Genomic DNA, 69,557 nt, shown 5'->3' with positions numbered 1-69,557 from the left:
CAGCCTTTTGCAACAGAATTTTTGCGTAGAAATTTACCTTTGATGTTACAAGATTCTATATAATAGAAAGGAAAAGAAAATAAGTTTACTTCTTGACAGCATAAGCATGAGTCGGGAGCTTGGCTATGCTGTGTCAGTTTAAATCATTCCTTCTTAGTAGGAATATTGCTTGAAATGTAAAACAGAATTTTTAAAAAATCAAATAGAATAATCTTCAGAAAAATTGACATATTCCGTAATTACTTAGGGGTCATATTGTTTTTTATTCTATTATCATTAAGGGGCAAACAGTTATTTGTACAGCATTCAAATTTAAGCATAGTATATAACCAAAACCACAACAGCAGTTCCTTTTCCCTGCTGCAAATTGCAACTTTTTCCAGTTGTTCCACTTCAAGTGCCCTTGCAGTACTTGAACATCCTGATTTCAGTATCAAAGCAGAAAAATACCTTCTTCTGAAGCAGAAAAAATCCCCTTGCACAGATAACGTTTCTTTAAAGCTGCCTGCCCTCCCGACATCAATGACATGCAGATGACATTTCTCTTCTGCAAAAGTGGCGTGACGCTAACACGTATCCTCTTCAGATCATCCTTCAATTCTACCTCCTCCTGCCTCCACCAGGTGCACTTAGGTGGTCAGACCAGTGCTACACTTAAGAATGTGAGCAGACCTGTAGTTTACTGTGCTAAATGATCTACTTACATCACAATAAATGGTTCAAGGCTCCAAATACACTCCAAGATGTGCGTTGTTCACAATTCTGATCATCACAGGCATCAAACCAGAATGTTTTACAGCTGTCAAACCTTCCACCCATTTAAAAATCGGACTGACTTGCACATATGGTGTTTTGATATTGGCCTTTGAGAGGGTACACAAATAGAAGCTCGAAGAAGTTAGGATTGTGGAACTATTCACCACTGAAAAGGTTAACCATGTGAGTTCTTGGTTAACACGGTCTTGACACAAAATGAAAAGCCTGATAATCTGTCTCTTAAACTACAAAATAAAGGTGTTTAACAGCAAGTAGATTTACAATAAGGAAAACCCAGAAGAAGAAGAAAATAATACAGAAGATTTAGAATTATGCATGTCTTAGTGGACATCATGCAGAAGTGGCATAAATCACAGCAAAAAAACCCCAGCATAATCCCAGTCCATGCAGTATTTAGGGAAATATAAACTATATCACAACTGACTCGATTTAAAAAAGTAATCTAAAGAAAAAGTAGATATAGCTTATTGCTAGAATACAGAAACAAAAGTAAAAGAATCCACCCGAGCAAATCATATAAGAAGAAATATATGTTTGCTATTCCTTTCTTCTTTACTGTGCCTCTCCCACTTCCCTATTTGACAGTTTTTTTGCAAAACTAGAAGTTAATAGGTAAAAAAGGAAATGACTGCACTTTGTGAAGTTTTTCCTTAATGAAATTTCCTTCCAAACCTTTGTAGATGATGTCTGCACTGAGTTCACCTGCAGTTCATGAAAGGGCATGCAGAAAATATGCAGTCAGCAGTTCATTGTCAATAATCCTCTCTAGCCTCTATTAACCCTTCCATTATTGCACTGAGTTTGAACTAGTCACATCCATTAGTCAGCCTTCCTCTTCATGCTGTCACCACACTCTCTTTAGAGAAGAAAGGACTTGGCTATGCTGTCAGAGCCCTTAAGGCATTAATAGGCTTTAATGACAGTTACCAGCCTCAGCTGGAACCATCCTCTCACATCCCTTGTCCAGAAGCTCTATTTAAGCTGAGCCTTGGGCCTTCAGGAGCCTGAGTCACTTTGCTGGAGGAGCAATGATTTCAGTTCAGTTCAGTTCAGTTCAGTTCAGTTCAGTTCAGTTCAGTTCAGTGCCAGTCCTGCCTATGCTTCGCTACTGAGCCTGTGATCAGACCTTGGCCTACAAACTGGCTTCCCCTTGGACTGTCATGCCGCTGTGGACCTGCTTGGCAAGCAGTGGAACTGATTTCTATGTGTGGATTGACTGTCTCCTGTGATCTCAGACCTATATCATCACACAGAAGTTGTCTTGTGATCTGGACTCTTGGTTGGATGTGGTAACCATCTCTGGACATGCCCTGCTTACCTTGCTCAGGTACTGTGAGGCTGGCTCTGTTAAGCTCAGCTTCTAGCTTGCTTTCCCTCAGGGAGGCACTGGACAGTGATAAATACTTTTTTTTCTGATGTTTTATCTGTTTCTTTCCTTAGGTTTTCTGCACTTTTTTCTCTTCAGGCATCCAATTGACTTTCACTCTCCCTTTTATACCCTTCTGAGGTTCACTAGGCCTCCTAACTGTGGATCTTACTCCTTTCTCTACTTTTCCTCTAGGAAATCCCTGACAGTTGTCTTCAGTAGGGCCATTCATGTCTACCCTGATTAAAGCATTTCTGTGCCTAAATCGAGAGAAGTTGCTTTCTCAGAAGATAAATTGGGATCCGTAAAGGAATAAGTGAGAAAGGAAGAGAAATGTTGGGCGTTACAAGGCAAGTAAGAACTTAGTATAAACTCTTAGTAACATCTAAGAGGTTATTCCACTTGATGGGATGGGGGACAGATGGACCAGGTTCTCTCTTACATGGAATCTTTGAGTCTAAAAACTCTGTTCTTTCTCTTAATTTTCATGTAAACTTTGTCTTATCAATTCTAATGCTGAATCATCAGGAAAGAAAATACTGGGTTGTTTGTTTTTTTCTGAGCCAAGATGCTGGAATGATTAATGAGCTAGAATAATATTCTGCATTAACACATTGACAGATGTGCTTCTTCCACGAACTTGATGCTTATGCAAAGAGTAAACAAGGACCTGTTGTTTTGCCCCTTCCTTCAGGGGCTACAAAACCAGAAACATTACTAATAGACATTAATGAAGCCTATGCAGGCCTTGCTTGCCAAATACTGGGGTTTACTCTCCACACTGATGAACTGGTTTACAAAAGGTTTATGTGTTTAAAAAAACTTGTGTAAAAAATCCAACACCACCGAACTACAGCCATAGAGGGACAGTGTAGGGCTTTTCCTCAGCATGGCTCTTGGAAGTAGTGGCTCTGAGTACCAAAAACCCTTTCTTCTATTACTCTAGTCACAGTTGAAGCTCTCACTTGAAGGCTGTATCTGCCTGCCCCCACCCCTCAGTGTTCCCTTTTGCATCTTTCTGCTTGAAGGGTTTTGTTGAATGTGAGATCATGTTTTCTTCCACTAGGCAAAGAGATTGAGTGCTGAGCATTACTTCAGTACGAGCTCTTTCTCTGAGACAGGAATCAAACCACAGCAGCCAATCTTTACAGTTCCAATCTTCTTCCACTACCGCTCTGAGGGCCAAAATAACTCTTTCCATGCCTTCCTGAGTGCCATGCTTCCAAGACTGTTCAACCATTCATTTCACTGCCTATAGCAGGCACAAAGGCTACTTTAATTTTTAAAAATGCAGTATATCCTTTCCTCCTCTAAGGTAAGGACCCAAGACTAGGAAATTCCAGTGGTTCCCTAGAGCAGGATATGCCATATACATATTCTCCTCAATTGTATAATAAACTTTAATTGCAGTTTCCCAGTGGGTTTCAAGTCTGAACTATATTGAGTACTTAGACCTCAATGCAGCTGGTAGGTGAGACTAACATGCCTACAGCTAGTACTTGAGGTGCTTTAGAGTGCTCAGCACCATGCATGTAGAGGCTCTTTGGTAAAGTAACACTTACTGCAACTACTAGGATTCAGTGAAACTCTATGGAATGCTCTTGGCCTAAGGTAGCCTGTTCTGAAAAGTACTAACTTTATTAAAAAAAAAAAATCCTAGTAGGATTATGATCTTTAACTTGAAGACCTCTGCCAGATCTTTCTGAAGGGACTGTGATGCTTTGCTGCATAGATTTTTGTTGAAGCTGCACTACAAAAATATTGTTCCAAGTGATAAAATGCTTGGGTAGCCCCACAGCTTCTTTTAGGTAGTGTGTGAAAAGAAAAAGAATGTTTGTCTCAAGGGGAGAATTAATACTTAAATATCATCATATAAATATATATTAAAAAATCATTTGCTTTATAAAATCCAGGAAAAAACCCACATGTGAGCTTGTCAGAGTGTGCACTTGAAAGCTTTCCAGAACAGTCATGCTCTTAGTCAGTAGAATCAGAATACTAACACACTAGATAAAAACTCTAATTAGGGTGCAACAAGGAGAAGAACCTAGGGGGAAAGGCAACCTTTAAGAGTTGTGTTTGAAATGAGGCAGAGCTGCAAAAGAACACTTATAGGCACTGCACTGGAAAGAATTTAACCACTAGTGAATATTTTGTTTTGCACAGTTTGGCTTAAGATCGTTTTCTTTCTTCTCTATTCCTCCATTTAAATGACTTGACTCCAATCTCAGGCTGACTTCAGTGCCAATACATAAAGTAGATGTACACATCTAATATTAATGACTGCTGGAGCTCTTCTATTTATCACTGACAGTGGATGAAACCCACTATAATCCCACATGAAATTTGTCATCCTCTTCTGTGACTTAGACAAAGACTTAGTGATAAGTAAGCTACTGTAATTCAAGTCAATAAATCTCCATATTACTTTTTAAAGTCATCACAGAAAATTCTTTGTGTAACAGGGAAGCTTCTTTGGACCAATGAAGTTCTGCCAGATTAGAACAAGTCTCTAAATAGAAACACAAAGAAAAAGGTGTTATTAAAAAGGTGGTTTTAAATTACTGTCTTAAAAGAGGAATCTGTTCCAAACCCTGAAGAGTCTTGGATTGTAAAACATGTAGCTTTATTGAAATGGAAATGCTGGTGATGGAGCCTCTTCTAATAGTTTTAATCCTTAGTTGTTGACCAATAGTTTTAAGACCAGATAAAGTCCAGGTAGAATGCTGATATCCTTACTACATGAAGTATTTATTCAGTATTTGTATCCAGGTATCAGTGGGACCTTCAGTAAAACAAGTCTAAATTGCCTGGTCATGCAGTAGAAAACCAGGTGGTTTTCAGTCTTTGCTCTATGTCTTAGAATCTATGACTGGCCTCTGGCTAAGCCTGAAGAAAGCCTTATGACTGTTGTGCTGTCTCATTAGGACATGTTACTGCGTGCACACTCTGACTGTGTAATCACACTTTGTAGGTCCCTGACACGGTCATTCTAGTGGCATGGAGTTTTCAACAAATTTTTACAGCAAGTATTTCACTTAAGGACTTAACTTCAAGTACTTGTTGGCTGGATACGTATGCAGTGACCTCTTTTGAGGCACCTTTGAAGGTGCCAGCAGTTTTTTATCTGGAAGTAAAATACGTAATATCCTATGTAGTTAGTGTAACAGCTGCAACTGGGTGCCCTCTTATAGAATGAGTAAAGGCATACCAAAACAAGAGGTAGCCTGCCTGTGTGACAGGAGCTTAGTTTCCGTTACAATTGTTAATGGGCTTGCAAAAAAGCAGCTCACTTAGGATGAATGTTGAATTATACCTCAAGTCAGAGCCTGCTGGGGATATAAAAATGTCCTGGTGAAGCTGGCACTGTAGTGCAATGTAGCTGCTCCCTGATTAGACCCTGGTGTGACTAGCAGATGCAATTTTGGGAAGGGCAAAATAGGTTTCAGGTACTACTTAACTCTCAAAAGAGCTGCTGCTAAGATGTGCTATCTGTATGGATTTGTATAAAATATAAGTAATCTATGTGCAGTTGCTTTTTGTTTTCACATGCATTACAGCTGTTAAATGCGATTTTTATATCTGAAAATACAGAGGTCTATGAAATGAAAGAGTAACAACGAAATATAGTATGCCATCGTTTGCAATTAAGAGTCACAGCATCACCTAGTGGTCAAATATAAAAAGCAGCGTTCTAAGTGAAGTGCCCATTCCTTTAACTTACTCAGGCAGAAAACTTAAACGCATAAAGACAATGGCTATTTACGCTTCAGGAAGTACTGCACGCAAAACCCAGGAAAGCAGTTACCTGAATTAAGGATTTTTTAAATGCCTACTTTCCTTTTCATATAAAGACATGTAATAAAGCATACTGATAGAGGAGACATCGTGTACTCTTTAACTGTATTCACATGTGCATTCTGTGGAGGGTTTTAATTCCTTTTGGAATACAAGCCAACTAAAATGACATTTAGCAATCTTTTTGCAGTGTCTCTGAAGTTATATGTGTGCTTACATAGTACCTAACAAAACACTGCTCTTGTCCATGCCTGATGCCTTTGTAATGTGTGTACAAGATGCTAGCAGTGACCAGTATCTTGTCAGCAGTATTCTGGTCCTTCTGTGACTTTATTTCTAAAGTTAATCTGTTACACTATACTCTTCATTAACATGAAGAAAGCTACAAAACTGCCACCATCATTTACCATTTCTGTCTCAAAGTTGTTCTTCTGGCTTTCTTTTTTGCCTCATTAATTAGAAGCCTCAGGAAAAAGTGTTTTAAAAGATTTAAGAAATGCCTTGTTAGCACTGTCTAGCTCACAAGCAACAAGGCATAAAAAATATTTTGGGGGGACTGAATTTAATAAGTAATCTTACCTACACCTATTATGTTTTTGATCTACAGAGTTGCTATTGCAATAATGATCTGGTAATAGAGGATGCTACCCCATAGGCCAATGGATGCAGGATTGTCATTACTAATAATGAGCCACAGGCTTTTATTGAGCTTGCAAAGCCTCAGGACTGAGGCACGGCACACTTGCTTTACTTGAATCCATCTAGATATCTCTGGGGCTTTGGCTTAACTTGTCTAGATGTAACATCAATTTTTCTTATCAGATGTCTGCTTACCTCTTTTTCTGAAGTAGGTTTGATACAAACTGTAGTAACAAGTAGTCACTTTGTACAGAATGAAATATTTATCACTCCAGTGCAGAAATACAGGCGTAGTGTGACAGCAGAGGCCTTGAAATCGATGAGGTGTATGGAGACGTCCTTATCAACCTCTCAATTTGTTTGTAGTTGTGTGCTGACATACAAGAGTGGTTATAGGAGCTTTGTAGAAACTGGAGGGCTACACAGGATTTGTAACCTTTATTTTGAATCTACCAAGGAAAAGTAAGCACAGACTTCACTCTCAACATCGCAGCCTGGACTGTTTGATTCCATAGTTCTGCAAGTCACTATTTGTACAGCTACAGATCCCTTGTCTCTTGTGTTGCTTGAGAGATAAGAGGGAACCTGTACTCTGCAGTGTCACTAATCTTTCACTGACACTTGTCCCAAGAGTAAGGCTGAGGAATCTAGTGTTGGATACAGTTTGATCCAGAGGCTCATGATGAAGGCACGTTTACTTTCCCATGGTGGACTTCATGCTCTCCTACAGCCCAGAGATAGTATCTACTCTCACCATGATCCACAAATGGGAAGTCCTGCTTTAAAGGATGCAGCTGTGGAAACAGAAAGGTCATCACTGATACCATCCTAAAGAACAGCTAACACTGAACAGATCAACACTTGTGATGTTTTGAGAACTCCCATATCAACATAAATTTCACTGCATTCCAATTGTATGTAGAGCTTTGAATGTCTTTGATTTCTTGTGCCAAACACTTTGTATATAAATACTAAAGTCACTGAAGACTTTTAACGCTGAAGTCAGAATAATGATGTCACCAAACCCTACATAATGAATTAACTCTGATTCACAGGTAATAAATGTCCTGTATTCAACAGTCTGATTGAACCAAGTGTCTTCTGAAATAAAGCAGAAAATAGATGAATTAAAATACAGGATGAAAGTCTAAGATAAAATACAGGATGAAAGTCTAAGAATTAAATTTACAAGTGCCAAATTTGTGACTCTGGAGAACTAGAATATTATTCCTGTGGATGTTTTGATTCTGAAAGCTGTTTGCTTATTACACACTCCTTTCTCTGAAGGAAATAAAAAAAAAGCCCCCTGCCCCAGCTACTACTTGTCACCTAAAATTATTTCTCACATAGCTATAGGTATCATTCCACAAGGCAGGAGGGACAGAAAGAGGGGAAAATGCAGATGGCAATTGTCAGATCTTGCAGTGTCAAACAGCTTGCTGAAAATAAAATGTCAATTACTTCTGGAACAGCAACGTGTAACTCAGTGTAAGGTGCTTCATTTCAGTGTAAGGCAATAGATCTGAAAACTTATAGCCCAGTGAATTTGGTGGTAAAAGACTTACACTTTAGCATTAGACATGTAATCTGAGAGCTGAGTTTGAAAACTGATGAAATGCAGTGTATGACTGTCCTTCTGCTCAACATACTGAAAGTATTTTTTTGATTGACACTTCATTACTAAAATATTGCACTTTTTATTATAAAGAGAAAGTGGTTTCTTCTAAGTGGTTTTATTATAAAGAGAAAATGGTTTCTTACTTCTATGCTGCAACACATACTTAAATGTGCAGATGCTGTTACAGTGGCTTTTATTCAAGCAAAGGCTTGGAGGAAATCAGCCAGTATACAAGTGCATAGGGAAAGAAAGGCAAAAGGTACCACTGTTAGAACAAACTGTGGATTTTGTTTAAAAAGGAAAGAAGTTATTAGAACTTGCCACTAAGGTTTCTCAGTGTGCAGGAAAAACCTCTTACCTGTTGCCACAGTCTGAATAAAGAACAAAATAGAGTGTATTAAAAGTCTTTCCTGTGTTTCATTAAAGGCAAAAAAAAAAGCCCCGAGAACCAATTTTATCTGGAGGGAAAAAAGTATTTTTTTTCTTCCTCTTAGTGATGAGATTTGTTTTCTTCAAAAAAGCCTTTTCTGACAGCCTCTCAAATGGTATTAAAAGTTCTTACTGTCCTTTCTGGGGGAAGGAACTTGAATAAGGTTATTTGGAGTTTCTGCTGTTGTAATCTAAAGGTTTTTTTTCTTGTGTCAGTAAAGGATGAATGCAAAACCAGACGAGTAAGTGAATTTAATTATACAGTCTTTCTGTAGTGCTAATTCTAATATGTAATTTCATTAATGAAAGAATGTGATCCCCATTATACAGTGCTATTTATTCTGTGAATTGTGCAACCACCTCTGGGGCTATTTAAAACTCTGCTTCTGCTGGAGAAATGCAGTAGTCATTTATTTTGAATGTGGGAATGAGAGGGAGAGAAAACAAAACCAAAATATTTTATTGGCTTTTTAATCTTAGAAAAAAAACACCTGATCGTTTTTGTTGCCTTGGTTTGTATGATGCTCTGTTAAACCTCTGTTCTAGAGATGTTCAGTTTCAGGGGCCTGTCCATCAGGGTGAAGTGACTTCAAAAGTGTTTTCTTTCCTTGAGGAAGATAGGGATAGGGGTCTGAACTCCCATGGCATATTAAGAGTTGTTTCCAGTGAAATTGTTCTTGTCAGTTTAGAGTTCAATGTCATTACAAAATACCTATTTTTCTCATCCTACACTGACCAGAAATGAGGACAGTTTCTTAGTTCTAAGGGAATGTACTAGAACAGTTTAGTACGTTCCAATTAGAGAAAGCTACAAGGGAAACAGGGAAGCTTGGTTTGCCTGCAAGTTTCACAGACCTGTTGCATAAAAAGTTATCCTGTGTCATTACCCAGGAGTGAAGAAGAAGTCAGGCCAATTTAAACAGGATGCAGCAGCACAGCCACCCCAGACTTGCTTTTTGCAGTTCTGATGCTCCTATCTACTACAGTTTCACGTTGACCAGCATACCCCAGAATGTCTTCTGGACTCTATACAAACCCCAGGCCACACACAGAACTTAACTAGGCTGGCTGTTGCTCCTTCTAAAGTTTTAACAGCCTCAGAAAAGAACAGTGCTGCTGGTATCATCAAGGGAGAAAGTGCAGTGCCGTATTTGCATACTGTGCCAATTCTTCCACCTGTTTCCAAGTTCATATAAATTTCCTAGTTTATACTAATGACAGCAACAAAAATACAGTAATGGATCCTGTAAGAAATTTCTGCTACATTTCTGATTTTCTCCTAGATCCCTTTTGAACATGCTGTGCTTTCCCAGTCCTTTTCCCCAACTCCTTCCCAAGCCCATCTGGATAAACTTGGACAGTCATCTGATCTACTCAGTGAGACCATTGTGACCACCCACAGTGACCAGATCTTTCCCCAAACTGCCAGTGCTTAGTCAGGAAATAAGTATGCCTCAAGACCCTTCAGGTATACTGCACATACAGGGCTAGGTCCATCATGATCCTTCAAGGAAAAAGTGCAGTCTTGATGGCTTCATGGACTTGAGAAGAGAAGACTAAGGGGGGACCTAATTAAAGTCTATAACTATCTTAAGCAGGGGATGCAGGGGGAATCAGCCAGCCCCTTTTCAGTGTTCTGTGGGGACAGGACAAGGGGCAATGGCCAAGTTGGAGCACAGGAAGTTCTGCACCAACATGTGGAAAAACTTTTTCACAGTGAGGGTGACAAAGTCCTGGGACAGGCTGCCCAGGGATGTGGTGGAGTCTCCTTCTCTGGAGATATCCGAGACCCGCCTGGACGTCTATCTGAGTGATATGTCCTAGGGAGCTGCTTTGGCAGGGGGGTTGGACCCGATGATCTCTCGAGGTCCCTTCCAACCCCTACAATTCTATGATTCTATGACTGAAGGCCGTATTTTGTTCTATCAAAAGATAATTTCCTATTCACCAGGTGCACTGTGTACCAGAAAACATCTTTTTTCTCTAAGGCTGGCTTCAGTGTATCCCAGACACCAGTCCCAGAGCTTGGGTCTTGCTCAGTGCTCTGGCAGGGCAGGTCCTTCCAGCTCTGCGCAGTGCCATCAGGCACTATTGCTCTGTCAGTCCCCGAGCAAGTAGCAAGTGATCTGCACAGGTGGTGTTTTTGCCAGCCAGCAACCAGATAAATAGATATTGTAATACCTGAGATTCTATCAGTCAGGTTTGGGGTTTTTTTTCCCCTTCTGAGGTCATGAATAAAACGTCAGAAGAAAAGGCTGCCTGTAGATGAATCTGGCTTCAGTAAGAACTGGCTAGTAACTGCCTCCATAGCTACAACTTGTGCTGCAGAACCGCCTGGTGCTTGTAATTACAGGCTGCAATTACAGCTCTGCTTCACCCATGCTACTTGCCTTTGCCAGATGCTTGACAGCTGCTACCCTGAAGCATCATAGTGATGTTTATGCCAGAAAAATCTTAATACCTTGGTGTTCGGGAGAAGTGGCAGGTGGAAAAGACAAGCCTCTTCAGCTAAAGGCCAATGAGAATGGTATTTTGAAAACAGTACTTCTTACAATTTGGTCTGAAGATAAGCTCTCAACTAAGGGAGGGGAGGAGGGCAAGGGGCACCTCTTTCTCTTTGGAGCGTTACTTCAGACTTCACTAAGGCAGATTTGGTACGATATCTGATGGAGACGTAGCCCTGGAAAGAAGGGCTCTCGGGCAGCCCACCGCAGCGCTTACGGCCATCGAGACCGAGGGGGCTGGGGGACAGACCCCGACGGCTGGCTCGCCAGCACACGGGCCAGAGCAGCGCAGGTCGCCACAGCAGCTTAGCCGCCCCTTTCCTCCCCCCAAAGCTACCAGGGGACCCTAGCACAACGCCAGAGCCCCCCCAAGCTTCCCTCCGAGCCTGCGCATGCCCAGTGCGCTTCCCGCGCTTCCCTCTGGCGACAAGCCAGCCTAGGTCTCGCGAGACTTGGGGCAGAAACTTCGCCTTCGCTCGCTCGCTTGCTTCCGGGTGCGCGCGGCCATGGCGGCGCCGGGCCTGGAGGAGACGCGGGTGGGCGGCATGGGCTTGGGCGCCGGCCCCCCTCACCCCGGCGTTCCGCCTCACCCCGGCGTGGCGCGGCGGCGGGGCCGGACGCTGCTGGTGCGGCACCTGCCCGCTGAGCTGACGGTGGACGAGAAGGAGGATCTGCTGAAGCACTTCGGGGCGGGGGCTGTACGCGTCCTGTCCGACCACGGGCGGCTGGTAAGGGCCTGGGGCGGGAGCGGGGGGGGAGACCTGCCGCCTCCCTGGGCCGCTTGCCCTGCGTCCGGGGCGCGGGGATGTGCGTGTTTGCCGGGTCAGAGCGGAGCCGGTTGCGGTGCGGGGGCCCTGCGCGCCAGGAGAGCTCCGCTGGGCCTAGGCGAGGCGGTCGAGAGAGCGTCCGCGGCGGGCCCGGGTTCCCCGCCGGCAGCGAGTCCGGGGCCCGCCCTTGGCTGCAGGTTTCGGCTTGTCAGGGGTAAGGCTGTGGGTAAGCTGTGTAGAAGGGTCTGCTGGTAGGTGTAGGAACGCAGTTTCAAAGGTATGTCTCTTGAAATAATGTGGGTTTTTTCCCTCCAAATTGCAAAGTATAAGAATTATTAGGTGACAAAGGCAGTTTGGAAAGAAAGAGCCTTGTATTCCTGCAGAACTGCTGATAAATGAGGTCTTCATCTCATGGCAGGGTCATGCTTCGTTTGGTAGGGTGTTAAAAATACTGACCTCATTACAACGGTTTTCCTGAATGTAATCACAGGGTGGCAAGATGAAGTAATAAAGTTTGTTAAAGCTTAAGATGAACTGTATATTCTGTGAGGAGTTGATCTAATTTGGAAGTCTTTCAAGTTTTTTAACTTTAAAAGTAAGTGAAGATGTTAGAAACCATCCAGACTTTCAAAGCACACCAATAATTAACAGTTTTTGCAGCAGGGAAAGTATTACTTTTAAGAGTTAACTGAAAATACTCTGCTGAGATGTGCTAAAGCCAATTTATGAGTATGTACTTGCTTGCAGTTTAAGATAGCTTTTGCTCATTAAGGAAAAAAAAAAGTACTGTTTTTTGGTTTTCCTCAAACTGCTGAAGCAGGAGGTGCTTGTCCTAAATTCCTAAGAAAAACATTATCTAATCCTACACCTTTGCCCTGCATAGGAGGTAGATGGCTACTATCTGGCAGCTTTCAAAAATGTAAACTTGAGCGTATGAATTACGTGTGGGTGTGTTTCATGTGCAGTTTCGTACCTTTTTGATTTGAATTCATTGCAACACGTTTTTGTTTGTTTTCTAGAAACATACTGCTTTTGCTACCTTTCCCAGTGAGAATGCAGCTGTGAAGGTGTGTACTGAGTTTGTTATTGAATGTTTTAGTCAAGTAACCTTCTGAATTGCCAGCTGTGCACTTAATCGTCTGGTTCTCAGTGTCAGGAAGAAATATTGCAGAACAAAGTAATGCAAGGTATGTGCCAGGAGGTGCTTAAAGGATTTGATAAAATGAGGGCTTCTGTGGAGTCATAAGGAAGGTGAGTTGGAAGGGGCTTGTGGAAGTCTTCTGATCCAACCTGTCACTTACAGCGTGCCAGATGTGAGCTGAGACTGATTAGGGCCTTACCTAGGGTGTGTGTACATTTATTAACTATAAGCACAGTGTAATACACTTGTCTCCTGCTGAATGGCATGTTTGCCATGAAACCCATACCTAGTGATGCACACAGTTCAAGACCGCCTGGAGTGCCCAACTTTGATGTGAAAGAGAAAACTGCCATGTCAATGGGGGACATAGATACCAAACAGGTAATACTATAGTGCTTTTAAAACGTGAATCTGGTAAAAAGCCTGTGTCCTGAGTTTCCCTCTTGTGCTCTGGTTGGTTTTTTGGGTGTTGTTTTTATGGGTTTTTTAGGCCAATCTGTAAAGTAGTACTCAAAGTTGCTAAAACTACGTGAGCTGTACAAGGGTCAACTTAGGTGGCTTTGTGTCAATTGGTAGCAGCCTATCAGGATCTGGACTGACAGAATGCTGGAGCTTCCTAGTGTCACTGTTAAGAATCTTGATGTGTTTTTAAGATTCTCACCTAGGGACTTCAACATGTTTGCAGCTCATGAGCAAGAGGTTGGTTACCTAAAATCACGGGGGTTTACTAGGCTATGAATGAAGTACCATTAAGGCTGCAGTCTCACTGTGTTCAGATGACCAAAGTCTCTGAAATGGTTCTCATTGTGCAACCTCTCCTCTGTTTCCTTCCTGCTAGCAGGAAAGGACATGCTACAAGCAGTTCTGTGAAGGCAGGAATGGTGCAGAACTACTTGTCTCTGGTGGTACAGACTTAGCTTAAACTGCATCCTATGCCTAGTTTGCCAACCAAAGAAAGAACAGTTATGCTTTGAAATAATTCTGATGTTTTCCCTCTCCCTTTCTTTTTTCCATTGTAATTGTTTGAAGGCTTTGTCAAGACTGCATCAGCTGAAACTTTTAGGTCACACCTTAGTTGTTGAATTTGCAAAGGAGCAAGATAGTGTGCAGGTACTTAGCCAGCCTTCTGTCTCAGAGAAGTGTAAAAGGTAGGTGCATAGAAATTAAATTACTGTGTGGTCAAGGAAAGGAAATTCTGTACTGATGATACTTCTGTCATGTTGTTAAGTCAAAGGATTAATTGAACCATTTAGAAGTGTTAACAGGCAGGTTCAGATCTACAGATAACTGCCTGCATTCCTCCTATTAGTATTGGTTTTTTCAGAATGATGAATTCTCATCCTTATTCCTATGGTTATTAATATCTTCAGTCAGCAGATGGTCCTGTTTATTCTCACTTAGAGAGCAAGACTCCAGTCTATAAGCTGACACCAGTGATGCACAGGTTCTCCATGGCTTTTAGAAAACGTTTTTTGGTCAGGATTAAAATTTTGTTTTGCTGTTAAACACTGCATGCAGTGTTTCTAATCTAATCAAGAGCCAGGCAGATTTGACACCTGCTATCACAACTATATAGCAAGACAATTATTGCTTCTAGGCTTGAGCTGATTTGCAAATATCCAGTGTGAAGCATAAGCAAGACAAAAAATCCCCACCTTTCACAAGTGTCTCTTCAAATACTTAATATGTAATATTAAAAAAAATCAATTCTAATAATAGTGTGCCTGAGAACTGTCATAATTTGGGTTTCAATTGTCAGGTATTTAATTAAAAAAATAGGTTGCATAGTTAAGCTTTCACTTTTACTCGTGTAATATGTAAGTAAGTGATAGAAGCTATATGCTAGCACTTAATTTAAAATCAACACTAGTGGTTTGAACTTTTTCTACTCAATATGAACAAATCTATAAACAAATATCTTTGATTTTACACAGTCTCTGAACAGAGAAACAATATTTTTAGTAGATTTAGGGTGTAAGTAGAGGGAGAGTTAATTAAATGTCTGTAAATATTTATTTATGTAGGCAATAGCAGTCTGGCTACTCTAAGTATCTAGATGTATTAATTCTTAAGAATAAATAATGGCTGCAGCAATGACATTGATAAAATATGTTAAAATATTATGCTATTTATTATCTTTTTTAATTATAGGAGATTAAATATATTTCATACATTATGTTTTAATTAATGCTAAATTAATTAATTTTCAGCTTAGAAGAACCAGTGAAAGAAGAAGAGAAGAAAGAACCAAACTGTCTTACAATAGAGAATGGAATTGCACCCAATCATGGGTTAGTTGTTTGGGGTTTTTTTAAAAAAAGTAATTATTCTGTTACAGTTTATTTTAAGAATTGTGCAGTGTTGAATTAGAGAGAATGTGGTATACTGCAGCAGCTGTTGTTTTGTATTCTAGTTTACTGTGTTCTACATGCATAGCTGTAGGAATTGTCATAAAGGTGAAACTTCAAGCTCACAGTTGAATAGCAACTGGTGCTTTAAGCTATAAAGTTCTGGATTGTGTAATACCCTTCTAGTATGATGTATTTCTCTCAGTATGTTTGAAGATGGGTAGATTGTTCCACTGTTAACAGCAGAATACTCTTGACTTCTGTTCCCCCCCCTTATATTTTTGCATACACGAAGAATAAATTTATTTTTCAGGTTAATAAATCCAGCGCTTTGAGCTTAAGTTGTTTTGTACAGTATGCTATGCTGTACTTTTGGGTTTGGATGCATTGATTGCTGCTGCATGCTTTAAGCTTTCTGGATGTGTTGGTACTTTTGTTGTGCCAAAGCCCAGCCAGTCTGTCATGTGTTACAGGACTGTTCCTAGTGTTAAAGACAAAATGGAAGTGGCCCAAAACTACTGTAGGGAAAACAATTATATTTCAGTCATACTTCAGATGTAATAAGTATTTAAACTTCTATTAGTCACTTTTATCATTCATAATGTAGTGCTGGTGCTAAGATTCCTTGTTTGTTTGTTTGTTTGTTCTTCTCAGCCTCACCTTTCCCATCAATTCTTGTCTCAAATATTTGTATCCGCCACCTTCGAGTACAATTCTAGCAAATATAGCAAATGCCTTGGCAAGTGTGCCCAAATTTTATGTCCAGGTAAGTAAAAAATGGCAAAAAAGCATAAAAATAAAAGTATCTTCTTTTTCCTCTTTTAATTAAGTTAGTTTTCCTGTGATAGTGTTAACTAATGGTAACTTTACTTTTACTGATTAGCCTTTTTAGGGTCTTGCTTATATATTTATATTTATATATTTTATTGGATCTCAAGAGCAGGCTTTCACATTGGTTAACAACCAATGTAGTTGTGTCTTTGTTAAAACTATGCTGATTTATACCTTCCAGAAGTTATTAGATATAATCATTATCAATGGATTGTTTTCATGTATTTATTTATTTAAAGGAAATCTGCTGTCTTGGAATAATTTCAGGTGCTTCATCTAATGAATAAAATGAATCTTCCTCCACCTTTTGGACCAATTACTGCTCGCCCTCCCATGGTAACCCTTTTTTTAATATATGTTTTAAGTACTGTAAAATGAATTCACAATTTGAAATGTTAGCAATATACTAGGAAATATAAGTTGACACTGCTAAAAGTAGGAGAAATCTCTAGAGGATAAAAAATACTGCTGCATTTCATTGGGCAAGGTGTGCATGTTAGTCTGACAATAGCACTGTCGAGTATTAACAGAAGGGAAGTTACAGCATCACATTACAGATACAGGAAATAAAGAATATGATTAGTCTGTTGACTACAAAGATCTTTGGAGTTCTGATTAGATTCAGACTCTAAATGATTACATGCAGCTTTTGGATGTAACTTTGGCTGAAAGAATCCGGGTTGAGGTAAACTGTCAGAGGCTCAGGGGCAGCTGTTTCTGGTGACAAATAGAAATACCAGCTCTGTGGTCTCAGCTCTGTGTTGCTGTGGTAGTGTAGTTTGACTGCCAGCAGGAGTCTGAACAAGTGAGAATTTGCATTAATATGGGTAGCTACAGTACTTGGAAGTACTATAGTGAAGATGTGCTCCACTACATTTTGTGTTTGCCTTAACAAAACAACTGCTTCTAACAGAGGAGCTAGCCAGTAAGAAAATGGTGAAATAAATCTATAAAATGAATTCACACTGATTTTTCTGGCAGTAATTTTATTTGTTGCCTGGTCTTTGGCCAGGTTAAGCACTGTGACTTTAATGGTCATGCACAAAGAGTAGTAAGGTGAGAAGCTAGGCCTTGAGATACCTAGAGCAGTTTCTAAAGGGCACAGAGTGTTTCTAATGCCAGAAGATGACAGCATGTTGTGGAATTGATGGTGGTACATAAAAGTAGCTGTTAAGTGTAGTAAGTTTGTTGAAAGTGGGGCTGGAGATCATGTTATATATAGAGAATCCCTCCGATTTTTGCAGAAGGGAAAAAAACTGGTATCTTTCATGAAATCCTCAGTCCTTAAATAAATAGAAATGTAACTTTGATAAGCGATGAAAGGTTCAGTGTAGAAGCTGAAATGGCTTGGGAGCTTAGTCCTTCTCCCATGTGTTTTGACCACATTCCTCTCTGGGAAGTCCTTAAGGCTGTCTGCGAAGTAAAAACCCAGGGCCATGGTTTCTACTTTGGGGTTCTTTTGGGTTAGGGTTTTGGGTTTTTTTTGAACTCCTCACATTTAAAGACATTCACTGTTATGCTTCAGAAAGCAGCTTTTTTTTCTTTCAGAAGGTTTTCATGGGTAACATAGTTTAACAAAATGTCATATAGATTCCTATAAACAGACTTTAAAAAAATGCTCATTGCCATCTTCGAGGTTATTGATTTGACTGTTTTTTATTATGTAAAAGAAAACAAGATATACGTGATTTTCCTTGAAATGTTTAGTTAATTTTTAGGTTACTTTTTTAACTTCTTCCCCATAATTAGTATGAAGAGTATTTGCCAGTGCCTGTGCCACCTCCCCCAATCCCACCTCTGCCTCCTGAAGAACCTCCTTTGCCTGAAGAGGAAGAAGAGCAGCCATCTAGTGGAGAAGAATCAGAATATGAGAGTGATAATGAGGAGGAAAAGGAGAGGTAAACATAGAATCATAGAATTGTAGGGGTTGGAAGGGACCTCAAGAGATCATCGGGTCCAACCCCAAAACATCTAACAGTTCTGTGCACGTTTTTAAAGTGACAACATTTTTAACTTTTCTAGTATCATGAAATCTATTAACACTTGCAGCATATAGATAATCTTTCCAGATGCTTAAGGAAGCTCCAGAGTGACTTAAAACAGGACAGTACTAATAATGGTATGCAAATTATCATTTTCTCCATGTCCAAAGACCCAAGAAAACAAAAGCTCATAATTGAATAGAGAGTGCAGATACAAGAAAGCAGTAATTACTTTGTTTCTGGGTTCTTAATTTTTTCACACCTTTAAATAAACTATTGATTCTGAATCATATGTGCACTCTTGACTTCCAAAATGTTCTCTGTACATCAGTGTGGTTGCTAGGAGTAATAACAACAGGAGGCTGTGTGTGCTGAGGATTCTCTTGCACTTTTAGTACTGAATTGCATCATAGCTGTAGTTTTAGTCTAAACAAAGAAGCAATTTTCTTAATCTGCTATTTAAACTGAAAAGTAAACTAGGAAGTTCCTATGCTATATTCAAAAGTATATGCATTTGGAAGAAAGGCACTCCTGTTGAGTGGAAATAATGGTATGGATAAGGGTTTAGCTTCAGCCTTCTTGGCATTTCTGCAGCTTCAGTGTCTTAATTAGGTGCATGCTTAGAGGAGGAAGGGTTGTCATTGAGCTGCTATGGTTTTGATAGATCACTTAAGTGCTTTCTCTCTCTATCGAGTTGCTACGCATTATAGTTTGTTAATGTGATTTTTTTGTCTTAAGGTAGTTAGATTTTATAAATGTATTTTAATAAGTTGTATTTCAAGGGTCTTAAGGGAGAGGGAAGGGTTCTCAAAATGAGTATTTTCAAATAAATTATAAGCCACTTTGGGTTTGGTTTAAATTTTCTTTAAAACAGAATGACCAAGTTGATGGAATTAGCAACACTTCAGCCTAAAAGACCAATAAACACAAAGAAGCGTGGTGTTAGAAAAAAGCAAAGAATTAAAGACTTACTGAATGTTCCTGTGTGTACTCCTCACAGGTTTGTATTATTTCTGTGCCTTTTACACTTTTTTCAGAATATTACTCTCTTTACTAAATGATGTTCTCTGTATTGTTTGCTTTAGTGTTGCTGTTTTAACACAAGCAGTCTTCATTGATAGGTAATTTTGGTAGTGGTGATGCTCTTCCTTTATCCTCATGCTTGGTGTTACTGCTGTAAAGGTCCAAATTGTTGTGTAACTTGAACTCATGTCTGCTAAATGTTAATATGTAAAGTGTGCCTGGTTCAATATCTGTTTCTCTTGTGTTCAAACTAATAAAACTATTTTCTCATAAGAAAAATAATTTCATCTTACAGCCTTGACAGAATCATCTGGGTGTTACCTTAAAATATAAAATTTCCAACTTAAAAAAAAGGAAAAAAAGATATAATGACAGAAGAATAATAAACAGACTTTGTTTTACGTAGTTTTGGTTTCCAAAACTGTAGTTGTATGGCACAGTAGAGACCAGTGCAGTATTTCTATGTAGTGGTGATTAATTGTGAATGTATTCTTACTGTTAGCAGGCTTATTCCTCCAAGTGATCTGGCATAATTTTTTTAAAAAAATAATATATTTTATACACTATGTGAGAGAGCAGCAAGGCCAGGGTTTTTTTTTTTTCATATTTAAGTTTCTGATAAAACTTTAAGTGCCTGTTTCTACTGTAATGTGGTATGTAATTCTTGGGTTTGCTCTCACTGCCAGCCATACCTACTGTATTTGTAGTGTTTTAATCAGCATGAACTATATTGGGTTAAACTTATGAAGTTAAAAACTCGTGTGTTTGTGGTAAACAGCATAAAATTGATCTAGAAGAAATCTACCTGAATATGTGTTCATCAGTGTCTGACTCTCACACCTTGTTTTGAACAGCAATTTGCACCCTGCGCTGTCACCTTCAGATGTCTTTGAGCAGCCACAGCATATAGGTCATAAAAAAATTGAGTTCCATATTACTACTGACATCCCTGCTGTTCTTCAGACAAACTCAGAAAAAGAAGAAAAAAATGGTAAGAGAGTTTGTACTTCAACTGTATTTAGTATGAAATTCCTGTGATTTCAGTGTGTGGAAGGCAGAGAATTACTTCCTTCTTTTCTGTTGGATGCTTTGTAAATAGCCTGTGTCGGGGTTTAAGGACACCAGCTTGCATCTTGCTGCATCCACTTTATTTCCATTTTGGAGCAAAATACACTGAAGGATCTAGAGAATTTTAAAGGTCTGTTCTTCTGTGATCTTTGTGATTTATGGTGAGGTGTGCTTTCTTTCAGATGCTAAAGTCATTCTCACAAATGTGTCACGAATGCATTCTCGGTATTGAATGGTTTCATACAGGGTCACAGTCAGTCCGTGTTTCTCAGTACTTTACAGTAACACATAGTTTCTTTGAATAAAAATTAGGTGAATCATTAAAATGGATGGAGGCTTGAGCAGCAAGGCTAGTTTTAACTTTACTGGCATGTGCCATGTCTTATTTCTAGTACAGCTGATTTTATAGGACCATGTAGAGTGTTGTGTTCACATTGCTTTACGAAGTCTACTATATTAAAATACTACCATAAGGAGTATGCTTTTTTGCTTGCTGTTGATGCTTCTTGTGGATAAACATACAAGCCACTTATATAATGTGTTGAAATTTCAGACCTTTATGCAGCCACAGAAGAAATCAATAATACAGGCTTTGGAAGGATTTTCCCAGCTCCTAGCTCAAATGATAAAATGGAGACTGAAGAGGAAGATGAGGAAATACCATCAGAATTTATTTCCAGGAGGGATCTAGAAAAAAACAGACTTTCTAGAGAAGGTATAACAGAGAATAAATTATCTAATACTAATATTTCCTTTATTAATTGATTGTAGGTTTATCTACATATTTTGTAGTGAGAAAAAACCCAAAGTAATTAAATGACCTAAAATGTTGTTTTTCTGTTGTCTTCAAGAAATGGAAAAGTTTTCTGTTTTCAAAAACTATGAGCCGGGTGATCCAAACTGCAGGATATATGTGAAGAATTTAGCCAAACAAGTTCAGGAAAAGGTAGGTAAACAAACAAATTAAATATTTTTCAAAAATGCTTTTTATTGGCTTCCTTTTACGCCTGTCCTTTAATTTCAGGATCTCAAGTTCATTTTTGGCAGATATGTTGACTTCGAGTCAGAAGTGGAACGAAATATGTAAGTTAATTGGACACTTGGTTAAAATTAAGCCTTCTGTAATACTGCTGAAAATAATTGTTTTAAAGCTAGTCAGCTTTACCTTTTTCTTTCTGCTTCTGCATAAACGAAAAATAATCTGAAAATCATAATTTATCACAAGTACAGAAATAGCAATAGTTTTATTAGTGTCTGAAGACCCTACTATTTTGCCCATGTGTATTTGTAACCAAATTTACCATTTATTGGATGAGTGACTTAGAATAAACAGTGTAGAGGACTGTGTACATATCTGATGACTTTGCACATGTCTTTATTTAGCACAGTTGCACACCAGTTTGCCACCCTGAAGTGCCACTAAAGCCACTTCTTACTGAATGGTTGCCCTGCAGAATGGCCTCCAGTGACAGAATTCAGGCTTGTAGGGTCTGCTCCCATTTCTGCTGTTTCTCCAACTTGAAGCATAAGGATTATATTTGTCCTGTGAATTACAAAGATGTGGTTTAACATGAGTACTTCTGAATTCTTCATTTTGCCTCTAGGTTTGATATACGTTTGATGAAGGAAGGACGTATGAAGGGACAGGCTTTCATCGGACTTCCTAATGAAAAAGCAGCTGCTAAAGCTTTAAAAGAAGCAAATGGATATGTCTTATTTGAAAAACCCATGGTGGTTGTATCTTTTTCTTCAAAAATTTACATATTCTTTGTAATCTCTGTCAAGCTCAAGTTTTCCTGACGTAGTATTCTACTTAGTAGAAATCTGTGGAAAGAGAAAATAACTTAAAACCAGACAGCAGAGCATAGAGTATTGTTAATTGTGTGGTAAGTTAACCATATATAGAGACACCTCTTCTGAAATAGGAAAGTAAATGTGTTTTATTTAAAAGCATTTCTTTTATTTAGCTGTTTAATACTTCAAACACAATACAAAAGATATTAGTTGTATGACCACTATATTTCAATTAAGTATGCTTTTTGGCTTGGTTAATCCTATATTTGCAGAATTAAAAATGTGAAGAAATGTTCCTGTCAGAGTCAGTGGTCTCAGTTTTGACTGCTTCTCTAGCTGAACCTGTCAGTTACTTTTTGGACCTGTGTAATGTGTTGGTATTCCTGCATTTTGTGATCACATTGCCCTGGTTTTTTGTCTGTAGGTTTTAAATTCCTTTTTCATTTTTCCCATAAATGTTTCATAGTTCATTTCTTTATACTCCTGTTCACCCCAACCTCTGTTCCATTTAGTTTTTTCCTCCCAAATGCCTACTGAGACATTAAAGTTATGGAATTAACATGCTGAGATTGAGAGCTGTAAATATCAAGCATTTATCCTGCTGTAGTTACTCTGTATCTAAACCATTTAGGGTTAGTTCTCCTTGCTATTACTGCAAACTCTTGAACAGGCTGTCTTAAAATTTTTGTACTGCAAATAAGTGAGGTCCCAATCTTTGACTAATAGATACTTTTGTTATAATATTTAGTACTGCAGTAGAATTTTTTCACACATAAAGGCCGTTTCTTAAACTGTCTTTTGCTGAAATAATCCATTTTTCTTCTTGATTGACTTCTGTTTATCATTGACACTTGTAGTCCTTAACAGAGTTGCAGCAATTTGCTCGTTCAGCTAGACCAAAACAGGATGCCAATGAAGGGAAAAGAAAAAAGTAAAACACTGCACAAGGTATGGATTCTCTGCCTGAAAATAAAAATAAATACATACACTGGGGGTGTTTGTTAATTCGTTTTATTGGGTTTTTTTTTTGTTTTTATTATCTTTTTAATGGCTGCTTTAGAAATAGTGATGGTGGAGGGGAAGTGTTCCATATGCTTTAATATGCACTTTACCTGAAAACCAGAGTGCAAGGTATATAGTTAGTGTAAGTTTAAAATGTTGCTTCTTCCTTTGTTTAGAAACTTGGAGACTGTCATTTCCCTAATCTTGATATCCTAGGGTAGTTAATTTCTCTAAGCCTGAAACTGGGAAGATGGGGAGAATATTTCTGTGGAATCTGGTCACTTACCTTTTAGTAATCTTCAGGGGTTTGGGCTTTGGAAAGAGTTGCCTCTCTTCCCTTTTGTGCTTGTGATTTTAAAGTCATCCAGAAGAACTGTTTCTAGCAGTGAATTCTTTTAGATAACTCTGTAAGGACCTTTTGGCTTTTCTAACTTTGCAAAATGAGATCTTAGTACTGCTGCAGGATCCTTTCAACTTGCCTGATTTAAGGAAGGATACTTCATCAGGAAGTGCTACTAAATGATGCAGTGATCAAGACTTCCTTTGTTGTGGAATGCATAGGTCCTGATTTTTTGTTACATTATTGTGAGAGGTTTTGTGGCCTCAACACATTTGAATAGTGAACTGTGACAAATTAGAATGTGAAGTGACTGGTGCAAGAATTAGAAGCACTTCAGTCTGAACCCATGATAGATCAGCTAGCTCAATTTTAAAAGGCCTTTAACTTAATCACAACAGTTGGGCATCAATGGTTTTGCATCCACTCAAGACCAAATGAACCTAGAGCTTAGACTGAATGCTTCTAACACTCTGTGATGTGTTTTTAATTGGGATGTTTTAATCACTGTTACTTTGGAGAAGAACCCTGACATTTGAAATAAAGGATGTGAATAGCTGGTTTGGGTTTTTAAAAACTGGTTGGAAATCCAGCAATATCATTATTGTGAGGGTAGTGTTTGTTTTAAACAGTTACATTAATTTTTAGGTTTCTTTTGTCAGTTGTCTAAGGACTTTTTAATCAGATTATACTACAACTTATACTCCCTTATTTCTGAGACACTCTGGTTTTACCAGATCCTATTTTGAGTTTCTGATTCGTGGTTTGCAAAATCTGTATTTTATCAAATTAAAGATCTTTTTTTTCTGTATTGGTTATTGAGAAGAGACAAAGGAACCTTGGCTAAAGTATTCTGTTAGGAACACAGGTTTATGGGAATGTATGTCTTGTTTCTTACTCTTTCCTGGTTAGGAAAAAACCCTACTTGTGTTTATATTGTTTTATCCAGTGTGCAATAAGAAAATTACTAAGGTTTCTTTTAAATGCAAGAAAACCTTGAAGTTTTTTAGCTGTTGGAAAGCCTTATAAATGAAGTTTGAACACTCTTTATTCTTTCATTAATTCCATGTGTTTCCAGTTAATTTTGTACATTAAGTCCACTACTTAACTAAATATGCTAAATAATACCTGAATTACATAAAGAAAATCACGAGGTGTTTATTGGGCTATGAATCATTTTGATTGTCAGCTTGGAAGCTTGTTTTAGAGTGAGCAAACACATACTTACGCAAGACTTATTTGTACACCTGAAATTCCACATGGGTTACTCTGGTCTAATTGGTTTAATGTACCACGGGCAGAAGGTCATCTTTACCTTGACCGTCTGTATGCCGATATCACCATAGACTTCATACAGATCTCTAGGGGTCCATGAGGTTTAATTAAAAATACTTCCCAACTAATCATGAAACTGAACCCTATTTCTGTATAACTGCTTTCCTGTTCCTGCTGGAAATTCCTGATGGATGCTGATTTATGATGCAAAATTCCATGATAGAAATCTGAGTCTGTAAGAGAGAGTGGTGCCAGAATCTCATTTGAAACACAAATAGGCATGGAAACAAGTTTGTGTGAACATTTGAGGGACTTCAGAGTTAATCTCTATCTTCTGTCTTCATGTTTGTTTGTGGGGTTTTTGTTGCTTGGTGTTCTTGTTTTTTTACTAAATTGACATAAAATAAAATTTTCATTATCTTTAAACAGGAAGAAGCTGTTTTAAAATCATGAATGTTACTGCAATTATTGATTTTTAGTATTTTCTCTACAGAGATTTTATCCTTTGTAGAGAATATAATACATATAATTTATAAGAGTCCTATGTAACTCCTTGCTGCCTGAAATGTCTTTTTCTTGATGGACTGCGAACAATTTCAGTTAGTATTTGGGGTGACTTTTTTCTGTAGCTGAAATAACAGCTTTTTGGGAGAAAGTTTATGTAGAAGAAACTGATGTTGAGAGGTCTCCAGCTTCTTCATAGGGAAGAAGTTACTTGAAAACCTGCATTGAATGGAAACATGGTTGGGTTTTGGACCTGATGGAAAAAGTGAGTCCATAAAGTGGCAAAGCACTAAAGGAGAATTAAAGAAATGGGGAAAAAATCTGGTGTCCTAGTAGTTCAAGTTATCAAAAAAAATGTGTTTACTTTTGAATATGGAGTTCAGTGTTGTTGGACTCTTCAGCCCTCATTAAATCTCATAAGGGGTCAGAACTGTATTTTTTGAGGCATATTTGCTTATGATAGGTAGCATATAGTGATGTGTGTGCAATACTGAGAAGCAAATAAAATTAAACCACATTCTGCTGTTCTTCTTTAGAAACATTCCTGCGTAAATACTGCAGTAATACTGTCATGCAGAGTGTATCCTTTCTTGTTGTATCCTTTTTTGTGCAATGTTTCCTGTAGCACTCAACCACATCTAAGTTGTTCTATAGAGTAGGCGTGGGGAGGAGTTTACATGTTTTAGAGGTTGAACTAATCTGGTAACTTTAAAAGAAAAGGGCACTTTCGAGGGGAAAAAACTACTGAGTTGCCTGTGGTGTGTGAATAGACAATGAAGGTTCCTAAACTTAAAAGATAGCCTCCACCTTCTTCAAAGGTCATATAACTTGCTTGTATCAGCTAGAAGTGTTCCACTGATGGGCGTGGAGTTGTGTTGAGCTCACATTGAGAATTCTGTCTTGGTTTTCTTTAAATAAATACGGTAATAATACTGTGGGGTTCAAAATAAATTGCAGAGCAATTCTTAGTAATATAGGGTTGACCAGTATTTTAGATGATTTCATTACTGCTGTCCTGATACAGAAGCAGTCTGTAGTTGACTTAGCTTGTACATTCCTTACTTTTTTCTTTTTTTGTACAGAGAAGGAAAGTCTAACAGTATCCCATAATGAAGTATTTGGAACTGAACTATTAATCAGCTATTAATCACTGCTACCTTTTTGTTGGTTTTTTAGGTTTTGGTTTTTTCTAGACTGTTCTCTGCCTTGAAGTAGTGTTGTTGCTGCCTATGACACATTTTTCTTGTGGGTTTCATATTACATCATTATTTAACTTACTGCAATATAAAATTAATACAGCCTGTATTGAGTCAGGTGTTTTCAGGCATTCAGCACTTACTTAAATACTAAGCATCTTTCCATTTAGTTTGGTCAAAAGAAAGCATAACGCTACTATTTTCTAGTTATTCTTGCTTTTAACATGCCTTTGTGATGTTCCAGGTCCCTTTTGTGTTCCATCTTTGCATTATCAAGCTGAGGGAAGAAGCAGTGTAATCGACAGGACTCTTGAACTGTGCGTAGTAGCATTTCTAAAGTATTTAAGGCATAGTATAAATTTTCTCATCTTAAAGATTCCAGATACCTTTAAACTGTCACAAGACTTACATGTATGGTGGTTTGCTTGTGAAATCTAATAAATTATTTCCTTCATTTTGGCTTTTTGTCTTCGTTTGACCTTTGTGGGGTTTGGGAGTGGAGATGCTTATTTTTCAAAAGGTGAATAATCCAGCTGTAACTGTGCAGCATGCTCTAGATGATTCAGATAATATTCACCTCTTTTGAATGTGCTCTGTAGCTTTTAGTGTTCTGGGATAAAAAGATAAGAATCTCATGGTAATATCTCATTTTAGTGTAAATCATTTTCTTGTCTTAGAGACCAAACAGTGCAATGGCATGAATTTGTACACTGAAATTAGGCACTTGAGAATTAATTTTCACTGTTCATCCACATCTTGAAAAATAAAGAATAGCAGTTAAACCAGTGTTAAAACAGTGCAGGTTTGGTCTTTGCCCTGTTGAACTGTGTTTAATAAAAATTAATGCTGTGGAGGTCACATACTAGTGAAGATTATATATATACTATGTTACATACTAGGAAGATTAGTGTCACTTTCTAAAACTATGTGAGAAACCATGCTGTGAGGTTTACTTTGCAGGGTATTCCAGTGGATTTAAGGTGAAATTTATTCCATAAATAATAATGTGGTAACAGGCTGGTGTAAAGAAGTTGTTCTCTCATTGTTCCAGCTGCAAATGGCCTAAATAACTAGTATTGATTGCTGCATCTCTGCTGTCTTTTCAGTATGAGACGTCTGTTCAATACGAGCTGGCTTAGCAGATGATTTAAAAATGTTCTACTAGAATTTTTATCTCATTTGCTGCTTTCCCATGTGGACTGTGTAGTTGTACATTAGTTTATCTTATCTGTATTTTGAGTAACAGGACAGGAAAAAATACATACTCCCCACCACCTTGCACTGATAATCCACCAAGGAACCTTCGGCAGCCCAGTTGAGAGAAACAGTGAATACAGCCTTATTTCAGTTTTTCTTCATTAGGCAATGACATATAGCCAGCAACAGTTCCTATGTAATCAAACTTTTAGATATACCCATATCACTATAATTTTTACACCTAACAATACTGAATTTTACTATTAGTACTCTTGTATAAATTGATTCCTTGAATATAGAAAGATCTTGTGATAGTGGAAACTAAGTGAGGTTTATTTTCTACTCCTGTGCCTGTCAGAATTTTCTTTGGATGCCAAATTCAGGACATTATAATATGCTTTTAATTTTAAAGAGATGGATTTTTAAAGGGTATGCACACTTCTCCAGTGTCCTCACAGTGAGTTTTATAAATAAGGCTTATCTTCAGTTCCAGTCTTTTGAGTGTTTTTTTTCCTCAAAAACTTGGAATTTTAGGGACTTTAAGTGGTGAAAAAAATAATTGTTTTGAGAAGGTAAAAATAAGTGTCTCCTGTAAAGTGGGATTAAAGTGCATTCATAAAAAATGGTTTCTAGGTAAATTATCCTTATGACAATTGTAACTTGGGAAATTCACCGTGACATTTCGTGTTACATAGTTTACGTCTTTGTGTTCCATATCTGGAAGGTGGCAGCTAAGAGGCACCTGATGTCAAACTGGAAATCCCTTTTTCTTAGTTTAGGTTGTTTCCAACCACTTCCAGTTCATTCCTTCAGTATATCACCCTACTTACTGCCTTTGCTATTGTGAGTACTTGTTTTCTGTAAGTAGCTTATGTTACTGCTGGGCCTGTTGTGGGATGAACGCTTGAGTCCTGCAACTTCTACCGCTGTCAATCCTCTGGCCTAGCGAGCAGCTTCTGGCCGGGGATCCTTTTGTTATATACAGACAAATATTTACCATAGCAAATATTGACTGTTCTCAGAGAAATTCTGATAATGGCCAGCTCTGTTTGTTGCTTTGTATGACAAAGCCACTGTAGCAATTAAGGTAGAAAATGCTAGTTAATCCACTGTAGTCTTCAAAGGGGTGGGCTGGTCCTTGTGCTGCTGTGTGTTAGTCTCTGTCTGGATAAAGCTGCTTTATGAAGCTTTGTGACTTGAATTGCCTCACGTGACAAGGCACATCCGAGGGCACGTTTCCTCCGTGTCCAAGGGTCCATGCTGAGCCCGTAACCTGTCAAAGCCCTGAGGCAGGGTAAGAGCGAGGCGCTGCCACACTCAAAATACTTTTAAACTGTGTATGCAGAGAGCTTTCCGTTCTCCAATTTCCAGAGCAGCTGCCTTCCAGACTGTAACGTGATACTGGATCAGCACCACCACGTCTAAGAGAGCTTTTTCCTAGCCCCGTGTGTTTTATTTACCGCGTAGCGATTTTTCAGTGGCCGCCCGGGGGCTTCCGCGGGCGCCGGGAGGGACGAGGCCTCCGCGCCGCTCCGTCCCAGCGGAAGGGGCTGGGCTCTTGCCACAGCTGTCCCGGCGGGCGGTGCGATGCAGATGGAGGCCGCCGAAGAGGACACAGGCCAGCCCCGAAATGTGCGTATTGAGCTCTGTGGCAGCTGTAGGTCTGTTTATGTCCTGCGTGTGCCGAAGGGGCCCCAGGATTTGTGGCCTTGCGGCCGGTAGCGCTGTGCCTGATGAGGGCTGTGCAAGGGGCAGCGTGCTGTCCCCCCAAGGAGCTGCCGAGCGGGGTTGCTTCGTCTGGGTGAAACACGCAGCTTTGGAGGGAAGTTCTGTGGAGAATCACAGCTGTTCGCTGGGAAACTGCTTCCCTGTAACAGCCTCTAACGTTGGAAGATTCAGCAGGATGGTGCCAAACCTCTTGCAGATTTAAATGTTGTTGCTAGTATTTTGGAGACAGCAGCTTCGTACCGCAGAGTTTAACCCAGCAGAAGGAAGCTGACCCGAGTTCTCCAGTTGTCCAAGACAGCAATAGCATTCTTCAGAAACAGTTCTCTCCCGTGTTTTTTGAGCCTTCGTAGTGTGTTGGGGATTTCAGTGTCTCCATTCTCTATCGCTGCTTGTGCTTGAGCCAGAGCAGCTGTAAACCTGTTTCAAAGAAATGAAAACCTCGGTTCAGGCCTCTCAAGCGCTAGGCCGTGGATTGGAGCTGGCTGGGTCAAAACATAGCATTTTTACTGCTTTGTGTGCTTAGTGCTGGAAGGAAGAATTGCCAATCTGATAAACAGCTTCTCTCATCAGAGATCAAACTCTCTTAGCTTCTTTTCAGTTAATTTATGTTCTTCCTATTGAGGCAAAGAAGCCTTCTGTTACAAAAATGGAAGCACACAGAGCAACAGCTTAGAGCGCAACTTTATGTGTGTCCTCTGTTAAAGATCTAACAGGTAATACATCTCTTAAATTATTTTGTTCACAAGCAGCAAAACAAACTAAACTTACCATATAATTCAGGCTAAATAGCTCTGTCTGCCTGTGAAGCATGGTGACAGCTGACAGCAACAGGCCCTGGAAAGCAGGTTCTAGACTTTATAAACTGGTATTTTGTGCTTGAACGTGCTCTGAAGAGTGCAGCTCCACTGACTCAGAGATATGGATTATCTTTCCTTGAAATAAAAATGAGAGTAATTTTGTAGAAATCATGTAAGATTTTATATAAACCTTTGTTTGTGTATCTGTGTCATAGCAGGTTGGAGTTTTCAGCAGTATTAGACATCAAAATGAGAAATGAAATATCTATTTCAGTCTATAAATACTCCTTGTGCTTTATACAAATAAAAATACAACTTTAGCACACTAGAGAGAATCTGTATAAGGTAACATCTGAGTTTTAACTTCAGAAAAAGTTACCATTAGTATAGGATGTTGAAAAAGCTCAGAAAGATAGAATCCATTTCTCAAACAAATTGATAATCAGGTTAAATAAACAGAATGCCAGAGACAGGCATTTATTTTAAAAAATGTACTTTGTAATGTGTACTTTACTGTCTTCCAGGAAGATAAATAGGCAGCAAGGAGAGCGCAGCTGATCACAGAGCACAGGATGGGTATCTGTTTCCTTCTGTTAATCATAGGGGTCTGCTGGGCGCAGTACAACCCCAATACTCAGCCTGGGAGGACGTCTATCGTACACCTCTTTGAATGGCGCTGGGCCGATATTGCTCTGGAGTGTGAACGCTATTTAGGTCCTAATGGATTTGGAGGAGTTCAGGTATGTCTGTTCCTATCAGTAGGTAGTGAAATTTCTACATAGGTGATAATTCATTTTTTAGAGAAGGTGTTCAATTCACCAAAGGACAGGTACTGGGAAAGAAAAACAGAAATTGGTAATGGCAGTAGTAAATGCTGACAAATATATTTTTAAGCTGTCATTGTATAATCATAAATTTACTTAATCGCTCTCCAAAGTGCATGTTTTGCACTCTGTGCTATTACATTTAGATGAACTGCAATTGAAAAAAAGGGGTCCTAAAAAGAATACCTAAGTGTTGAAGGGTCAAAATAAAAGGCTGCTAACTCTGTTCACCCAAATGGGCAAGTTTAAATCTGTAGAGCCCAGTGTTAAAGAGACCCTTTGCAGGTTCAGTTTTTTGGGGTGGGTTTGGTTTTTAGGGCTTTTTTGGGGTGCAGTGGAGTTGAAACCTTCCTTCCAGGCACATAGGCTTGATTGATTTTTAAACTGACTTCTCAGACTATGCTTGGTATCATTTAATCCATGCTCTGATAGGGTCTCAGAAAGTAAGTTTTTTCAGATGAGCTGGTCCCAAAGGTGAGGCAGCTCAGCAGGCTGCAGTCTGGGGATCTTCGTGAGAAGTGGCGGGATCAGGTGGGTATGCCCAGAGACTTATTAGAGAAGTGTCCTGGAAAGAGCCTGTAAATGAAGAGGTATAGCTTTCCTGGAAACAGTGACAAATACCATGTTAAGAACTTTTTTATTCAAAACATTACAAAAATGGGAAGTTAGATGAATTTTAAAGCCAGGATGTCATTTGTTCTAGAGTCAGTACCTGTCTGATTCAGGGCTATCTCTGCTGACCTACTCCGTCTGATTTCAGACTCAGTACCCAGTTACCAACAGACACCATCTTATTCACAGATCTCACCTCCAAATGAAAATGTTATTGTTGCTGACCCCTGGCAGCCATGGTGGGAAAGATACCAGCCCATCAGCTACAAACTGTGCACACGGTCTGGAAATGAAACTGAATTTAGAGACATGGTGACCAGGTGCAACAATGTTGGAGTAAGTGCTTTGAAAACCTCCTGGTGGTGACACTGCAAGGATATAGGCAATGGGTAACTTTGAAGGGAGGACACAGTAGCAATCAAGGGTATCTTTTTCTTAGAATCACAGAATGGCTTGGGTTGGTCCAACAGGTCCACGTGCCCTGTGCTAAGGACTCCTGAGCTGAACACATTATTCCAGGTGGGGGTCTCACCAGAGTAGAGAGGCAGAATCCCCTCCCTTAATCTGCTGGTCACACCTCTTTTGATGCAGCCCATGATATCATTGGCTTTCTGGGCTGTGACCACACATTACCCAACTCATTGTCCAGCATTTCATCTACCAGTACCCCCAAATCCATCTCTTCAGGGCTGCACTCAATCCTTTCACCCCCCAGCCTGTACTGATGCCCAGGGTTGCCCCGACCCATGTGCAGGACCTTGCATTTGGTCTTCTTGAACCTCGACTGTGTCAAAGGCCTTTGAGAAGTCCAGGTAAATGTCAGGATGTAGTTGGTCCGTCACAGAAGATCACTAGGTTGGTCAGGTAGAACTTGCCCTTGGTGAAGCCATGCTGGCTGCCTTGATCACCTCTCTGTCCTTCATGTGCTTTATCATAGTTTCTAGGAGGATCTGTTCCATGATTTTCCCAGGCACAGAAGTGAGGGTGACTGGACAGTAGTTCCCATGGTCCTCCTTTGTACCCTGCTTAAAAATGGATGCAATGTTACCTGCCTGTCTGTTGGTGGGCATATTGTATCATCATTGATATATGTTAATAAATGGGGAATATTTAAAATACAGCATAGGGCAAAGCAAGCCAACAGAAACAGGAGGATAGGACAGGAGGTAAAAGAGCAAGTGTTTATTAGTGGTGCCATGAGAAGTAGCATTCTCAAATTAAAATGTGAATACTGTTCTCTAGGTACATATTTATGTGGATGCAGTAATCAACCATATGTGTGGAGCTAATGCCGGTGCTGGCAACCATGCTACTTGTGGAAGCTATTTCAATGCCAAGATTGGAGATTTTCCAGTTGTCCCATATTCTGACTGGGACTTTAATGATCATAAATGCAAATCTAGAAGTGGAAACATTGAGAGTTACCATGATGTATCTCAGGTAAACCTACTAATATATTTTTCTTACAGATCTGTTCCTAGGCTGTGGTTTCTTTGCCTCTCCTTAGTGTCAGACTAAGCCCGCATGGAAAACCATCCATACTGGTAACAGGTTTGTGTTGCTGACAGGGATACCACTTCTTAAAGTGATAGCTCTGCTTGAGCAAATGGCTCCATTTCAGATCTAGTCAAATGCTTAGGTACTTTAAAATAAAGACATTTTCGAAGCTTGTGAAAATCTGTTTAATGATTATCTTGTGTGTGTGAGGGGGGGTGTTTTAAAAAGTAAGGATTATTTTTTGCCTTTTATTGTAATTTGGAAGTTTTCTTTGGTCTCAATTTCAGAAAAGAGAAGGATTTCATGAAGAAAAACAGTAATGCTAAAAATCTTGAAATTAAACCCTCTGTGTAGAGATTTCTCTTCCTAGGAGTCTGTCTGGTCCTGTATATCAGATTATGAGGTCAGGACTTTAAAACTACCACAGAATGAAAAGTTATTTTATAAAGATGAATATCTATCTTTCTTAATGTCTTATGCCTTTTATCATTCCTGAAACTAAGCTGAGAGGAGAAGGCTTTTGGGGAAATGTCAGAAGGGGAGACTCCGATTGTCCCTGAATTCTTAAGTGGTTCTACAGGAGCACCTTTAGTACAGTTTGTGACATAGGCTGATGCACCTTGCTCTCTCCAGGCAGATGGGCAGAGCCACAGAAAGAGTTATTTTAAAAGCCATTTCAGTATATCCAATGTATGTTTAAAGTATTCTTTTGATGAAAATCAAGGCCTATGATTTTGTATTTAAAGGAAGAAAAAGAGACTGAAAACAAGAGTATAATGTTTCATAAGGCTATAATAAGGTAAGATTTTAAAAAGATTTAGAAGCATAATTTCTAGAAAACTTTCCTATATCAGAGAAGAAATCAAAGAATATCAGGTTGGAGGGGGTCTCAAGGATCATCTGACACAACTGTTCTTGTTAAAAACTTCATTTAGACAAAGAACCATCTGGACAAAATGGTTCAGCATCCTTGACTAGCTGAATCATAAAATTCCAATGTTGGGAAATCCACCACTTCCCTGGGCAGATAAGTGCACTTGAAATAGTAATGAATCTGTTCTTTATTATACTGGAGTAGAAATAATTTATCACATTTTCGCTATACTCGCATTAAAAAGCTGATTATAGATTTACTGGTTTAACTGTTTTAATCCTTCAGCACCTACAGCCGTGTAAGCTGGGTGAATACAGACTTCTCAGTGCTCCTTCTGTGTAGGTGACTATCCAAGAAAACTACCCCAGGCAAAGACATGCATGGTGAACAGTAGCTAGTGAAGGGTTTATATGGCATTGTGACGTAGGTAACAAAATTCAAAACATATATAGAACACTACATTTAGTTTACTAGGAGAAAAATGTTTAATTTCAGAATTTTTATATAGGTCCGAGACTGCCGCTTGTCTGGCCTTCTTGACCTGGCCCTGGAGAAGGACTATGTACGCTCCAAAGTGGCTGAGTACATGAACCACCTCATTGACATTGGTGTGGCAGGCTTCCGAATTGATGCTTCCAAGCACATGTGGCCTGGGGACATAAAGGCCTTTCTGGACAAGCTGAAAGATCTAAACACTACATGGTTTTCTGCTGGAACTAAACCTTTCATTTACCAGGAGGTAAGCTTTTTAATAATTGCACTTTACAAAAATTTCTTGCAGGCATAGACTTGATCCCACAGTGGAACCAGTGTTCTGCTTGAGCTAGGCCTGAGCAGCTTCCAAATTCAATAGTATAGGAATCATCATCGAGACTGAATAACTATAGTTGACAAATACCTAATCTGCCCACAAATGGTAACTGACAAGCTAAATGACCCAGGTCTTTTGGACCTTCTGGAACTAGGTAACCTGGAAAGTTCACTCGAGAATAAATATATTGTATTAAACTTAGTGCAAAAATTACATGAGTTTGAAAAAGAGATTTCACTCCCAGAATTTAAAATTCTGGATAATATATTGCAACAGAAGTTATAAATGGTGATTATGGTCTTCCAATGGCATAAGACATACTACTTGACATTCTAAATTTGTGTTTTACCTTTGAGTAATAAATCCTAAACAGGATCTAAGAAGCAGGTAGTTGTTGGTTTCAGTTAGCATGAGCTTCAGTTGCTAGACACAATTTTAGCAAACCAGTACATTGCCTGCAAACTCCAGGGCAAATAGTGGAACATTCTTAAGCCAGGTAAGGAAATAAAGTTGCCCATGTACTGGGAGCAGGGTGACTGAAGTAGATGCAAAGTTGGTACAGCCCAAACCTTAATTGGTCAGTAGCGATAAATCATGGTAGAGAGTTTAGGAGGGAGACAGAAAATCAGTTCAACAGCTAGACTGAGATAAAAAAAATCTTCAAATACAATTTTTTAAGTCAGACAAGCAATATACCCCGGTAAAGTACAGTCTGTTTCTTGAAACAATCATGAGAGCAATGTCTTTTTACTTCTTTTGGGGATTTAAGTATAAAGGATTCCTCTTTCATGTACCAGGTCATTGACTTGGGCGGAGAGCCGATCAAGGGCAGTGACTACTTTGGAAACGGCCGAGTGACAGAATTCAAATATGGTGCAAAGCTGGGGACAGTGATCCGCAAGTGGAATGGGGAGAAGATGGCCTACTTAAAGTAAGGGCGTGAAGGTGCTGCGCCTTGCCCGAGAGCCGGTGGATGGTTGACAGGGTAGCTTCAAGTCTTTGTGTTTTTGGCTAGGAACTGGGGAGAAGGCTGGGGCTTTGTGCCTACCGACAGAGCTCTGGTCTTTGTGGATAACCACGACAACCAGCGAGGGCACGGGGCCGGTGGAGCTTCCATTCTAACCTTCTGGGACGCCAGGTAAGGGATTGCTCCTGTCTGCCTGATGCTTCTACCTATATTGCTGGTTGCTCTGTCTGTTCTCTGGCATGGTTTCTCTTCTGGCATCTCCTGACCTTTTTTTCCTAACAAACAGGCTCTATAAAATGGCCGTTGGCTTCATGCTTGCTCATCCGTATGGGTTCACGCGCGTGATGTCCAGTTACCGCTGGCCAAGAAACTTTGTAAACGGCCGGGTAAGCTTGAGCTGCTGAAGGGTCGATTCCTGGTGAATAATCAGAAGGAGCAGAGCAGAGCCAGGGAATCAGTCCACAGCCTTTACACTAGTGAAGCAATTTGTCTGCCCCATGATGGGTGTAGCAGAGAGAAACTTGTTGTTCCCCCTGGCTTTTCTCTGCAAGTCGTCTCTCTGCATATTCAGCAAGAAGCTGTAAACTGGACCTTTTCAATTACAGGACACCAATGACTGGATTGGACCACCCAGTAACTCGGATGGATCGACCAAGTCTGTCACAATCAATGCAGACACCACCTGTGGCAACGACTGGGTTTGTGAACATCGTTGGCGCCAAATAAAGTAGGACATCCTGTAGAAGAAAGTCCAGTCAAAGCAGTTGCTTTGGCTTGCTGTTGCTGGTGGCTTTAGAGCTGCGGCAGCCGCAGTGGCAGCCATTCCTTGCATGTTTCAGGAACATGGTTATCTTCCGTAACGTGGTGGACGGTCAGCCTTTCTCCAACTGGTGGGACAACGACAGCAATCAAGTAGCTTTTGGCCGCGGTGATAAAGGCTTCATCGTTTTCAATAACGATGACTGGTAAGTCAGTGGGGGTGCCCAGAGAGAAACGCGGTGTCCCTCATCAGTGGTTCTTATGGGAAGGGGAATGTCCTCTTCTCCCGATGGGAGCGATGGGTACACCCCGAGCCAGAGACATTCCATTGCCTGCCCGCCCTAGTGAGCTGGATTGAGAGAGGGAAGTGTCAGAAATCCCCACGTCACAGCAGTGTGAGGTTCAAACACCCTGTGCCCCGTTTGAAATGCCCGTTTAGGAAGCAGTGGGTAAATCGCATTCCCTTATTTTCCCGTAGGAACATGGACGTCACCTTGCAAACGGGACTGCCTGCTGGAACCTACTGTGATGTTATTTCTGGACAAAAGGAGGGCAGCCAATGCACTGGAAAACAGGTGTATGTTTCTGGGGACGGATATGCTAATTTCCAGATCAGTAACAGTGCTGAAGACCCGTTCGTTGCAATTCACGTTAACGCCAAGTTGTAACTCGGCAGAAACGTCCCTCTGCGTTTGGTCTGCGCAATTGCTGTTCCCTCCCCCCCTTAGGCAACTCCCTGTGATTTGAGCATGAGCGATTCCCTGTATCTAGTGACTAATAAATGGCAATCAAACTGAAGAGTGATGGCTTCTCCCTAAATGAACTGGATGGTAACTTTATCACGTCATTAGCAGTGGCAACGCAGGCGTGGGGTGGAAGGCAACGCAGCACTCCCTTTCCCAATCCCAGAATCATGGGAGAAAGTAAAATAAACAGAAATCACCAGCCAACAGCTGGGCAAGTTGAAATGCGATATTTCCATGGCCACTACGTTCGCACACACCTGTACCCCAGAGCAGCCACGCTGAGGGCAGTCGGCTACGAGCAGGGCCTACGCACACAGACAGTTTATCTGGCTGTCACGACCAACCACACCTGGGGTCTGGGCCAGCAGAGAATGCTGGGCTGTGCCATCAGTTCAGTCAGGCCATGCCATGAGTTGAGGCAGCAGGTTGCCTGGTTCACAGTCAGGCCTGTGCCTGTGTAAACAAACCCACGATCTTCCCGTGTCAGCTCCAGCGGGTTGCTGCACACGAGCATCCACCGGGGCTGCTGCAAAGGTGTCCGAGAAGCGTGCTGCACATCCCAGCAGTGCTTAGGCCTCGTGGCAGTGGCTGAAGCACAGCGTGTTCTTGTCCGTGTGCCCAAGAGTGTCTGGCGTGGAAGTCGTGGAGTGGGAGGAAGGGCCCAGGTAGTGTCCCTGGCCCAGAGGCTGGACCCAGCGCCTATCTCCCTTGCTGGCCGTGGGCAGCAGCGCCCTGCTGAGGGCAGGGGCCTTGCTGTCAAAACGCAGCCCCTGGACTTGCTCACCCAAGCAGGGTCAAAGACTGGGAGAGCAGGTGGCAGGTTGTGAAGAGCCATTACCAACCTGTCCTTTGTGACCAGGGAAGAAAAGGATGGGTTCACATCCAAGTGTTTTTAAAACTATATCCCAAGCAACACTATAAAATATAAATGGAAAACATTATTAATTTCTTTCAAATGATGCATTCTGCATGGCTTCAGATTTTTACCCTGTGCATTTACCACAGTTTCTTGCAGAAATTTTTATCACTTGGTTTATCCGTACTTAGAAGAAGTATGCACAAAGAATCAGATGGTTGTAGTCTCAGAAGTTACCGGTTGTGTGAAAGCTCACAGTTTATGGGACTGACTGGACTCTAGGCAATAGGTTTTTTTCTGGTTATATATTTTTTCCACTGTAAATCTCAGTAAATGACCAGCTTTTTAGCCTACGTAATTTTGTTCTCACTTTTCAGTTTTCCAAAAGCATTTTGAAGCTGAATTGCTGTGCAACGTGTGAGGCTGCCTTCTCAGAGCATGGCTGTTATGGTCCGTGAGTAGCAGTCACGAAGAGGTTAATGGAGCTTAGCAAGTAACTGGATAAAAGACACAAATAATTGTCTTATTCTACTCTAATATTTTCTTCTATAAATTCAAAGGAATTTTGTAAATTTCTTCATGCAAACTGTGGTAGCAAATGATGGGGTCACATCTGTGTTGTGCTAGAACGTCTCTGAAGTCAGGCTTCAGGAAAGTTGCTCTGAAAGCACGCGATCTCCCGCAGTGTGCCATGGAGGCAGAACGCTGGCACCTGATTGTTTCTAATCCAGCCGATGAATACATCTCTGTGGGGGAAACTGGCATGATTTTTGTAGGTCCTACAGCTATGACAGCTTAGTGTTCTCTTGTACTGGCTCCTCCTCTGCTTCTCTGAAGCTAGTGTTTGCCATCCTTCCTGGGATTTGCAGTGCATGCACTCTGGCAGATACCACTGAAATTTGGGAACTGCTTCTCTCCTGAGAGGAGGACAACCTCAACTTTGTAACATGTTACGATACTCACCTGGCTGGTGAGCAGCATTGACTGTAAACGTGTTCTCATGGAGGTATTTTAGGTATTGACTTTTTGGTGTAGTTTTTTTTGGTTTTATTTTTGTAAGATGTGTCCTGGTTCTGGAGAGGCCAGAGTCAACCTCCCTAAGCAATCAGCCTGGGTGAGCTGAGTTAGCTTGGGCTGTTTCCACTCCACCTGACACCACTTCCCCATAAAAGCAGCTGGTTGGGGAGGGGAATGGGCTTGGTGCCTCCAGGACAGTCTGAGTGTGGCTGGGGCATTGGGTCAGTAGGGCCTTCCCACTGGGCAGCGCTCTGTAATCTTTGGGTCAGTAAGCTATTCTGTTGTCACTGGGTGTGAGTGTAATTGGCTGTTATTGTTCCACATACATGGTGATTTTTATCAGCATGGTGCCTTTATCCCGACCCACAGAGGCTCTGTCTGTTTCGCCTGCAGGAGTGAGCACGCGGCGTGTGGTGCTCAGCCGCTGGCAGGGGCTGAACCACCACAAGATGTTCAGCTTGTGCTGCTGCATAGCCTGTCACGTGAGGGCTGCCAGTCCCCTTGCCGGTGGGTTGGCCAGCTGTCGCATCAGGCTCTCCAGGATGGGCCTCCCTCTCTGTGTCTGACAGCAGTGTATTTCAGTGGGCAACACGAGTCACTGGAAACTAAATGCTGTGCAGTGCCATGCTGTCAAATCACTGGCACCCCCACGGGGATTGGTGACCTGACAAGTAACTGCAGGTACGTTTGGTTGCTCTCAGTAATACTGAGGGATGGGGGTGTGTCCGCGCTCACGATCTCACGACCACAAGGTCCAATCATCTTACTGTTAGTGAGTAGGCAAGGTCATTCACAGTAATTTACTATTTCATTGTTGTAGTGGAAAAAGTGACCTTTGATAAGGTCTGTGATATGAAAATGAACAGGTGGGCTAATGGGAGCTGCTTCTGCACTTTGTCCTTGAAGAGAAATCTTGGAAACAAGAAGGATGCATGTGACAACTTCAGTGGTGTGGCTGGTCTCAGATAGAACCCACTAGAGGCAGTTCAGGTACAAAGTGCACTGAAGTTTCCTTTTTTATTGGAGTAGATGTGCCATTTTTGTAGGCTTTTTTTCTCAGAGATATTCATCTGATGTCAGGGATTTTCTGGTCTTTGTATTCCCTCAGAGTGTTGTCAGACATTGTCAAGACTTTAGCTTACCTGTGGAGTTTTGGTGCTGAGACCTTGATCTTGTCAGTCAGTTCCAAATGAAGACCTGAAATTATGTCTGAAGGTGGCCTCTGTATCACGTGTCTTCACTCTTGAGAGTCTTCCAACGCAAGGAATTTCTTCTTGGCCTGCTCGCACAGTGTCTTCTGCTCAGACTGTGTGAGGAGCTGTCCCCAGTCTTCCCACTGCAGCTTGAGCTCCACCTCCACGCCCACAGCCAGGAGAGGCCAGGTTCTCCAGGATGGCCACCACCAGCAGCATCAACTTGGCCACTACCTTGTCATCATAGCGCCCCAAGAGCCGCTTGAACTTGCGGTAGATCACAGAATTATAGAATGTCCTGGGTTGGAAGGGACCCCAATGATGATAGATCTCCAACGCATCTGCCACAGGCAGGGCCACCAACCTCCAGGCCTGGATCTAAACAAGCTTACCCAGGGCCCCATCCAACGTGGCCTTGAACACCCCCAGGGACGGGGCACCCACCACCCCTCTGGGCAGCCTGTTAAAAAAGCAAATAAAAGACAGAAGGCTTCACAAATCTGTGTGTCACAGATGTAGCCCGCCAGCCCCAACACCTGCTCCGACATCAGGGCAGGGCCGAGGCCACGGGAATCTTCCTGCTACACCAGGCCCTCCATCAGCTCCATGGCTGCTGGCGTGCGCCTTCCCTTTCAGGGCCCGGCCGGGCAGCAGCAGCTCTGTGTGCTCCCCAGGCCGCTTCCTGCCCATGTGCTGGGGCCTCGCCTACAGTGTGGGTGACTGGTTGGTTCAGTTTAGTGTCAGGCAGCTGAAACTGATCTCCTCTCTTGTCTTATATCTGATTTGGGGTTTCATTTCTTGACCCAGATGAATGAGTGGTCATTGAAATGACAACTTTTTATGCAGAGTCTCTGTTAGAGGGGAAGAAGCAGCTCTGGCCACTTTCAGTCAGGTAAAGTAAGAGTTGCTCTGTGCAACCCTGTGAAGAAAACTGGTCCCATGGCCTAGCAGGGACTGTTAGGTGCTTGACTGATGCTTGAAAAACTGGAGACATCAAAAGGGGTCAGTGTCTAGTTGCCAGCATGATTCATCTGGTGGAGGCCTGCAGTGTATTGCTGATACATCTGCTGTTGACTGAGAGGGACTGATCAGGTATCCCAGTTGGAGATCTCACGACTCCTGAGAGCTAGGCACGTCTGAGTGCTGGCAAACTCATTCATTCTCCTACAGCTGTTGGATTTCCAGTTGTCTTTGAATAACCTCTCTTTCCTTTTGACTTCCGGAGCCTCTGTGTTATGTTATGGAATACTTTTGATAAAGTATCTTTGTTTACATGACTGGAAGTAGTACAATTCTGAACGTGGCTGCGCTGCTCGCAGAACTCCTGCATTAGGAGATGTGAAAGGGTATTTAATCTCCAGCTGTTTGGGAATCCAGGAAAAAGCAATGCAGAGGAATGATAGCAAGCTAGCTAGCCAAATAGCACCTGATAGCATTGGTCTGTGTGAATTTTAACAGCTGCAATAGGAATTGTGTCATCTTACAGGCGTATAAATTGTCAGTGGACAGAGCACAACCCTACATCGAAGGCACCATGCAAGTCCTCCTCCTACTCGCCGCTGTAGGGTTTTGCTGGGGCCAGTACAGCCCCAATACTCAGGCTGGGAGGACGTCTATCGTACACCTCTTTGAATGGCGCTGGGCCGATATTGCTCTGGAGTGTGAACGCTATTTAGGTCCTAATGGATTTGGAGGAGTTCAGGTAAGTTGTTTCCTGTGAGTAGGTAAGAAAATGGCATTGAAGCCTTTCATTAATACATCAAAATGCCTACATCAGAGACAACCGTCTCTAAGTAAATTTGGTGTTGGAAAGGGAGGGTGGAGAAGTGGGAAGTGCTGTTAGATGCAGCCCTAGAGCCCGCAGGGTCAGCAGATGAGATCGTGTCTCTAGCAGATGAGTTACGAAGGGGCATGCTTTCCCTTGAAATGCTTCTCCTGCAAAGCCAGGCTTTCCTTTTCACTTTATTCTGCTGGAGGCATGTAAGTGTGGAGTTTTGGCTTTCCTAAAGATGTCGTTATCCCAGGTAAAAATAATTCTTGTGGATTCAACCCTCCCATGCACAGGCCCATGCTGGACCCAGCAGCCCAGGGGAATGAGAAACCCCCTTCTTTCCTTGCCAGTCTACAAGACGGACACCTCAGAGACCCCAGCTTATGCTGCGAGAGAGATAGAGACTGGGTTGGGTGCCTGCCTGTGAGGGCAGAGGTGCTGAGTGCAGCAGATTTTGACCTTAGGAAGTTGCAATAAAACCAACTGATCACTTAGCAACGCTCATCATTTCATCTGCAGGTTTCACCTCCAAATGAAAATATTATCGTTACCAACCCGAACAGACCCTGGTGGGAAAGATACCAGCCCATCAGCTACAAGATTTGCAGCCGGTCAGGAAACGAAAATGAATTCAGAGACATGGTGACCAGATGCAACAACGTTGGAGTAAGTGCCTTGAAAAGCTGTATCTGATATAGCAAGAAGCGCTGTATCAACCCAGGGCAGTTACTGCTGCTGTCCTCTCATGACCTGAGGCTAAACTGGAGGGGCAAAAGAGCTCTCTCAGTGATGCGGTGAAGCTCTGGCTATCGCCTCAGCATCGTTACAGAACATTCTGAAAGGCACTTACTGTTTTTTTCAGGTTCGTATTTATGTGGATGCCGTCGTCAACCACATGTGTGGGTCTGGGGGTGGCTCAGGCACACATTCTACCTGTGGAAGCTCTTTTAATGCTGGCAACAGAGAATTTCCAGCTGTGCCGTACTCTGCCTGGGACTTCAACGATGGCAAATGTCAAACTGCAAGTGGAGAGATTGAAAATTACGGTGACATGTATCAGGTAACAGGCTGCAGAAACAGGGTTTTTTTTAAACCCGTTGGGTAAACATTACAGTGAGGACAAACAAAGGGAGTAGTTTCTCACAAGACCTGTGCTTGGTCACCTGACAAATGAATGCAGTACTGAACATAGGTATGGGAAAGGTACTGCTGGTAAAAATACTCCCAATACTGAGAAATCAGGAACGCTCCCCACCTGGTTCACGTGGGCATGGGCATGAGTTTGCTCCTGAGCTGGGCCCGGTGTACTGAGCTCAGCTGGTGAGCTCTTCTTACAGCTTGTAAACTCAGCTGATCTGGGCACGGAGCCCCGTGGAAAAATGACAGCAGTGTAAAGGGGTACCCTGGCTGAGCAAGTACTAGTTATTGGAAATGGATTGTGTGGCAGATCTTTCCAGAGTTGACTGCTCTTCCTGGGGCCACTTTGTAACAATACACTAGAGCGTTATATCTCGTCCTCAGTTCTGATGACATCTGTGCAGGGAGGGAATATCCTTCGCCAACTATCCTACCTTCAGTCTGGAGCGCTATAGGAAACGTAGGAAAGCCTTGGTGCAGGCTGTGGCATGCTTCTAGTCAAGTTAGATATCCAAACAGATTTTAGGGCTGGAGAGGTGAAGGTTTCATTGAAAGCTCTGTACAGACAGACCGATGAGACGAACTTTATTCTTATCTTCTTTGCCCAGGTCCGAGACTGCCGCTTGACTGGCCTTCTTGACCTGGCCCTGGAGAAGGACTATGTACGCACCAAAGTGGCTGAGTACATGAACAACCTCATTGATATTGGTGTGGCAGGCTTCCGAATTGATGCTTCCAAGCACATGTGGCCTGGGGACATAAAGGCCTTTCTGGACAAGCTGAATACTCTCAATACGCAGTGGTTTTCTGCCGGAACGAAACCTTTCATTTACCAGGAGGTAATCTACATGGGTCCTTCCTTTAGCTTTGGTTTCCATTTACCTGCCTCCTTCAGAGGAATGGTGGTAAAACGCCTTCATCCAACTTGACCCCAGAAAGAGCTAGGTGCGTGTGGGAGCAGGCCAGCCTTATTACACCGATTATGGATTGATCCACACAGCAGAATTAACTGCTTGCTCAGTGTCAAGCAAGCCCTAGTGTGAGGAATGTGAATTGCATGTTTTTGTCTCTGTGAGAAGAGAACTGATGCAGAGTTTGTCATTCATGTACCAGGTCATTGACTTGGGCGGAGAGCCGATCAAGGGCAGTGACTACTTTGGAAACGGCCGAGTGACAGAATTCAAATATGGTGCAAAGCTGGGCACAGTGATCCGCAAGTGGAATGGGGAGAAGATGGCCTACTTAAAGTAAGGGCGTGAAGGTGCTGCGCCTTGCCCAAGAGTCGGTGGATGGTCGACAGGGTAGCTTCAAGTCTTTGTGTTTTTGTCTAGGAACTGGGGAGAAGGCTGGGGCTTTGTGCCTACCGACAGAGCTCTGGTCTTTGTGGATAACCACGACAACCAGCGAGGGCACGGGGCCGGTGGAGCTTCCATTCTAACCTTCTGGGACGCCAGGTAAGGGATTGCTCCTGTCTGCCTGATGCTTCTACCTATATTGCTGGTTGCTCTGTCTGTTCTCTGGCATGGTTTCTCTTCTGGCGTCTCCTGACCTTTTTTTTCTAACAAACAGGCTCTATAAAATGGCCGTTGGCTTCATGCTTGCTCATCCGTATGGGTTCACGCGCGTGATGTCCAGTTACCGCTGGTCAAGAAACTTTGTAAACGGCCAGGTAAGCTTGTGCTGCTGAAGGGTCGATTCCTGGTGAATAATCAGAAGGAGCAGAGCAGAGCCAGGGAATCAGTCCACAGCCTTTACACTAGTGAAGCAATTTGTCTGCCCCATGATGGGTGTAGCAGAGAGAAACTTGTTGTTCCCCCTGGCTTTTCTCTGCAAGTCGTCTCTCTGCATATTCAGCAAGAAGCTGTAAACTGGACCTTTTCAATTACAGGACACCAATGACTGGATTGGACCACCCAGTAACTCGGATGGATCGACCAAGTCTGTCACAATCAACGCAGACACCACCTGTGGCAATGACTGGGTTTGTGAACATCGTTGGCGCCAAATAAAGTAGGACATCCTGTAGAAGAAAGTCCAGTCAAAGCAGTTGCTTTGGCTTGCTGTTGCCGGTGGCTTTAGAGCTGCAGCAGCCGCAGTGGCAGCCATTCCTTGCATGTTTCAGGAACATGGTTATCTTCCGTAACGTGGTGGACGGTCAGCCTTTCTCCAACTGGTGGGACAACGACAGCAATCAAGTAGCTTTTGGCCGCGGTGATAAAGGCTTCATCGTTTTCAATAACGATGACTGGTAAGTCAGTGGGGGTGCCGGGGTGCCCAGAGAGAAACGTGGTGTCCCTCATCAGTGCTTCTTATGGGAAGGGGAATGTCCTCTTCTCCTGATGGGAGCGATGGGTACACCCAAACCAGAGACATTCCATTGCCTGCCCGCCCTAGTGAGCTGGATTGAGAGAGGGAAGTGTCAATATTCCCCATGCTACAGCAGTGTGAGGTTCAAACACCCTGTGCCCCATTTGAAATGCCCGTTTAGGAAGCAGTGGGTAAATCGCATTCCCTTATTTTCCCGTAGGAACATGGATGTCACCTTGCAAACGGGACTGCCTGCTGGAACCTACTGTGATGTTATTTCTGGACAAAAGGAGGGCAGCCAATGCACTGGAAAACAGGTGTATGTTTCTGGGGACGGATATGCTAATTTCCAGATCAGTAACAGTGCTGAAGACCCGTTCGTTGCAATTCACGTTAACGCCAAGTTGTAACTCGGCAGAAACGTCCCTCTGCGTTTGGTCTGCGCAACTGCTGTTCCCTCCCCCCCTTAGGCAACTCCCTGTGATTCGAGCATGAGCGATTCCCTGTACCTAGTGACTAATAAATGGCAATCAAACTGAAGAGTGATGGCTTCTCCCTAAATGAACTGGATGGTAACTTTATCACGTCATTAGCAGTGGCAACGCAGGCGTGGGGTGGAAGGCAACGCAGCACTCCCTTTCCCAATCCCAGAATCATGGGAGAAAGTAAAATAAACAGAAATCACCAGCCAACAGCTGGGCAAGTTGAAATGCGATATTTCCATGGCCACTACGTTCGCACACACCTGTACCCCAGAGCAGCCACGCTGAGGGCAGTCGGCTACGAGCAGGGCCTACGCACACAGACAGTTTATCTGGCTGTCACGACCAACCACACCTGGGGTCTGGGCCAGCAGAGAATGCTGGGCTGTGCCATCAGTTCAATCAGGCCATGCCATGAGTTGAGGCAGCAGGTTGCCTGGTTCACAGTCAGCCTGTGCCTGTGAAAACAAACCCACGATCTTCCCGTGTCAGCTCCAGCGGGTTGCTGCACACGAGCATCCACCGGGGCTGCTGCAAAGGTGTCCGAGAAGCGTGCTGCACTTCCCAGCAGTGCTTAGGCCTCGTGGCAGTGGCTGAAGCATAGAGTGTTCTTGTCCGTGTGCCCAAGGGTGTCTAGCGTGGCAGTCGTGGTGTGGGAGGAAGGGCCCAGGTAGTGTCCCTGGCCCAGAGGCTGGACCCAGCGCCCATCTCCCTTGCGGGCCGTGGGCAGCACCTCCCGGCTGAGGGCAGGGGGCTTGCTGTCAAAACGCAGCCCCTGGACCTGCTCACCCAAGCAGGGTCAAAGACTGGGAGAGCAGGTGGCAGGTTGTGAAGAGCCATTGCCAATGTGTCCTTTGTGACCAGGGAAGAAAAGGATGGGTTCACATCCAAGTGCTTTCAAAACTATATCCCAAGCAATACTATAAAATATAAATGACAAACATTATTAATTTCTTTCAAATGATACATTCTGCATGGCTTCAGATTTTTACCCTGTGTATTTAGCACTGTTTCTTGCAGAATTTTTTATCACTTGGTTTATCCGTACTTAGAAGTATGCACAAAGAATCAGATGGTTGTAGTCTCAGAAGGTACCGGTTGTGTGAAAGCTCACAGTTTATGGGGCTGACTGGACTCTAGGCAATAGGCTTTTTTCTGATTATATTTTTTTTTCCACTGTAAATCTCAGTAAATGACCACCTTTTTAGCCTACATAAGTTTGTTCTCACTTTTCAGTTTTCCAAAAGCACTTTGAAGCTGAATTGCGGTGCAATGTATGAGGTTGCCTTCTCAGAGCATGGCTGTCATGGTCCATATGTAGCAGTCACTAAGAGGTTAATGGAGCTTAGCAAGTAACTGGATAAAAGGCACAAATAATTGTCTTATTCTACTCTAATATTTTCTTCTATAAATTCAAAGGAATTTTGTAAATTTCTTCATGCAAACTGTGGTAGCAAATGATGGGGTCACATCTGTGTTGTGCTAGAACGTCTCTGAAGTCAGGCTTCAGGAAAGTTGCTCTGAAAGCACGCGATCTCCCGCAGTGTGCCATGGAGGCAGAACGCTGGCACCTGATTGTTTCTAATCCAGCCGATGAATATATCTCTGTGGGGGAAACTGGCATGATTTTTGTAGGTCCTACAGCTATGACAGCTTAGTGTTCTCTTGTACTGGCTCCTCCTCTGCTTCTCTGAAGCTAGTGTTTGCCATCCTTCCTGGGATTTGCAGTGCATGCACTCTGGCAGATACCACTGAAATTTGGGAACTGCTTCTCTCCTGAGAGGAGGACAACCTCAACTTTGTAACATGTTACGATACTCACCTGGCTGGTGAGCAGCATTGACTGTAAACGTGTTCTCATGGAGGTATTTTAGGTGTTTATTTTTTGGAGGGTTTTTTTTTTTTGGTTTTATTTTTGTAAGATGTGTCCTGGTTCTGGAGAGGCCAGAGTCAACCTCCCCAAGCAATCAGCCTGGGTGAGCTGAGTTAGCTGGGGCTGTTTGCACTCCACCTGACACCACTTCCCCATAAAAGCAGCTGGTTGGGGAGGGGAATGGGCTTGGTGCCTCCAGGACAGTCTGAGTGTGGCTGTGGCATTGGGTGAGTAGGGCCTTCCCACTGGGCAGCGCTCTGTAATCTTTGGGTCAGTAAGGTATTCTGTGTTGTCACCGGGTGTGAGTGTAATTGGCTGTTATTGTTCTACATTCATGGTGATTTTTGTCAGCAGACTGTCCTTATCCCAACCGACGGAGGCTCTGTCTGTTTCTCCTGCAGGAGTGAGCACGCGGCGTGTGGTGCTCAGCCGCTGGCTGGGGCTGAACCACCACAAGATGTTCAGCTTGTGCTGCTGCACAGCCTGTCACGTGAGGGCTGCCAGTCCCTTTGCCGGTGGGTTGGCCAGCTGCCGCATCAGGCTCTCCAGGATGGGCCTCCCTCTCTGTGTCTGACAGCAGTGTATTTCAGTGGGCAACACGAGTCACTGGAAACTAAATGCTGTGCAGTGCCATGCTGTCAAATCACTGGCACCCCCACGGGGATCGGTGACCTGACAAGTAACTGCAGGTACGTTTGGTTGCTCTCAGTAATACTGAGGGATGGGGGTGTGTCCGCGCTCACGATCTCACGACCACAAGGTCCAATCATCTTACTGTTAGTGAGTAGGCAAGGTCATTCACAGTAATTTACTATTTCATTGTTGTAGTGGAAAAAGTGACCTTTGATAAGGTCTGTGATATGAAAATGAACAGGTGGGCTAATGGGAGCTGCTTCTGCACTTTGTCCTTGAAGAGAAATCTTGGAAACAAGAAGGATGCATGTGACAACTTCAGTGCTGTGGCTGGTCTCAGAAAGAACCCACTAGAAGCAGTTCAGGTACAAAGTGCACTGAAGTTTCCTTTTTTATTGGAGTAGATGTGCCATTTTTGTAGGCTTGCTTTGTTTTTTTTTTCTCAGAGATATTCATCTGATGTCAGGGATTTTCTGGTCTTTGTATTCCCTCAGAGTGTTGTCAGACATTGTCAAGACTTTAGCTTACCTGTGGAGTTTTGGTGCTGAGACCTTGATCTTGTCAGTCAGTTCCAAATGAAGACCTGAAATTATTGTCAGAATGTGGCCTCTGTATCACGTTCAAAAGCTTTGTTCTTTATGCCTTTGGTAGGAGTGCTGGAAACCTTCTATCCACTGAGGTCTTTATCCGTATCCAACTCTGGAGCTGACTCAATGATTACCTGGACTTGAGATTCTTCTTCATTTTCATTTCCACCAGTAGACACATTTCTGGTCTCCTGAGCTGCTTGTACTTCAGTATTGTTGCTTACCTCCAGATTCTTATCCAGCATATCTGTGCCCTTTGCAAGTCCCGCAACATCATCATTTGAGGTGTTTCAGCAGGCAGTACAGGTGCATCTGAAGCAGCTACGGATGCTGCAGTAGTAGAGCTTGAGTCTGCCTGGCTGACATCAAAGAGCTCATCCTTCAGGCTTGTTTGGGACCATGGCTGGCTTAGCTCATGAAACTCCCAGTGCTCTGACCCAGGCGTTTCCCCTGCTTCTCTCTGAGTTTGAGGCATAAGTAGTGCAAGTGCTGGAGGTAACGGGAAGGTGCCCAGAGATATTGGATGCTCCTTTCTAATTCTACTGTGCCTTGTGGATTCCAGCTGGTACCTCTGTTAGCTGACGAAGTCTGGTTCTTCCAAGTGCTCCATAGAATTGTGAATCATCTGTGTCTTGAATGAAGTGCATTGTATTATCTCTTGTGTTCTGCCTCCCTCTCCTTGAGTCTGCTAATTTGATCAGCATAGGTGTTTGCTTTTAGTTCAAGCTGTCGAGTTTGTGATTGCGGCGCTTCCGCTCTGGTCTGCAAGTCCTTCTTCTCTTGTTCTTGAGAGTCTTCCAACTCAAGGAATTTCTTCTTGGCCTGCTCACGCAGTGTCTTCCGCTCAGACTGTGTGAGGAGCTGTCCCCAGTCTTCCCACTGCAGCTTGAGCTCCGCCTCCACGCCCACAGCCAGGAGAGGCCAGGTTCTCCAGGATGGCCACCACCAGCAGCATCAACTTGGCCACTACCTTGTCATCATAGCGCCCCAGGAGCCGCTTGAACTTGCGGTAGATCATAGAATTATAGAATCATAGAATGTCCTGGGTTGGAAGGGACCTCATTGATCGTAGATATCCAACCCCCCCGACACAGGCAGGGCCACCAACCTCCAGGCCTAGATCTACACAAGGTTGCCCAGGGCCCCATCCAACGTGGCCTTGAACACCCCCAGGGACGGGGCACCCACCACCCCTCTGGGCAGCCTGTTAAAAAAACAAATTAAACACGGAAGGCTTCACGAATCTGTGTGTCACAGATGTAGCCCGCCAGCCCCAACACCTGCTCCGACATCAGGGCAGGGCCGAGGCCACGGGAGTCTTCCTGCTACACCAGGCCCGCCATCAGCTCCATGGCTGCTGGCGTGCGCCTTCCCTCTCGGGGCCCGGCCGGGCAGCAGCAGCTCTGTGTGCTCCCTGCCCATGCGCTGGGGCCTCGCCTGCAGTGTGGGTGACTGGTTGGTTCAGTTTTGTGTCAGGCAGCTGAAACTGATCCCCCCTCTTGTCTTATATCTGATTTGGGGTTTCTTTTCTTGACCCAGATGACTCAGTGGTCATTGAAATGACAACTTTTTACGCAGAGTCTCTGTTCGAGGGGAAGAAGCAGCTCTGGCCACTTTCAGTCAGGTAAAGTAAGAGTTGCTGTGTGCAACCCTGTGAAGAAAACTGGTAACGGCGCCTAGCAGGGACTGTTAGGTGCTTGACTGATGCTAGAAAAAGTGGAGACATCAAAAGGGGTCAGTTTCTAGTTGCCAGCATGATTCATCTGGTGGAGGCCTGCAGTGTATTGCTGATATATCTGCTGCTGACTGAGAGGGGCTCTCACGACTCCTGAGAGCTAGGCACGTCTGAGTGCTGGCAAACTCGTTCATTCTCCTACAGCTGTTGGATTTCCAGTTGTCTTTGAATAACCTCTCTTTCCTTTTGACTTCCGGAGCCTCTGTGTTATGTTATGGAATACTTTTGATAAAGTATCTTTGTTTACATGACTGGAAGTAGTACAATTCTGAACGTGGGTGCGCTGCTCGCAGAACTCCTGCATTAGGAGATGTGAAAGGGTATTTAATCTCCAGCTGTTTGGGAATCCAGGAAAAAGCAATGCAGAGGAATGATAGCAAGCTAGCTAGCCAAATAGCACCTGATAGCATTGGTCTGTGTGAATTTTAACAGCTGCAATAGGAATTGTGTCATCTTACAGGCATATAAATTGTCAGTGGACAGAGCACAACCCTACATCGAAGGCACCATGCAAGTCCTCCTCCTACTCGCCGCTGTAGGGTTTTGCTGGGGCCAGTACAGCCCCAATACTCAGGCTGGGAGGACGTCTATCGTACACCTCTTTGAATGGCGCTGGGCCGATATTGCTCTGGAGTGTGAACGCTATTTAGGTCCTAATGGATTTGGAGGAGTTCAGGTAAGTTGTTTCCTGTGAGTAGGTAAGAGAATGGCATTGAAGCCTTTCATTAATACATCAAAATGCCTACATCAGAGACAACCGTCTCTAAGTAAATTTGGTGTTGGAAAGGGAGGGTGGAGAAGTGGGAAGTGCTGTTAGATGCAGCCCTAGATCCCGCAGGGTCAGCAGATGAGATCGTGTCTCTAGCAGATGAGTTACGAAGGGGCATGCTTTCCCCTGAAATGCTTCTCCTGCAAAGCCAGGCTTTCCTCTTCACTTTGTTTTGATGGAGGCAGGTAAGTGTGGAGTTTTGGCTTTCCTAAAGATGTCGTTATCCCAGGTAAAAATAATTCTTGTGGATTCAACCCTCCCATGCACAGGCCCATGCTGCACCCGAGCAGCCCAGGGGAACGAGAAACCCTCTTCTTTCCTTGCCAGTCTACAAGACGGACACCTCAGAGACCCCAGCTTATGCTGTGGGAGAGAGAGACTGGGTTGGGTGCCTGCCTGTGAGGGCAGAGGTGCTGAGTGCAGCAGATTTTGCCTTTAGGAAGTTTCAAGAAAGCCAACTGATTTCTTAGCAACGCTCATCATTTCATCTGCAGGTTTCACCTCCAAATGAAAATATTATCGTTACCAACCCGAACAGACCCTGGTGGGAAAGATACCAGCCCATCAGCTACAAGATTTGCAGCCGGTCAGGAAACGAAAATGAATTCAGAGACATGGTGACCAGATGCAACAACGTTGGAGTAAGTGCCTTGAAAAGCTGTATCTGATATGGCAAGGAGCGCTGTATCAGCTCAGGGCAGTTACTGCTGCTGTCCTCTCATGACCTGAGGCTAAACTGGAGGGGCAAAAGAGCTCTCTCAGTGATGCGGTGAAGCTCTGGCTATCGCCTCAGCATCGTTACAGAACATTCTGAAAGGCACTTACTGTTTTTTTCAGGTTCGTATTTATGTGGATGCCGTCGTCAACCACATGTGTGGGTCTGGGGGTGGCTCAGGCACACATTCTACCTGTGGAAGCTCTTTTAATGCTGGCAACAGAGAATTTCCAGCTGTGCCGTACTCTGCCTGGGACTTCAACGATGGCAAATGTCAAACTGCAAGTGGAGAGATTGAAAATTACGGTGACATGTATCAGGTAACAGTCTGCAGAAACAGGGTTTTTTTAAACCCGTTGGGTAAACATTACAGTGAGGACAAACAAAGGGAGTAGTTTCTCACAAGACCTGTGCTTGGTCACCTGACAAATGAATGCAGTACTGAACATAGGTATGGGAAAGGTACTTCTGGTAAAAATACTCCCAATACTGAGAAATCAGGAACGCTCCCCACCTGGTTCACGCGGGCATGGGCATGAGTTTGCTCCTGAGCTGGGCCCGGTGTACTGAGCTCAGCTGGTGAGCTCTTCTTACAGCTTGTAAACTCAGCTGATCTGGGCACGGAGCCCCTTGGAAAAATGACAGCAGTGTAAAGGGGTACCCTGGCTGAGCAACTACTAGTTTTTGGAAATGCAATGTGTGGCAGATCTTTCCAGAGTTGACTGCTCTTCCTGGGGCCACTTTGTAACAATACACTAGAGCGTTATTTCTCGTCCTCAGTTCTGATGACATCTGTGCAGGGAGGGAATATGCTTCGCCAACTATCCTACCTTCAGTCTGGAGCGCTATAGGAAACGTAGGAAAGCCTTGGTGCAGGCTGTGGCATGCTTGTAGTCAAGTTAGATATCCAAACAGATTTTAGGGCTGGAGAGGTGAAGGTTTCATTGAAAGCTCTGTACAGACAGACTGATGAGACGAACTTTATTCTTATCTTCTTTGCCCAGGTCCGAGACTGCCGCTTGACTGGCCTTCTTGACCTGGCCCTGGAGAAGGACTATGTACGCACCAAAGTGGCTGAGTACATGAACAACCTCATTGATATTGGTGTGGCAGGCTTCCGAATTGATGCTTCCAAGCACATGTGGCCTGGGGACATAAAGGCCTTTCTGGACAAGCTGAATACTCTCAATACGCAGTGGTTTTCTGCCGGAACGAAACCTTTCATTTACCAGGAGGTAATCTACATGGGTTCTTCCTTTAGCTTTGGTTTCCATTTACCTGCCTCCTTCAGAGGAATGGTGGTAAAACGCCTTCATCCAACTTGACCCCAGAAAGAGCTAGGTGCGTGTTGGAGCAGGCCAGCCATATTACACCGATTATGGGTTGATCCACACAGCAGAATTAACCGCTTGCTCAGTGTCAAGCAAGCCCTAGTGTGAGGAATGTGAATTGCATGTTTTTGTCTCTGTGAGAAGAGAACTGATGCAGAGTTTGTCATTGATGTACCAGGTCATTGACTTGGGCGGAGAGCCGATCAAGGGCAGTGACTACTTTGGAAACGGCCGAGTGACAGAATTCAAATATGGTGCAAAGCTGGGGACAGTGATCCGCAAGTGGAATGGGGAGAAGATGGCCTACTTAAAGTAAGGGCGTGAAGGTGCTGCGCCTTGCCCGAGAGGCGGTGGATGGTCGACAGGGTAGCTTCAAGTCTTTGTGTTTTTGGCTAGGAACTGGGGAGAAGGCTGGGGCTTTGTGCCTACCGACAGAGCTCTGGTCTTTGTGGATAACCACGACAACCAGCGAGGGCACGGGGCCGGTGGAGCTTCCATTCTAACCTTCTGGGACGCCAGGTAAGGGATTGCTCCTGTCTGCCTGATGCTTCTACCTATATTGCTGGTTGCTCTGTCTGTTCTCTGGCATGGTTTCTCTTCTGGCGTCTCCTGACCTTTTTTTTCTAACAAACAGGCTCTATAAAATGGCCGTTGGCTTCATGCTTGCTCATCCGTATGGGTTCACGCGCGTGATGTCCAGTTACCGCTGGTCAAGAAACTTTGTAAACGGCCAGGTAAGCTTGTGCTGCTGAAGGGTCGATTCCTGGTGAATAATCAGAAGGAGCAGAGCAGAGCCAGGGAATCAGTCCACAGCCTTTACACTAGTGAAGCAATTTGTCTGCCCCATGATGGGTGTAGCAGAGAGAAACTTGTTGTTCCCCCTGGCTTTTCTCTGCAAGTCGTCTCTCTGCATTTTCAGCAAGAAGCTGTAAACTGGACCTTTTCAATTACAGGACACCAATGACTGGATTGGACCACCCAGTAACTCGGATGGATCGACCAAGTCTGTCACAATCAATGCAGACACCACCTGTGGCAACGACTGGGTTTGTGAACATCGTTGGCGCCAAATAAAGTAGGACATCCTGTAGAAGAAAGTCCAGTCAAAGCAGTTGCTTTGGCTTGCTGTTGCCGGTGGCTTTAGAGCTGCGGCAGCCGCAGTGGCAGCCGTTCCTTGCGTGTTTCAGGAACATGGTTATTTTCCGTAACGTGGTGGACGGTCAGCCTTTCTCCAACTGGTGGGACAACGACAGCAATCAAGTAGCTTTTGGCCGCGGTGATAAAGGCTTCATCGTTTTCAATAACGATGACTGGTAAGTCAGTGGGGGTGCCGGGGTGCCCAGAGAGAAACGCGGTGTCCCTCATCAGTGCTTCTTATGGGAAGGGGAATGTCCTCTTCTCCTGATGGGAGCGATGGGTACACCCCGAGCCAGAGAAATTCCATTGCCTGCCCGCCCTAGTGAGCTGGATTGAGAGAGGGAAGTGTCAATATTCCCCATGCTACAGCAGTGTGAGGTTCAAATACCCTCTGCCCCGTTTGAAATGCCCGTTTAGGAAGCAGTGGGTAAATCGCATTCCCTTATTTTCCCGTAGGAACATGGATGTCACCTTGCAAACGGGACTGCCTGCTGGAACCTACTGTGATGTTATTTCTGGACAAAAGGAGGGCAGCCAATGCACTGGAAAACAGGTGTATGTTTCTGGGGACGGATATGCTAATTTCCAGATCAGTAACAGTGCTGAAGACCCGTTCGTTGCAATTCACGTTAACGCCAAGTTGTAACTCGGCAGAAACGTCCCTCTGCGTTTGGTCTGCGCAACTGCTGTTCCCTCCCCACTTAGGCAACTCCCTGTGATTCGAGCATGAGCTATTCCCTGTATCTAGTGACTAATAAATGGCAATCAAACTGAAGAGTGATGGCTTCTCCCTAAATGAACTGGATGGTAACTTTATCACGTCATTAGCAGTGGCAACGCAGGTGTGGGGTGGAAGGCAACGCAGCACTCCCTTTCCCAATCCCAGAATCATGGGAGAAAGTAAAATAAACAGAAATCACCAGCCAACACCTGGGCAAGTTGAAATGCGATATTGCCATGGCCACTACGTTCGCACACACCTGTACCCCAGAGCAGCCACGCTGAGGGCAGTCGGCTACGAGCAGGGCCTACGCACACAGACAGTTTATCTGGCTGTCGCGACCAACCACACCTGGGGTCTGGGCCAGCAGAGAATGCTGGGCTGTGCCATCAGTTCAATCAGGCCATGCCATGAGTTGAGGCAGCAGGTTGCCTGGTTCACAGTCAGGCCTGTGCCTGTGAAAACAAACCCACGATCTTCCCGTGTCAGCTCCAGCGGGTTGCTGCACACGAGCATCCACCGGGGCTGCTGCAAAGGTGTCCGAGAAGCGTGCTGCACTTCCCAGCAGTGCTTAGGCCTCGTGGCAGTGGCTGAAGCACAGCGTGTTCTTGTCTGTGTGCCCAAGAGTGTCTGGCGTGGCAGTCGTGGTGTGGGAGGAAGGGCCCAGGTAGTGTCCCTGGCCCAGAGGCTGGACCCAGCGCCCGTCTCCCTTGCTTGCCGTTGCCAGCATCACCCAGCTGAGGGCAGGGGCCTTGCTGTCAAAACGCAGCCGCTGGACCTGCTCACCCAAGCAGGGTCAAAGACTGGGAGAGCAGGTGGCAGGTTGTGAAGAGCCATTACCAACCTGTCCTTTGTGACCAGGGAAGAAAAGGATGGGTTCACATCCAAGTTCTTTCTTCTCCAAGCAATACTATAAAATATATATGTACAAACATTATTAACTTCTTTCAAATGATACATTCTGCATGGCTTCAGATTTTTACCCTGTGCATTTAGCACAATTTTTTGCAGAATTTTTTATCACTTGGTTTATCCGTACTTAGAAGTATGCACAAAGAATCAGATGGTTGTAGTCTCAGAAGGTACCCGTAGAGTGAATGGTCACAGTTTATGGGACTGACTTGACTCTAGACAATAGGTTTTTTTCTGATTATATTTTTTTTCCACTGTAAATCTCAGTAAATGACCAGCTTTTTAGCCTACGTAATTTTGTTCTCACTTTTCAGTTTTCCAAAAGCATTTTGAACCTGAATTCCTGTGCAATGTATGAGGCTGCCTTCTCAGAGCATGGCTGTTATGGTCAGTGAGTAGCAGTCACTAAGAGGTTAATGGAGCTTAGCAAGTAACTGGATAAAAGGCAGTAATAATTGTCTTATTCTACACTAATCTTTTCTTCTATAAATTCAAAGGAATTTTGTAAATTTCTTCATGCAAACTGTGGTAGCAAATGATGGGGTCACATCCGTGTTGTGCTAGAACGTCTCTGAAGTCAGGCTTCAGGAAAGTTGCTCTGAAAGCACGCGATCTCCCGCAGTGTGCCATGGAGGCAGAACGCTGGCACCTGATTGTTTCTAATCCAGCCGATGAATATATCTCTGTGGGGGAAACTGGCATGATTTTTGTAGGTCCTACAGCTATGACAGCTTAGTGTTCTCTTGTACTGGCTCCTCCTCTGCTTCTCTGAAGCTAGTGTTTGCCATCCTTCCTGGGATTTGCAGTGCCTGTAGTCTGGCAGATACCACTGAAATTTGGGAACTGCTTCTCTCCTGAGAGGAGGACAACCTCAAATTTGGAACATGTTACGATACTCACCTGGCTGGTGAGCAGCATTGACTGTAAACGTGTTCTCATGGAGGTATTTTAGGTATTGACTTTTTGGTGTAGTTTTTTTTGGTTTTATTTTTGTAAGATGTGTCCTGGTTCTGGAGAGGCCAGAGTCAACCTCCCTAAGCAATCAGCCTGGGTGAGCTGAGTTAGCTTGGGCTGTTTCCACTCCACCTGACACCACTTCCCCATAAAAGCAGCTGGTTGGGGAGGGGAATGGGCTTGGTGCCTCCAGGACAGTCTGAGTGTGGCTGGGGCATTGGGTCAGTAGGGCCTTCCCACTGGGCAGTGCTCTGTAATCTTTGGGTCAGTAAGGTATTCTGTGTTGTCACCGGGTGTGAGTGTAATTGGCTGTTATTGTTCCACATTCATGGTGATTTTTGTCAGCATGGTGCCTTTATCCCGACCCACAGAGGCTCTGTCTGTTTCGCCTGCAGGAGTGAGTACGCGGCGTGTGGTGCTCAGCCGCTGGCTGGGGCTGAACCACCACAAGATGTTCAGCTTGTGCTGCTGCATAGCCTGTCACGTGAGGGCTGCCAGTCCCCTTGCCGGTGGGTTGGCCAGCTGTCGCATCAGGCTCTCCAGGATGGGCCTCCCTCTCTGTGTCTGACAGCAGTGTATTTCAGTGGGCAACACGAGTCACTGGAAACTAAATGCTGTGCAGTGCCATGCTGTCAAATCACTGGCACCCCCACGGGGAATGGTGACCTGACAAGTAACTGCAGGTACGTTTGGTTGCTCTCAGTAATACTGAGGGATGGGGGTGTGTCCGCGCTCACGATCTCACGACCACAAGGTCCAATCATCTTACTGTTAGTGAGTAGGCAAGGTCATTCACAGTAATTTACTATTTCATTGTTGTAGTGGAAAAAGTGACCTTTGATAAGGTCTGTGATATGAAAATGAACAGGTGGGCTAATGGGAGCTGCTTCTGCACTTTGTCCTTGAAGAGAAATCTTGGAAACAAGAAGGATGCATGTGACAACTTCAGTGCTGTGGCTGGTCTCAGAAAGAACCCACTAGAGGCAGTTCAGGTGCAAAGTGCACTGAAGTTTCTTTTTTTTATTCTTGGAGTAGATGTGCCATTTTTGTAGGCATTCGTTTTTTTTCTCAGAGATATTCATCTGATATCAGGGATTTTCTGGTCTTTGTATTCCCTCAGAGTGTTGTCAGACATTGTCTGACTTTGGCTTACCTGTGGAGTTTTGGTGCTGAGACCTTGATCTTGTCAGTCAGTTCCAAATGAAGACCTGAAATTATGTCAGAAGGTGGCCTCTGTATCATGGTCAAAAGCTTTGTTCTTTATGCCTTTGGTAGGAGTGCTGGAAACCTTCTATCCACTGAGGTCTTTATCCGTATCCAACTCTGGAGCTGACTCAATGATTACCTGGACTTGAGATTCTTCTTCATTTTCATTTCCACCAGTAGACACATTTCTGGTCTCCTGAGCTGCTTGTACTTCAGTATTGTTGCTTACCTCCAGCTTCTTATCCAGCATATCTGTGCCCTTTGCAAGTCCCACAACATCCTCCTTTTGAGGTGTTTCAGCAGGCAGTACAGGTGCATCTGAAGCAGCTACGGATGCTGCAGTAGTAGAGCTTGAGTCTGCCTGGCTGACACCAGAGAGCTCATCCTTCAGGCTTGTTTGGGACCATGGCTGGCTTAGCTCATGAAACTCCCAGTGCTCTGACCCAGGCGTTTCCCCTGCTTCTCTCTGAGTTTGAGGCATAAGTAGTGCAAGTGCTGGAGGTAACGGGAAGGTGCCCAGAGATATTGGACGCTCCTTTCCAATTCTACTGTGCCTTGTGGATTCCAGCTGGTACCTCTGTTAGCTGACGAAGTCTGGTTCTTCCAAGTGCTCCATAGAATTGTGAATCATCTGTGTCTTGAATGAAGTGCATTGTATTATCTCTTGTGTTCTGCCTCCCTCTCCTCGAGTCTGCTAATTTGATCAGCATAGCTGTTTGTTTTTAGTTCAAGCTGTCGAGTTTGTGATTGCGGCGCTTCCGCTCTGGTCTGCAAGTCCTTCTTCTCTTGTTCTTGAGAGTCTTCCAACGCAAGGAATTTCTTCTTGGCCTGCTCGCACAGTGTCTTCTGCTCAGACTGTGTGAGGAGCTGTCCCCAGTCTTCCCACTGCAGCTTGAGCTCCGCCTCCATGCCCACAGCCAGGAGAGGCCAGGTTCTCCAGGATGGCCACCACCAGCAGCATCAACTTGGCCACTACCTTGTCATCATAGCGCCCCAGGAGCCGCTTGAACTTGCGGTAGATCATAGAATTATAGAATCATAGAATGTCCTGGGTTGGAAGGGACCCCAGGGATGATAGATCTCCAACCTCCCTGCCACAGGCAGGGCCACCAACCTCCAGGCCTAGATCTACACAAGGTTGCCCAGGGCCCCATCCAACGTGGCCTTGAACACCCCCAGGGACGGGGCACCCACCACCCCTCTGGGCAGCCTGTTAAAAAAACAAATTAAACACGGAAGGCTTCACAAATCTGTGTGTCACAGATGTAGCCCGCCAGCCCCAACACCTGCTCCGACATCAGGGCAGGGCCGAGGCCCCAGGAGTCTTCCTGCTACACCAGGCCCGCCATCAGCTCCATGGCTGCTGGCGTGCGCCTTCCCTCTCGGGGCCCGGCCGGGCAGCAGCAGCTCTGTGTGCTCCCCAGGCCGCTTCCTGCCCATGCGCTGGGGCCTCGCCTGCAGTGTGGGTGACTGGTTGGTTCAGTTTTGTGTCAGGCAGCTGAAACTGATCCCCCCTCTTGTCTTATATCTGATTTGGGGTTTCTTTTCTTGACCCAGATGACTCAGTGGTCATTGAAATGACAACTTTTTATGCAGAGTCTCTGTTAGAGGGGAAGAAGCAGCTCTGGCCACTTTCATTCAGGTAAAGTAAGAGTTGCTCTGTGCAACCCTGTGAAGAAAACTGGTAACGGCGCCTAGCAGGGACTGTTAGGTGCTAGACAGATGCTAGAAAAACTGGAGACATCAAAAGGGGTCAGTTTCTAGTTGCCAGCATGATTCATCTGGTGGAGGCCTGCAGTGTATTGCTGATATATCTGCTGCTGACTGAGAGGGGCTCTCACGACTCCTGAGAGCTAGGCACGTCTGAGTGCTGGCAAACTCGTTCATTCTCCTACAGCTGTTGGATTTCCAGTTGTCTTTGAATAACCTCTCTTTCCTTTTGACTTCCGGAGCCTCTGTGTTATGTTATGGAATACTTTTGATAAAGTATCTTTGTTTACATGACTGGAAGTAGTACAATTCTGAACGTGGGTGCGCTGCTCGCAGAACTCCTGCATTAGGAGATGTGAAAGGGTATTTAATCTCCAGCTGTTTGGGAATCCAGGAAAAAGCAATGCAGAGGAATGATAGCAAGCTAGCTAGCCAAATAGCACCTGATAGCATTGGTCTGTGTGAATTTTAACAGCTGCAATAGGAATTGTGTCATCTTACAGGCGTATAAATTGTCAGTGGACAGAGCACAACCCTACATCGAAGGCACCATGCAAGTCCTCCTCCTACTCGCCGCTGTAGGGTTTTGCTGGGGCCAGTACAGCCCCAATACTCAGGCTGGGAGGACGTCTATCGTACACCTCTTTGAATGGCGCTGGGCCGATATTGCTCTGGAGTGTGAACGCTATTTAGGTCCTAATGGATTTGGAGGAGTTCAGGTAAGTTGTTTCCTGTGAGTAGGTAAGAAAATGGCATTGAAGCCTTTCATTAATACATCAAAATGCCTACATCAGAGACAACCGTCTCTAAGTAAATTTGGTGTTGGAAAGGGAGGGTGGAGAAGTGGGAAGTGCTGTTAGATACAGCCCTAGAGCCCGCAGGGTCAGCAGATGAGATCGTGTCTCTAGCAGATGAGTTACGAAGGGGCATGCTTTCCCCTGAAATGCTTCTCCCGCAAAGCCAGGCTTTCCTCTTCACTTTGTTCTGATGGAGGCATGTAAGTGTGGAGTTTTGGCTTTCCTAAAGATGTCGTTATCCAAGGTAAAACTAATTCTTGTGGATTCAACCCTGCCCTGCACAGGCCCATGCTGGACCCAGGCAGCCCAGGGGAACGAGAAACCCCCTTCTTTCCTTGCCAGTCTACAAGACGGACACCTCAGAGACCCCAGCTTATGCTGCGGGAGAGAGAGACTGGGTTGGGTGCCTGCCTGTGAGGGCAGAGGTGCTGAGTGCAGCAGATTTTGCCTTTAGGAAGTTTCAAGAAAGCCAACTGATTTCTTAGCAACGCTCATCATTTCATCTGCAGGTTTCACCTCCAAATGAAAATATTATCGTTACCAACCCGAACAGACCCTGGTGGGAAAGATACCAGCCCATCAGCTACAAGATTTGCAGCCGGTCAGGAAACGAAAATGAATTCAGAGACATGGTGACCAGATGCAACAATGTTGGAGTAAGTGCCTTGAAAAGCTGTATCTGATATAGCAAGAAGCGCTGTATCAGCCCAGGGCAGTTACTGCTGCTGTCCTCTCATGACCTGAGGCTAAACTGGAGGGGCAAAAGAGCTCTCTCAGTGATGCGGTGAAGCTCTGGCTATCGCCTCAGCATCGTTACAGAACATTCTGAAAGGCACTTACTGTTTTTTTCAGGTTCGTATTTATGTGGATGCCGTCGTCAACCACATGTGTGGGTCTGGGGGTGGCTCAGGCACACATTCTACCTGTGGAAGCTCTTTTAATGCTGGCAACAGAGAATTTCCAGCTGTGCCGTACTCTGCCTGGGACTTCAACGATGGCAAATGTCAAACTGCAAGTGGAGAGATTGAAAATTACGGTGACATGTATCAGGTAACAGTCTGCAGAAACAGGGTTTTTTTAAACCCGTTGGGTAAACATTACAGTGAGGACAAACAAAGGGAGTAGTTTCTCACAAGACCTGTGCTTGGTCACCTGACAAATGAATGCAGTACTGAACATAGGTATGGGAAAGGTACTGCTGGTAAAAATACTCCCAATACTGAGAAATCAGGAACGCTCCCCACCTGGTTCACGTGGGCATGGGCATGAGTTTGCTCCTGAGCTGGGCCCGGTGTACTGAGCTCAGCTGGTGAGCTCTTCTTATAGCTTGTAAACTCAGCTGATCTGGGCACGGAGCCCCGTGGAAAAATGACAGCAGTGTAAAGGGGTACCCTGGCTGAGCAACTACTAGTTTTTGGAAATGCAATGTGTGGCAGATCTTTCCAGAGTTGACTGCTCTTCCTGGGGCCACTTTGTAACAATACACTAGAGCGTTATTTCTCGTCCTCAGTTCTGATGACATGTGTGCAGGGAGGGAATATCCTTCGCCAACTATCCTACCTTCAGTCTGGAGCGCTATAGGAAACGTAGCAAAGCCTTGGTGCAGGCTGTGGCATGCTTCTAGTCAAGTTAGATATCCAAACAGATTTTAGGGCTGGAGAGGTGAAGGTTTCATTGAAAGCTCTGTACAGACAGACTGATGAGACGAAATTTATTCTTATCTTCTTTGCCCAGGTCCGAGACTGCCGCTTGACTGGCCTTCTTGACCTGGCCCTGGAGAAGGACTATGTACGCACCAAAGTGGCTGAGTACATGAACAACCTCATTGATATTGGTGTGGCAGGCTTCCGAATTGATGCTTCCAAGCACATGTGGCCTGGGGACATAAAGGCCTTTCTGGACAAGCTGAATACTCTCAATACGCAGTGGTTTTCTGCCGGAACAAAACCTTTCATTTACCAGGAGGTAATCTACATGGGTTCTTCCTTTAGCTTTGGTTTCCATTTACCTGCCTCCTTCAGAGGAATGGTGGTAAAACGCCTTCATCCAACTTGACCCCAGAAAGAGCTAGGTGCGTGTTGGAGCAGGCCAGCCTTATTACACCGATTATGGGTTGATCCACACAGCAGAATTAACCGCTTGCTCAGTGTCAAGCAAGCCCTAGTGTGAGGAATGTGAATTGCATGTTTTTGTCTCTGTGAGAAGAGAACTGATGCAGAGTTTGTCATTCATGTACCAGGTCATTGACTTGGGCGGAGAGCCGATCAAGGGCAGTGACTACTTTGGAAACGGCCGAGTGACAGAATTCAAATATGGTGCAAAGCTGGGGACAGTGATCCGCAAGTGGAATGGGGAGAAGATGGCCTACTTAAAGTAAGGGCGTGAAGGTGCTGCGCCTTGCCCGAGAGCCGGTGGATGGTTGACAGGGTAGCTTCAAGTCTTTGTGTTTTTGGCTAGGAACTGGGGAGAAGGCTGGGGCTTTGTGCCTACCGACAGAGCTCTGGTCTTTGTGGATAACCACGACAACCAGCGAGGGCACGGGGCCGGTGGAGCTTCCATTCTAACCTTCTGGGACGCCAGGTAAGGGATTGCTCCTGTATGCCTGATGCTTCTACCTATATTGCTGGTTGCTCTGTCTGTTCTCTGGCATGGTTTCTCTTCTGGCATCTCCTGACCTTTTTTTTCCTAACAAACAGGCTCTATAAAATGGCCGTTGGCTTCATGCTTGCTCATCCGTATGGGTTCACGCGCGTGATGTCCAGTTACCGCTGGTCAAGAAACTTTGTAAACGGCCAGGTAAGCTTGTGCTGCTGAAGGGTCGATTCCTGGTGAATAATCAGAAGGAGCAGAGCAGAGCCAGGGAATCAGTCCACAGCCTTTACACTAGTGAAGCAATTTGTCTGCCCCATGATGGGTGTAGCAGAGAGAAACTTGTTGTTCCCCCTGGCTTTTCTCTGCAAGTCGTCTCTCTGCATATTCAGCAAGAAGCTGTAAACTGGACCTTTTCAATTACAGGACACCAATGACTGGATTGGACCACCCAGTAACTCGGATGGATCGACCAAGTCTGTCACAATCAACGCAGACACCACCTGTGGCAACGACTGGGTTTGTGAACATCGTTGGCGCCAAATAAAGTAGGACATCCTGTAGAAGAAAGTCCAGTCAAAGCAGTTGCTTTGGCTTGCTGTTGCCGGTGGCTTTAGAGCTGCGGCAGCCGCAGTGGCAGCCATTCCTTGCGTGTTTCAGGAACATGGTTATCTTCCGTAACGTGGTGGACGGTCAGCCTTTCTCCAACTGGTGGGACAACGACAGCAATCAAGTAGCTTTTGGCCGCGGTGATAAAGGCTTCATTGTTTTCAATAATGATGACTGGTAAGTCAGTGGGGGTCAGTGGGGGTGCCCAGAGAGAAACGTGGTGTCCCTCATCAGTGCTTCTTATGGGAAGGGGAATGTCCTCTTCTCCCAATGGGAGCGATGGGTACACCCTGAGCCAGAGACATTCCATTGCCTGCCCGCCCTAGTGAGCTGGATTGATAGAGGGAAGTGTCAATATTCCCCATGCTACAGCAGTGTGAGGTTCAAACACCCTGTGCCCCGTTTGAAATGCCCGTTTAGGAAGCAGTGGGTAAATCGCATTCCCTTATTTTCACGTAGGAACATGGATGTCACCTTGCAAACGGGACTGCCTGCTGGAACCTACTGTGATGTTATTTCTGGACAAAAGGAGGGCAGCCAATGCACTGGAAAACAGGTGTATGTTTCTGGGGACGGATATGCTAATTTCCAGATCAGTAACAGTGCTGAAGACCCGTTCGTTGCAATTCACGTTAACGCCAAGTTGTAACTCGGCAGAAACGTCCCTCTGCGTTTGGTCTGCGCAATTGCTGTTCCCCCCCTTAGGCAACTCCCTGTGATTCGAGCATGAGCGATTCCCTGTATCTAGTGACTAATAAATGGCAATCAAACTGAAGAGTGATGGCTTCTCCCTAAATGAACTGGATGGTAACTTTATCACGTCATTAGCAGTGGCAACGCAGGTGTGGGGTGGAAGGCAACGCAGCACTCCCTTTCCCAATCCCAGAATCATGGGAGAAAGTAAAATAAACAGAAATCACCAGCCAACACCTGGGCAAGTTGAAATGCGATATTGCCATGGCCACTACGTTCGCACACACCTGTACCCCAGAGCAGCCACGCTGAGGGCAGTCGGCTACGAGCAGGGCCTACGCACACAGACAGTTTATCTGGCTGTCGCGACCAACCACACCTGGGGTCTGGGCCAGCAGAGAATGCTGGGCTGTGCCATCAGTTTAATCAGGCCATGCCATGAGTTGAGGCAGCAGGTTGCCTGGTTCACAGTCAGCCTGTGCCTGTGAAAACAAACCCACGATCTTCCCGTGTCAGCTCCAGCGGGTTGCTGCACACGAGCATCCACCGGGGCTGCTGCAAAGGTGTCTGAGAAGCGTGCTGCACTTCCCAGCAGTGCTTAGGCCTCGTGGCAGTGGCTGAAGCACAGCGTGTTCTTGTCCGTGTGCCCAAGGGTGTCTAGCGTGGCAGTCGTGGTGTGGGAGGAAGGGCCCAGGTAGTGTCCCTGGCCCAGAGGCTGGACCCAGCGCCCATCTCCCTTGTGGGCCGTGGGCAGCACCTCCCGGCTGAGGGCAGGGGGCTTGCTGTCAAAACGCAGCCCCTGGACCTGCTCACCCAAGCAGGGTCAAAGACTGGGAGAGCAGGTGGCAGGTTGTGAAGAGCCATTGCCAATGTGTCCTTTGTGACCAGGGAAGAAAAGGATGGGTTCACATCCAAGTGCTTTCAAAACTATATCCCAAGCAATACTATAAAATATAAATGACAAACATTATTAATTTCTTTCAAATGATACATTCTGCATGGCTTCAGATTTTTACCCTGTGCATTTAGCACTGTTTCTTGCAGAATTTTTTATCACTTGGTTTATCCGTACTTAGAAGTATGCACAAAGAATCAGATGGTTGTAGTCTCAGAAGGTACCCGTAGAGTGAATGGTCACAGTTTATGGGGCAGACTGGACTCTAGGCAATAGTTTTTTTTCTGATTATATTTTTTTTTCCACTGTAAATCTCAGTAAATGACCAGCTTTTTAGCCTACATAAGTTTGTTCTCACTTTTCAGTTTTCCAAAAGCATTTTGAAGCTGAATTGCTGTGCAATGTATGAGGCTGCCTTCTCAGAGCATGGCTGTCATGGTCCATATGTAGCAGTCACTAAGAGGTTAATGGAGCTTAGCAAGTAACTGGATAAAAGGCAGTAATAATTGTCTTATTCTACACTAATCTTTTCTTCTATAAATTCAAAGGAATTTTGTAAATTTCTTCATGCAAACTATGGTAGCAAATGATGGGGTCACATCTGTGTTGTGCTAGAACGTCTCTGAAGTCAGGCTTCAGGAAAGTTGCTCTGAAAGCACGCGATCTCCCGCAGTGTGCCATGGAGGCAGAACGCTGGCACCTGATTGTTTCTAATCCAGCCGATGAATACATCTCTGTGGGGGAAACTGACATGATTTTTGTAGGTCCTACAGCTATGACAGCTTAGTGTTCTCTTGTACTGGCTCCTCCTCTGCTTCTCTGAAGCTAGTGTTTGCCATCCTTCCTGGGATTTGCAGTGCATGTGCTCTGGCAGATACCACTGAAATTTGGGAACTGCTTCTCTCCTGAGAGGAGGACAACCTCAACTTTGTAACATGTTACGATACTCACCTGGCTGGTGAGCAGCATTGACTGTAAACGTGTTCTCATGGAGGTATTTTAGGTATTGACTTTTTGGTGTAGTTTTTTTTGGTTTTATTTTTGTAAGATGTGTCCTGGTTCTGGAGAGGCCAGAGTCAACCTCCCTAAGCAATCAGCCTGGGTGAGCTGAGTTAGCTTGGGCTGTTTCCACTCCACCTGACACCACTTCCCCATAAAAGCAGCTGGTTGGGGAGGGGAATGGGCTTGGTGCCTCCAGGACAGTCAAGTGTGGCTGTGGCATTGGGTCAGTAGGGCCGTCCCACTGGGCAGCGCTCTGTAATCTTTGGGTCAGTAAGGTATTCTGTGTTGTCACCGGGTGTGAGTGTAATTGGCTGTTATTGTTCCACATACATGGTGATTTTTATCAGCATGGTGCCTTTATCCCGACCCACAGAGGCTCTGTCTGTTTCGCCTGCAGGAGTGAGCACGCGGCGTGTGGTGCTCAGCCGCTGGCAGGGGCTGAACCACCACAAGATGTTCAGCTTGTGCTGCTGCACAGCCTGTCACGTGAGGGCTGCCAGTCCCCTTGCCGGTGGGTTGGCCAGCTGCCGCATCAGGCTCTCCACGATGGGCCTCCCTCTCTGTGTCTGACAGCAGTGTATTTCAGTGGGCAACACGAGTCACTGGAAACTAAATGCTGTGCAGTGCCATGCTGTCAAATCACTGGCACCCCCACGGGGATTGGTGACCTGACAAGTAACTGCAGGTACGTCTGGTTGCTCTCAGTAATACTGAGGGATGGGGGTGTGTCCGCGCTCACGATCTCACGACCACAAGGTCCAATCATCTTACTGTTAGTGAGTAGGCAAGGTCATTCACAGTAATTTACTATTTCATTGTTGTAGTGGAAAAAGTGACCTTTGATAAGGTCTGTGATATGAAAATGAACAGGTGGGCTAATGGGAGCTGCTTCTGCACTTTGTCCTTGAAGAGAAATCTTGGAAACAAGAAGGATGCATGTGACAACTTCAGTGCTGTGGCTGGTCTCAGAAAGAACCCACTAGAGGCAGTTCAGGTACAAAGTGCACTGAAGTTTCCTTTTTTATTGGAGTAGATGTGCCATTTTTGTAGGCTTTTTTTCTCAGAGATATTCATCTGATGTCAGGGATTTTCTGGTCTTTGTATTCCCTCAGAGTGTTGTCAGACATTGTCAAGACTTTAGCTTACCTGTGGAGTTTTGGTGCTGAGACCTTGATCTTGTCAGTCAGTTCCAAATGAAGACCTGAAATTATGTCTGAAGGTGGCCTCTGTATCACGTGTCTTCACTCTTGAGAGTCTTCCAACGCAAGGAATTTCTTCTTGGCCTGCTCGCACAGTGTCTTCTGCTCAGACTGTGTGAGGAGCTGTCCCCAGTCTTCCCACTGCAGCTTGAGCTCCACCTCCACGCCCACAGCCAGGAGAGGCCAGGTTCTCCAGGATGGCCACCACCAGCAGCATCAACTTGGCCACTACCTTGTCATCATAGCGCCCCAAGAGCCGCTTGAACTTGCGGTAGATCACAGAATTATAGAATGTCCTGGGTTGGAAGGGACCCCAATGATGATAGATCTCCAACGCATCTGCCACAGGCAGGGCCACCAACCTCCAGGCCTGGATCTAAACAAGCTTACCCAGGGCCCCATCCAACGTGGCCTTGAACACCCCCAGGGACGGGGCACCCACCACCCCTCTGGGCAGCCTGTTAAAAAAACAAATAAAAGACAGAAGGCTTCACAAATCTGTGTGTCACAGATGTAGCCCGCCAGCCCCAACACCTGCTCCGACATCAGGGCAGGGCCGAGGCCACGGGAATCTTCCTGCTACACCAGGCCCTCCATCAGCTCCATGGCTGCTGGCGTGCGCCTTCCCTTTCAGGGCCCGGCCGGGCAGCAGCAGCTCTGTGTGCTCCCCAGGCCGCTTCCTGCCCATGTGCTGGGGCCTCGCCTACAGTGTGGGTGACTGGTTGGTTCAGTTTAGTGTCAGGCAGCTGAAACTGATCTCCTCTCTTGTCTTATATCTGATTTGGGGTTTCATTTCTTGACCCAGATGAATGAGTGGTCATTGAAATGACAACTTTTTATGCAGAGTCTCTGTTCGAGGGGAAGAAGCAGCTCTGGCCACTTTCAGTCAGGTAAAGTAAGAGTTGCTCTGTGCAACCCTGTGAAGAAAACTGGTCCCATGGCCTAGCAGGGACTGTTAGGTGCTTGATTGATCTTGAAAAACTGGAGACATCAAAAGGGGTCAGTGTCTAGTTGCCAGCATGATTCATCTGGTGGAGGCCTGCAGTGTATTGCTGATACATCTGCTGTTGACTGAGAGGGACTGATCAGGTATCCCAGTTGGAGATCTCACGACTCCTGAGAGCTAGGCACGTCTGAGTGCTGGCAAACTCATTCATTCTCCTACAGCTGTTGGATTTCCAGTTGTCTTTGAATAACCTCTCTTTCCTTTTGACTTCCGGAGCCTCTGTGTTATGTTATGGAATACTTTTGATAAAGTATCTTTGTTTACATGACTGGAAGTAGTACAATTCTGAACGTGGCTGCGCTGCTCGCAGAACTCCTGCATTAGGAGATGTGAAAGGGTATTTAATCACCAGCTGTTTGGGAATCCAGGAAAAAGCAATGCAGAGGAATGATAGCAAGCTAGCTAGCCAAATAGCACCTGATAGCATTGGTCTGTGTGAATTTTAACAGCTGCAATAGGAATTGTGTCATCTTACAGGCATATAAATTGTCAGTGGACAGAGCACAACCC

General features: G+C 44.2%; 5 protein-coding genes across 5 annotated transcripts; all 5 read left to right on the top strand.

The window, feature by feature from the left end:
- Positions 1-11,637: 11,637 nt before the first annotated feature.
- RNPC3 (RNA binding region (RNP1, RRM) containing 3) lies at positions 11,638-26,858 on the top strand (the record flags this gene model as incomplete). The annotated part of the gene is made up of 15 exons (XM_084266569.1): positions 11,638-11,859; positions 12,918-12,965; positions 14,069-14,187; positions 15,250-15,330; positions 16,042-16,153; positions 16,486-16,554; positions 17,968-18,116; positions 19,075-19,200; positions 20,078-20,214; positions 20,845-21,006; positions 21,143-21,237; positions 21,316-21,374; positions 21,896-22,028; positions 22,961-23,033; positions 26,644-26,858. The coding sequence occupies 14 exons, from the start codon at positions 11,638-11,640 to the stop codon at positions 23,018-23,020; spliced, it is 1,572 nt and encodes a 523-aa protein (XP_084122695.1). The 3' UTR covers positions 23,021-23,033; positions 26,644-26,858.
- A 2,286-nt stretch (positions 26,859-29,144) lies between these two features.
- LOC311193191 (pancreatic alpha-amylase-like) lies at positions 29,145-37,263 on the top strand. Its single transcript, XM_084265925.1, has 11 exons — positions 29,145-29,228; positions 30,646-30,861; positions 31,747-31,893; positions 32,800-32,997; positions 34,437-34,667; positions 35,537-35,670; positions 35,755-35,877; positions 35,993-36,092; positions 36,312-36,433; positions 36,546-36,671; positions 36,944-37,263. The coding sequence occupies exons 2-11, from the start codon at positions 30,694-30,696 to the stop codon at positions 37,131-37,133; spliced, it is 1,539 nt and encodes a 512-aa protein (XP_084122051.1). The 5' UTR covers positions 29,145-29,228; positions 30,646-30,693; the 3' UTR covers positions 37,134-37,263.
- Positions 37,264-41,089: 3,826 nt separating this feature from the next.
- LOC311193192 (pancreatic alpha-amylase-like) lies at positions 41,090-46,022 on the top strand. The gene is made up of 11 exons (XM_084265926.1): positions 41,090-41,169; positions 41,764-41,979; positions 42,568-42,714; positions 42,911-43,108; positions 43,794-44,024; positions 44,299-44,432; positions 44,517-44,639; positions 44,755-44,854; positions 45,074-45,195; positions 45,308-45,433; positions 45,713-46,022. The coding sequence occupies exons 2-11, from the start codon at positions 41,812-41,814 to the stop codon at positions 45,900-45,902; spliced, it is 1,539 nt and encodes a 512-aa protein (XP_084122052.1). The 5' UTR covers positions 41,090-41,169; positions 41,764-41,811; the 3' UTR covers positions 45,903-46,022.
- A 5,288-nt stretch (positions 46,023-51,310) lies between these two features.
- On the top strand, positions 51,311-55,441 carry LOC311193340 (pancreatic alpha-amylase-like; the record flags this gene model as incomplete). Its single annotated transcript, XM_084266130.1, has 10 exons — positions 51,311-51,478; positions 52,066-52,212; positions 52,409-52,606; positions 53,291-53,521; positions 53,796-53,929; positions 54,014-54,136; positions 54,252-54,351; positions 54,571-54,692; positions 54,805-54,930; positions 55,211-55,441. 10 exons carry the CDS (start codon positions 51,311-51,313, stop codon positions 55,398-55,400), a joined length of 1,539 nt encoding a protein of 512 aa, XP_084122256.1. The 3' UTR covers positions 55,401-55,441.
- A 5,367-nt stretch (positions 55,442-60,808) lies between these two features.
- Positions 60,809-65,020, top strand: LOC311193321 (pancreatic alpha-amylase-like; the record flags this gene model as incomplete). The annotated part of the gene is made up of 10 exons (XM_084266107.1): positions 60,809-60,976; positions 61,564-61,710; positions 61,907-62,104; positions 62,789-63,019; positions 63,294-63,427; positions 63,512-63,634; positions 63,751-63,850; positions 64,070-64,191; positions 64,304-64,429; positions 64,712-65,020. The coding sequence occupies 10 exons, from the start codon at positions 60,809-60,811 to the stop codon at positions 64,899-64,901; spliced, it is 1,539 nt and encodes a 512-aa protein (XP_084122233.1). The 3' UTR covers positions 64,902-65,020.
- Between the last annotated feature and the right edge of the window lie 4,537 nt (positions 65,021-69,557).

Source organism: Gallinula chloropus (assembly GCF_964237585.1).
Source record: "Gallinula chloropus genome assembly, chromosome: 6".
Lineage (NCBI taxonomy): Eukaryota > Metazoa > Chordata > Aves > Gruiformes > Rallidae > Gallinula > Gallinula chloropus.
Note: the sequence above shows the minus strand (reverse complement) of the source record. Positions and strands in the feature narration are given on the sequence as shown.

What these genes read in the sequence shown, in the direction of transcription:
- LOC311193191 (XM_084265925.1), top strand. Translation starts at nt 30,694, where the DNA reads ATGGGTATCTGTTTCCTTCTGTTAATCATAGGGGTCTGCTGGGCGCAG. An exon ending in GAAACTTTGTAAACGGCCGG is followed by an intron (nt 36,093 to 36,311) that starts GTAAGCTTGAGC and finishes TTTCAATTACAG; the next exon opens with GACACCAATGACTGGATTGG. An exon ending in CATCGTTGGCGCCAAATAAA is followed by an intron (nt 36,434 to 36,545) that starts GTAGGACATCCT and finishes TGCATGTTTCAG; the next exon opens with GAACATGGTTATCTTCCGTA.
- LOC311193192 (XM_084265926.1), top strand. Translation starts at nt 41,812, where the DNA reads ATGCAAGTCCTCCTCCTACTCGCCGCTGTAGGGTTTTGCTGGGGCCAG. An exon ending in ATTACGGTGACATGTATCAG is followed by an intron (nt 43,109 to 43,793) that starts GTAACAGGCTGC and finishes TTCTTTGCCCAG; the next exon opens with GTCCGAGACTGCCGCTTGAC. An exon ending in CATCGTTGGCGCCAAATAAA is followed by an intron (nt 45,196 to 45,307) that starts GTAGGACATCCT and finishes TGCATGTTTCAG; the next exon opens with GAACATGGTTATCTTCCGTA.